At 32.3% G+C, this 71,643-nt stretch overlaps 7 protein-coding genes across 10 annotated transcripts in view; 3 read left to right on the top strand and 4 right to left on the bottom strand.

Moving 5' to 3' along the window:
• Positions 1-2,836: 2,836 nt before the first annotated feature.
• On the bottom strand, positions 2,837-4,335 carry LOC110611028 (putative GATA transcription factor 22). Its single transcript, XM_021751127.2, has 3 exons — positions 4,004-4,335; positions 3,507-3,869; positions 2,837-3,413 (listed from the first exon to the last, which is right to left on the bottom strand). The coding sequence occupies exons 1-3, from the start codon at positions 4,196-4,198 to the stop codon at positions 3,078-3,080; spliced, it is 894 nt and encodes a 297-aa protein (XP_021606819.1). The 5' UTR covers positions 4,199-4,335; the 3' UTR covers positions 2,837-3,077.
• Positions 4,336-26,618: 22,283 nt separating this feature from the next.
• Positions 26,619-30,416, top strand: LOC110610732. Of its 3 annotated transcripts, none has more exons than XM_021750788.2 (7): positions 26,619-26,983; positions 27,167-27,266; positions 27,350-27,470; positions 27,799-27,920; positions 28,033-28,154; positions 29,289-29,469; positions 29,976-30,416. In XM_021750788.2, the coding sequence occupies exons 1-7, from the start codon at positions 26,824-26,826 to the stop codon at positions 30,022-30,024; spliced, it is 855 nt and encodes a 284-aa protein (XP_021606480.1). In that variant the 5' UTR covers positions 26,619-26,823; the 3' UTR covers positions 30,025-30,416. The 3 variants fall into 3 exon arrangements, with proteins under 3 accessions (XP_021606480.1, XP_021606481.1, XP_021606482.1); XM_021750789.2 differs by having other exon boundaries at positions 26,620-26,983; positions 30,062-30,416; XM_021750790.2 differs by having other exon boundaries at positions 26,620-26,983; positions 29,310-29,469.
• A 6,960-nt stretch (positions 30,417-37,376) lies between these two features.
• On the top strand, positions 37,377-38,586 carry LOC110612153 (NDR1/HIN1-like protein 2). Its single transcript, XM_021752852.2, has one exon. The coding sequence runs from the start codon at positions 37,541-37,543 to the stop codon at positions 38,339-38,341; it is 801 nt and encodes a 266-aa protein (XP_021608544.1). The 5' UTR covers positions 37,377-37,540; the 3' UTR covers positions 38,342-38,586.
• Positions 38,587-44,955: 6,369 nt separating this feature from the next.
• On the top strand, positions 44,956-47,990 carry LOC110611018 (probable leucine-rich repeat receptor-like protein kinase At1g68400). The gene is made up of 3 exons (XM_021751118.2): positions 44,956-46,495; positions 46,596-47,296; positions 47,694-47,990. Exons 1-2 carry the CDS (start codon positions 45,214-45,216, stop codon positions 47,249-47,251), a joined length of 1,938 nt encoding a protein of 645 aa, XP_021606810.1. The 5' UTR covers positions 44,956-45,213; the 3' UTR covers positions 47,252-47,296; positions 47,694-47,990.
• Positions 47,991-48,585: 595 nt separating this feature from the next.
• On the bottom strand, positions 48,586-51,442 carry LOC110610291 (LOB domain-containing protein 7). The gene is made up of 3 exons (XM_021750149.2): positions 50,530-51,442; positions 49,236-49,327; positions 48,586-48,850 (listed from the first exon to the last, which is right to left on the bottom strand). Exons 1-3 carry the CDS (start codon positions 51,288-51,290, stop codon positions 48,813-48,815), a joined length of 891 nt encoding a protein of 296 aa, XP_021605841.1. The 5' UTR covers positions 51,291-51,442; the 3' UTR covers positions 48,586-48,812.
• Positions 51,443-55,772: 4,330 nt separating this feature from the next.
• LOC110611982 lies at positions 55,773-64,176 on the bottom strand. 2 transcript variants are annotated; one of them, XM_021752576.2, is made up of 4 exons: positions 63,956-64,176; positions 63,214-63,842; positions 57,276-57,548; positions 55,773-56,289 (listed from the first exon to the last, which is right to left on the bottom strand). In XM_021752576.2, exons 2-4 carry the CDS (start codon positions 63,838-63,840, stop codon positions 56,023-56,025), a joined length of 1,167 nt encoding a protein of 388 aa, XP_021608268.1. In that variant the 5' UTR covers positions 63,841-63,842; positions 63,956-64,176; the 3' UTR covers positions 55,773-56,022. The 2 variants fall into 2 exon arrangements, with proteins under 2 accessions (XP_021608268.1, XP_021608266.1); XM_021752574.2 differs by having other exon boundaries at positions 63,214-64,176.
• A 6,038-nt stretch (positions 64,177-70,214) lies between these two features.
• LOC110610280 (acyl-lipid (9-3)-desaturase) overlaps positions 70,215-71,643 on the bottom strand; it is a 2,006-nt gene continuing 577 nt past the window's right edge. Inside the window, exon 1 of the mRNA XM_021750132.2 lies at positions 70,215-71,643. This exon is cut by the window's right edge and continues 577 nt beyond it. Within this exon, the coding sequence (XP_021605824.1) occupies positions 70,640-71,643 (1,004 nt within the window). The 3' untranslated portion in view covers positions 70,215-70,639.

Genomic DNA, 71,643 nt, shown 5'->3' on the forward strand with positions numbered 1-71,643 from the left:
AGGAATGGCGTGATGCTATGAGAGAAGAAATTTCAGCTTTGCTGAAGAATCAAACATGGATACTAGTGCCACGACCAGTAAATGCAAATGTCATTCAAAACAAATGGGTGTATCGGATCAAGCAGCACTCCAATGGGCATATTGAGCGTTACAAAGCTCGTCTAGTTGCGAAAGGATTTACACAACAGATGGGTCTTGATTACACAAAGACATTCTCTCCGGTTGTGAAATTCACCACTGTTTGTATTCTTTTGGCTCTCGCTGTATCAAAAGGATGGGATATGCGGCAATTAGACATTTCAAATGCTTTTTTCCATAGTTTTTTAACAGAAGATTTATATATGGAGCAGCCCAAAGGCTTTGTTGATAGTACTAAGCCAGATTATGTTTGCAAACTTCAGAAATCTCTTTATGGATTAAAACAGGCACCGCGGGTCTGGTTTGAAAGACTCAAGCAATTTCTATGTTCTCTTCAATTTTGCAGCACACAGGCTGATCATTCTTTATTTATATACACCAATGGAGTTGATAAATTATTTGTGCTTGTCTATGTCGATGACATTCTTGTCACAGGAACCAAATCTCCAATCATTGATTGGTTTGTTCATAAGCTGGCTGCTACCTTTCCTGTTCGCGATCTTGGTGAGATAAATTACTTCCTTGGAGTTGAGGCCACAAAAACGCCAGATGGTTTATTGCTTTCTCAAAGCAAATATCTCTCTGAAATATTACAAGCAACACAGATGGAAGACTCCAAGTCTTGTGCTACACCTATGGCAACTACACCAAATCTTAGTAAACAAACAGGAACTTTATTGCATTCTATGACAGAGTATAGACAAGTGGTTGGGGCTCTACAATACTTAACTCTTACAAGACCTGACATTGCCTTTGCGGTTAACAAATTAGCTCAATTTTTACATTGTGCTACAGATGTTCATTGGTAAGCATGCAAAAGACTACTATGTTATCTTAATGGTACAGCCACTCAAGGTCTTTTGCTTCGTCCTTCATCAACATTCTCACTACAATGTTATTCAGATAGTGACTGGGCTGGTTGTCCCGATGATCGACGGTCAACCGGAGACTATCTAGTTTATTTTGGTGGTAATTTAATCTCTTGGTCTAGTAAGAAGCAGCCAACGGTAGCACGATCAAGTACAGAAAGTGAATATAAAGCTATTGTGAATGCCACTGCTGAGATAATGTGGGTTACTACTCTTTTACGTGAGATTGGATATGCTCCTGCAGCATCTGCAACTTTATGGTGCGATAATGTTAGTGCTATCTATCTGACTTCAAATCCTGTTTTCCATGCTCGAACAAAGCATGTTGAAATTGATTATCATTTTATTCGAGATCAGATACGACTTGGCATTGTTTCTATTCGGTTTCTTAAAAGTGCAGAGCAACTTGCAGATATCATGACTAAACCTTTGGGGCAGCAACTATTTTCAACTCTCTCATGCAAGCTTCAACTGCAGTCTCCTGCCGTTCAGCTTGAAGGGGACTGTTACAGATAATATTGGTTATATTATTTGTTACTAAATAGCTGTATTAGTTGTATTCTAATGATAGTCTTACACTCTTATACTTATCCTTTGTAACTACAATTCTCTCTGGTTTGTACACTACTAGCCATGGCCTTGCTTGCTTTGAACTTTTGATGGTGCACCTGCTTCATTTGTTGTGGAGATCTCTGAAAACATTTGCATCCTTTGAGATAATTTTGAATATTCGAGCCTCTGCAGCTGGGATAGTAGATAAAGTCTTATTTGTTGTAGAACCAACCTATACATCTCTTTTCAATAATAGACCTATCCAACATTATATATGAGAGAATATTATTAATTGACCTATCGAAAGATTTTTCGACAATAATTAGGGGTGAGCAGTATTCGGTTTAAATCAAAAAAATTTATCGAATTGAATTAATTTAAAATTTTGGTTTGATTTTTTATTCAGTTCGGTTCGGTTCGGTTTGATTTTTAATTTCAAAAATTTCAGTTATTTCAGTTTAATTCGATTTTGATTAGAAAAATCAAATCGAACTGATTAGTAATAATAGTATATTATTTTCAATAATATAGAGAGATTAGATCATATTAAGTTAAAATATTCTAATTAAATTTTAAAATATTAAAAGTAAAGTGTAAAAAAATAAAAAAAATAATTAAAAATTCAAATATATCAAATCAAACTAAATTAAATCGATTCAATTCGATTTTTAATCAAAATCGATTTCAATTTAATTTTTATAAATTTCAAAATCTTAATTTTCGACTCATTCCATTCGATTCGATTTTAAACCGAATCAACCGATTGCTCAACCCAAACAATAACCCCTATGAACAAAATTACTGGTAACTTTATTCAATTTTTACATTTAATTTGTGGAGGAGAGAGGAAGTGTATATAATTTCATATGGAAATAAATTGTTAATTATTTATTATTTATTTTATTAAATTGTTAATTATTTGTATTTAAAATAGTCAATAGATAAGAGTGTGCTTAGCATATGTATTACGTGGAAATCATGTATAAAGAATTAAAGCAAATATTAATTATATTATCATATGGAATTATAAACACTATGATAACGGCAGTAGATTGAAATTTTTGTAGCCAATCATTATTTGAGCATATCTGTGGTGTCCCCATGGAAATCTCACATTAGAATATAAAAGTTGTAAATAATAGAAAAAATTAAGTAGTTAGTGATATATAAAAACTTACTACGGTTAGTTTTTTATTTTGAAAATATATTAAAATATTTTTAAAATTTTAAAAAATTTATTAATTAATTTTAATTATTAAATATTAAAAAAATTAAAATACTTTAATATTTTCTATATATAAAAGACTAATTTAATTTCCATCACACAAAACATCTATCTATATTTCCACATATATTTTTGCATTATCAATTTTCTTATTTCAAGAGAAAAAGAAAAAAAAAAGCTAAAATGAAGCAAATCCACCTTTTGGTTCGCATCAACTCTCATCATCACTAGCAGAAATTTATAAGAAAACTAACTAAAATGACAATCGTTGTCCTAGAATTATAGGTCAAGCTTCAACTATGAATAAAACCACAAGATAATTCCATTAGCAGTATCGCTGCCTCTTCCACATCTTGTGGAAGAACTCGTTGAAGAGCCGAGTTCTTGCTCAAGCTTAATGCAAGATTCTTGAAGCTGCAAATCTTCTTTTGGCCCTGAGGTGAATCAGGAGGCTTACACAGTTTCCTGCCTTGCGCAATTTGGCCTGAGCGCCACTTCTTTTCCTTGTGCAACTTATTTTTTGTAGATGACATCTCTGTGGAAACAGCCGTGCCATTCGCTCCGGCAGCTGCCGCCTCCATTGCCCGTCTGGCCTTCCTCTGTCGAATACCACAGGCATTGCAAAGGGACTGCATCAACACATAAGAGCCATTTGATCAATTTGCTGTTATCTTGTGTGTATGGTTAATATATATATGTAAGCTATAAGAGAGATCAATCACCTTAGGCCCCAAAGGGCCACTCCTCCAAAGAGGAGTAGTGGTAGTGTTGCAATCTGTGCATACTCTGATAGTGTTATTATTAGAATCACATTGCTGGTGATCTTGAAATTTGGGTGTGAATTTCATTGGATTATTAGTCACTGAGCAATTAGAGTTCATCATTTTTTGCATCAACCTCATCCTCGCGGGCGTCCATTTGGCTGCAGATCCCTCATCACCACGACTTCCTTCATAATCCTCTCTTTTACATGGGGACAATTCGTGGGTTTCCCTACTGCTACTCTCATTCTCCACTGCAGCTTGAAAAGACTGGGCTTTGTGAAGATCATCACTCCATCTGCTGTCTGATATGTACTTATCATCCTATCATTAAAACAAAATTAAGAAGTTCACTTGAGCAGATGGCGTATACAGAATTTCACGCATAAAAGTTAACTATTTATAGAATAAATGCATGAAAATTTAACATTTTCCAGAGAAAATTCAAGTGTTCTTGCCTCCTTAACATGCTGTTGGGCTTCTCTATGATATTGATCATGGGCCGTGTTTAAAAAAGCAGGAGCTGATGAAGATAGAGAAGCAGCAGCTTGATGAGGTGACAGAAAGAGCTGCAGGTGTTGCTGATCTTCTTTAAGCTCCAAAGCTGGAAAAGAAGAAGAAGTGGGTGGATTCAGATCACAGACAGGAGTCATATGGAAAGAAAGAGCGAGAGAGAGATGGTGAGCCTGTATTGTCTGGTTAAAGAAGGACAAATATAGAGAAATGGAGATAAGGGTAATGAAAAAACAAGGCTAAAAGGGCGTAAATTAGCAGTGTAAAAGGATGTAATAAGGGAGTGGGTTTGAAGAAGAGGCCTGAAAGCCATTCACGTGACTTCATGTCACCCAAGCAAAACAAGCTAAAAAGGACAAAATTAAAAGGAGGGTGTAGAATGCAACTACTCGAGCCCAGAATGACAAAACCCTATCTGCAGCATTTGCTCTATTATAAGTTCTAACTCCATACAAAAATATCAACTCTTACATAAGTCGCCTATTTAGCATTTAAGGTTGATATGCCCTACACTTCACATGTTTTTATTTGTTCTCAATGTCTTCCATCAACCCATTAATGCTTTCCAATAATCCGATCCTTAATTTGCTATGAAATTTTTTATACCTCCATGTGTGTTTCTATTGTAAATTTTAGTCTTGTTTGATTGGAATAACTCAGTTAGGAATTTAAAATTTCCACAAAATGTAAAAATTGTTTCTGTTTCTTTGCCATTTCTTCTTAACTTCCCAAAAAGTCAAAACGTACATTGGATTATGTGTTGATGCATTGTCTGTCAACTACAAAACAGCAAAAAGAAAGCCATTCATTAATGGAGTTTGGAAGGAAGAGAGATATGAAGAAATGGGTATAAGATTTGCATGGAAGCATATATATCTTAATTTCCTAACCTTGCCAAAATGCATCAAATGCTGGTTCAGGCCAGGATAGTGACCTTTGACCTTTTCAAATTTATTTTCTTTTATCTGCTAAAGAAGAAATAGCACCCAGCTTTTTCTTTTCTTTTCTTTTCCTTTCTGTTTCTTTTTCTTTCTGACCTGACATTTTGGCTTCTATCTCTTTGGTTTTCTTAGAAACAGCTCATATATCAAGACATGAAGTAAGAGAAAAAGAAATGATGTCTCTCAAAGAGACTAATTGGCCATGGTTTGATTCAGAACTCACATATGATGATTTATATTAAAATTTGGAGTCTAAAATTTTCAATTTCTTGATTTTGGAGCTAAACAAAGAAACTTAACTAACAATTTTTTTTTAAATTTTTATAAATTGTGTTTAAATTTGAAATTTCTAACTTAATTTAGATAAAACTTGAAAGTAATATAAATTAAACATCTCAATAAATACAGAATAAAATTGAATATTTCGACTTTAAAAAAAATTCCATATTTTACTGAGATCTTGTTGAAACATAGTATATCCTAAATGATAAAATCGAAATTCTGATTGGCCGAAGAAGATTCTTGAGTGTCAAGTTTCAAGCTTAATTTCAAAGTCAACTCAAACTTTGAGAAATCATTTAGCCTTAAACTTGATGAAGCTACCGAAGCTTTAGTGAACTACAGGGCTCCGTAATCAGACACTAGCCAATTGAAAATGTTTTTATATTATATTTATTTTTTATACATATGTTTTTTAAAAAAAAAACTTTTTTAATATAATATGTGCATTTAAAGTAAAACGCCACTAAAAATAGAATTATATTGTTATTAATTAATTTTATATAAAAATATAAGATAGTTGTGTGTACGTCAGTCATTTCGACACTTTAATAAATAGATAAGAATGGTGAATATAATATAATATTTTAAATTTAAGAGTAATTGTGTAAAACTGTGCATGTTTATTTTTTTATCGTTAATTTTTTATATTATAAGAAAATAAAATTAAATATAATATTTTTAAAAATCCATTAATAATATAATTAAATACTTGATAAGAAATCTCGTTAGCTAATTGGTTAGTACTTATATAATTACCGATTTAATAGATCACGATAATTTTATGTTCAGACTCAACCTATTCATAGAAGAGGGGGATAAATCTTAATGATTAATTTAGTGTTACTCTATTCGAGTTTTTTTTTTCTTCAAATAAAATCATGTACCAACTTATTATATTTTTATCATGTGATCCTATTTTATAATCGTATTTTATAATGTCAACTCGGTTTACTTTTTGAAAATAGTTTTATAACATTTTAAAATTAAATTTATTTATTCATTTGGGGCTTAAAATGATAATTGAGCACTTTATTATGGCTTACCTATCCATTTTTAATTAACTAATGGAAATTAATTTGATAGAGTTAGAATTTTAAAAAAATGGTTATTTTGAAAAATTTTAAGTTTTAATATTTTTTTTTTGAAAAAAATTTAAGAGTTTAAATAAATTTTTTTTATTTTTATCAGTATTTAAATGACTGTTTGTTTATTTTTAAAATGCTTAAACTGAAATATATATATTTATTTGAAGGTATGAATTTTATTTTATTTTTTTTTGAAACAAAGCTATGAATTTTATTATTTCCATTAAGAACTTATTAATGCATTTTTTACAATTTAAATTTTCAATTCATTACTAAAAAAATTAAAAATATAGTTACGATATTTTATAGTGAATGATTGATAATTCAATGGTTAATATTTTAAATAAATAAATTTAATTTAAGATTATTTAAAATTATTGAGATAATATTTAAAAATTTTTACTATATAATAAGATATTTAAATAAATAAATTTATTTTTCATATTTAATAAGACTATTTATCTGACAGAATTGAGACATGGCAGTGTCCTAGTGGAAAAATAACGGGTGTTAAAATTTATCTTATTTGAATTTAAACTCAATTAATATTATTAATATTTAAATTTAATTAAAAATTATCTTAAATTATTCAAACTCATTTTAAAATTATTGTTACTACTCAAATAAAATTTGAATTTCTTAGTTTCATATATTTTAATTAATAATTTATATAAAAAAATATTTTTTTAAATATTTCTAAAAAAATTTACTTTTTAGATGATTATATATAAAAAATTTATAAATATTATTATAAAACATGTTTTTTATATTAAATTCATTATTAATATAAATAAATTTAAATAATAAATACGTAACACATAAAATTTAAATTTAATCCAAATCCACCGTAAATATTAATATTTAAATTTAATTATAATTATATTAATCCATTATATTACACTACAAAAATATATTAGACGAAACTTTTTGTTACGAATAGTGAAAAATCTGTTGTTAAAAGTATCAACCACAGATTTTAAATGGAATTGTCAAAAAATTTAGCAGTAATTTTTACTCTCGCTAATTCTATTAAAAAAAATACTTTTAATTATGATTTCATTGGAAATCCATTGCAAAAAATAACTTGATCTATATCTATGGAAAAATTGTAAAAAATATAAATTTTTTTCAATAAAATTTATTACTAAATTTATTTATTTATTTTTAAATATCTTTTAGTACTCATATAATCTAAAGATAATAAATAAATAAATATTTTTTCCATTTCATAATTTTTGTCCACATTTGTTTATAGTTGTCTCAAAATTATTATCTATTTTTTTTATATTATTATTATATATAAATTAAATATTTTTATTTTATTTTATTTTATTTTATTTTTAAAAAATTTCTTAATACATTTCTAAATATTTAATAAAATTTAATAGGTTTAAAATAAATATAATTAAAAAAATAATAAAAAATTATCAATCTTAATATGTTTTGAAAAGTAAAATAGATAAAAATGATGAGACAGATAGAATATAATTTTTATAATAATTTTGATGGATATAAATAAATTATAAATATTATTAAAATCGAATGATTCATTAAAAAAATCTAATGATTCATTAAAAAAATCTAATATTTATAAAAGAATTAAAGTATAATTAAATTTACTCTCATATGTTCTTAAAAAATAATATTTTTCATGGTCATTAACTTTCAACTAATCCAGCATAATTAATAAATACATTCATATAAATTAATTCATTTATGTCAATAATTTTAAGATAATTTAGAGAAATCAGTCTGTTTATATAAATCAAAATAAATTTTAATACTAATTCAATACTAAATTATGGTCGAAACAATTATTTGAACTATATTGTAGAATATTTGGGGAAAGAAAATTAATGTGAGAAATTGAAAAAAGAATAAGAGATACGATAAAATATTATATCCATTCTCATCCCAACACATGAACAACGATAGCTATGTCATTATCAACGTAGCCCACAACAGCAGCGAGAGGCCTGTAAGATAATGAAAATTGACCATTGCCCTAAACCTAATGATTATTTATTAAATTAGGACTGTGTGCAGACCATAGGGTGGGCCAAGTCTCCTTTTAATGGAGTCCTAAATGAAAGTTTAAATATTTGATTTGGTTTTTTTTTTATTTTTTCTCACGATTTCATATTTTGATACTTGTTTGAAATCATGCTTACTTGATTTGAACTCTAAATCAAGTTAACCAAACTATTTACACGTTCACTGGAATAAAAGAACGTCAAAATTAAAACCTTCTCCTCTATTCTCATTAAAAATGAGAAAAACAACCGTTATCATATAAAAATATTATGATGAAATAATCATAGCAATACAGCACATCAACAGATAACTAAGCACAAAAATTTAGTAAACAACCTACTTATTTCATTTTAAAAGCAAAACAGTCATTACACAGTAATAATAACAATCATCTCCCAACTTGCAAACAGGAGGGAATGCTTGTAAGAAGAGGATGCACAATTTAGGGATTCAACAAGTCTATGGTGGCCAGCTGGGTCCAGTCTTCATTGGAGGCCAACTAGTCACTCCCCCTTTAGGAATAAATAGAATTATGATAGAAAAAGATATCAATATATCTGAGATGATACATTCTTAATAAATAAATAAAAAAAAATTACAAAAAAACTGCACGACCCTTTACTTACTATCAATTTATACTAATTTTCCTCAACGTTGCTTTTAGGTAACGACATTTTTGAAAAAATTACATTTTAGTATCCCAAAAACTCTATGACCATGACACTCTCCCACTTAAATGGTTAACGCCCTTGTCGACTAAGTGTTGATGAAGTCTGCAATCTTATGTGCATATGCTTGTAGACTTAACTATTTCTCCCAACTGGTTTCTTCAACACTAAGGTCTTTCCACTTGACAAGGTACTCTTTGTGTGGTGGACACTTGGTGGTCTTGACAACTTGTTCGGCTAAGATCTCTTCGACTCCTTGATTGACAGGTAGTGCTCGGGTGACTACTGGTGGTGATGTCTTGTTACAGCTTGCATCTGACTCATCGACATGATATAGCTTCAATTTGCTGACATGAAATATTGGGTGGACTGTCATCCACTTCAGAGGTTTGATTCTGTAGGCGGCTAGTCCAATCTTGGCGACCATCGATACTGGCACTTCGTACGTGCGGACTAATATCTTGTCATGGTTGCGAAGGAATCTCAGCTGCCCTGGCAACAACTTCACCATCACTAAATCACCAACTGTGAACTCCTGTGGGCGCCGGTTGTCATCTGCCCATTTTTCTTCATATGACCAGAAGCTTTCTCCAATTGAGTGCAAGCAAGCTCTATATTTTGTCTCCACTCCTTAGTGAACTGGTGTGCTTTTGGATTGCAGCCTGAATAAGGTATAAGGTGCCAATGGTTGTTGACCTACCACTATCTCAAAAGGACTTTTGTTAGTAACAGAGCTCTGTAAAAAATTAAAACAAAATTGAGCAACATCCCGGCTAAACTCCAGCGTCGGAATTTCAACTTTCTGATGGAATCTCCATCGGAATATAAGATCTTGAAACTGGAATCTTTAGAAAGGTAAAATAGGATTTACATAAAATGAATTTGAAGTTTTTAGAATCGTATTTAAAAAAAAGTTTTAGAGGGAATCTTAAAGTTCGGCCGCCGAAGGTGGTTTCTCCAGCCACCTATAAAGGGGGCTCTGCCCGAAATGGAGAAAACTTTCTCTCCATTTTGAGCAAAGGTGAGCTTTTATAACCTTTTTCCTTCGCAATGCTTCTTTTAAGTAGATTTCTCATGAGCTTTTCCTTTGATTTTGAAGATTTGAGTTACTCTGTAATGACACGGGAACCGGACCGCTACCAGCGCTAGGATTCAGATCGACTTAAGGTCGCCGGAGCCCGTAGCAAGTCTACTATACATCCTGTTACACTTGATATAATCTCATACATGATCACACGAACAAGAAAAATATAATCATTACATGAACCAAGACTCGACCTGTACATGCATCATAACTGAAAACATATAAACTCATACTAGAGCTCTCATCAAATGCTCCAGTATGGTCAGCATAACATGCCTCCAACTCGGTTCAAACATACATATACTTAAAACTTTTACATATAAGAGATCATGAAACAAGGATTACAAGGAAAAACACTAGAGCAAAACACAATTCTAATCCATAAGTCAATACATGTCCACAACTATACTATTATAATAGACTATACTAGCAACTCAGTCGACTTTCCGAGCTAACTCTGATCCTGCAAACCTGGGGTTAGGAAAATGGGATAAGCTGTAAGAGTCTAGTGAAAAGAACATAAAAAGATAGTTTAATAAAATATAAAATCATATGAATGCATTACAACACAAACAATTCACATCAAGATGGAGTTGTCACCAGTAACCCTTTACAAATTCCAATAGTGTCCGGTCCACGACGGATGCTCCTTAGAACTTCCTCTTAAACATATCATAACATATCCATAGTGTCAGGGGCGTAGAATGGGCACCCTGATATTTTCCTTACATAGTGCCAGGGGCATAGAATGGGGATCCCTAGTCTTTTCATATCCGTCATAACATATCATAACATACTCGAGTGCCAGTGGGTCATCCAACATCCATCGATAAACAACAATAATTTATGTAATGCATCATATTTATGAATTCTAATGCAAACAACCTAATTATATATACATGGCATTCGTAATACATGAGCATGCTTAAAAAGTTTTGATTTCTTTAGAATAATAGATTAGTTTAGTTCTACTCACCTTTGACTGACGCACGCCTAGTACTGAAACAGTTATTTCACTGTAAGTTTCTACGGTCTCCTAAATTCGATCCCTTCTGATTTTAGATCATATTAACCCATTTACTGACAGATTCAAGGAATGTGAAACAAACGCACCCGAGAAGTGCGTTGATTATAACATTTAATATTTAAATATTATATATCAAATCGAGTACATATTAAAAAAGATTTCTTTTTTTCTTTACTCCTCTCCCCCTCCTTGCCTTTAGCATTTTCTTTTGGAATCCTTAAATTTTGCTCGAAAGTGTCAAGCAAATGAGCCAAAGATTTGATTATCGGCAAATCCATTTTAAGGGTTAGAATCCACCTTTTATTTATTTTTTCGGATTTTCCTTCCTCCTCGCTGCTCGTCCTATTGGCACCACCTTTTTTCTTTTTATGCTAAGATCTCAAATGTTCATTTTTTGAAAAGAATTCCGTATACCTCATTTTGTTACTCTGTTATGTGTTACTTACCCATATTGTTTTTTTTTTTTTTTTTTTTGTTCTTTTCTATTCCTGAAAAAAAATTTGCATGGGTTAAGTGGGCTTTGTGTCACTTAATTTAATTTTTTATTTTGTAAATCCAATTTGAGTAGGAGATTTTGAGGAGATGTGAATGCTCTAAAGAGTAGTAAAGTATACTCCTAACAATAAATACAAGGACAAAAAGTGCAAAATTCTAATATGGATAAGAGTGTAGCAAAGAAAAATATTAGGATTTGAGAGGAGGGGAAGAACCTTCCATGATAGAGTTGAGTGGCTACAATTTCAAGAGGAAGGAATTTGAGAACGAGTATGATAATGATGCAAAGCAATTATTGGCGGATATGAAACTCAAGGATACTAACACCTACGTTAAATATGGATTGAGTTGAGGCTTTTTTCATTAATTAATTTAAGGCAAAATTGAGTTGTCGAATATCCAATATACTATTAAGACAAAATTGAGTTGTCGAATATCCAATATACTATTTGCAATTTGACGCTTAATTTTGCGGTCTCATAACATATTTTAACAATCTAGATTTATTTCTCAAAATCGATCGAAAAAGCTATTAATAATAATGTGAACAATTGCAATTCGTATGAGAAGTTAAAAAGTGGGTGGAAATGAGCATAGCTTATGTGTTTTCCATTTCCTTGGAACCTAGCTCCTGCATTAATCTCTCCATTTTTTATGTTATTGTGAACAAGTGCAAGTCCTATGAGAAGTTAAAGTGGGTGGAAATGAGCGTAGCTTATATGTTTTCCATCTCCTTGGAATATAGCTCCTGCATTAATCTCTTCATTTTAATGATATCGAGGATGTTGCGAAGATACATAATCAATTCAATATCTAATTCCTCTGTTTTTCATTTCTCATTTATATTTTTAAAATATAAAATAATAATAAGTTCTCTTTCATTATTTTAATTTTTTATAAACACGTGTAACGTATACTCTACCAAAATATCAAAAGTGGATTAATGTGAGACAGAAATTTAAATATTGGTTTAACTAGATCTAGAAGTTAATTTTAGGTGAAATTAGTCTTCGATCAAAAATTTAAATGCATAATTGAGTTTTCTTCTATTTAAAACATTTATCAATTTTAATAGTCAGTTTATAAATTTAAACATCATATAATTATAATCATCTCGTATCATATTGTGATATTATAGAGATGATACGATGACATAATAATTACAGGACATTTTTTTTATAAAAAGAAATTGATAAAAATTTAAAAAATATAAAATTAAATAAACTATTTTTAAAGTATAAATAAATTATAAGAAATTATAAATTACATAATTTTTTATAATTATTATATATTATATTAAACGATGAAAATTTAATGTTATGGATTTAAATCAATTATTTTTAAAATATAGAATGGAATAAAAAATCATAAAGTATGAAATTTTTTTAAAAATTATCCATTTTCTAGCGATAATTTCTGGCACTGGTTTTTTGCCATTTTCACAATCTGTTTGTGGGCTTGGGCTGCCGCGTCTTCCACGTTTGATCGGTGGAAATTTGAGGAAATGAGTATTTACTCTATTTAAATTTAAGAGTTTTTAAAAAAATTTTATTAATTAATTCTTTTAATTTTAAAAAATATATTAGGGAAAATTATTTTTTAGTCCCTGAGATTTAACGTAATTAACACTTCTGTTCTTCTATTTTGGCGATCCAACACTTAAGTTCCTCACTTTATTTTCTGTCCAAATTCATAATTTTTTCGTCCAAAATAATCGTTTGGAAAAATATAAAGGAGAAAAAAAAAGAATTTCACATTACGAGAAGAGTATTTCTGGAAAAAATTATCACCTCTCACTTTTGACTCTTTGACCAAACGGTTTAAATGGACGGAAGGATTATGAATTTGGACGGAAAAGAAAGTGAGGGACTTAAGTGTTGGGTCGCCAAAATAAAGGGATAGAAGTGTTAATTACGTTAAATTTCAGAAACTAAGAAGTAATTTTTTCAATATATTAAATTATATATAATATTTTAAAAAATTTATTAATTAGTCTTATAAAATTAAAATATTAGGAAATTAAGTAGTAAATTTTTTAAGATTATGTAAAATTAACCGATGTGAATTTTTTAAATTTTTTTATAAAAATTTAAATATTTAATTTTACAACGTAGGAAAAGAATTAATTATAACAATAACAGCATATGCAAGTAGGTAGTGATGAGTCTCTTTCTGTACGTGGGTGGTCCAAGTCTGAAGAAAAGGCAGCTCTGCTCATGTTCGTATAACAAGTACGTAAAAGCAGAAGAAAGCATAAAGTATTCTGAAATATAATTGACCATTAATATATTCTCTCTGTCTAATAATAAATATATACTTTTCATATCAATTTAACAAATATAATTAAAACAATAAGTTTTATATTGTGTTTTTAATATATGTTCAATTAAAATAATAAATTTTAATTTTTCATTATATAATAAATAGAGATATATTAAGAAATTAATAAATTAATACTTTCATAAATCTTAAAAAAATAACAAAAATAAAAAAATGGCTTACATAGAAAAAAGAAAAAAGAAATTAGAGAAACGATAAAGGCTTAGATTAGATTAGATTATATTAATTTTTGTAGGATTAGGTTAGATGAATGGATTAAAATACGTTTTAAAAAATTATTATTTATCAAGTAAAAATATAATTAAATTGGCCAATTAAAATATAAAAAATAAATAAATAAAGAAAATTTAAAATTCTATCAAAAAGAATGATGAAATTCAAATAATTTAAAATTTTAAAAGTTAAGTTTTAGTATGATTAAATTATATTATGTTAATTTTATTAGAATTAAGTTAGGTTATTACACTTTTAAAATTTGTGAATTATTATATTATAAATTAAATATTAAATTGAAATTGACTAATTAAAATACAAACAAATTTAAAAAACTTAATTTTTTTAAATTTTAAATCTGTGTTTTATTTAATTTTAAAGTTTAAAATAATTATTTAATTCTTTAAACATATAAAAGGTTGTTTGTACTTGAAAAGTTTAAAAGCTTTATATAATTATTTTTTTATAAATTTATATAATTATTGACAGGTAACTTTTTGCTATGTTATTATTTTAAATATTTTCATAGACTATTAACCAATTTCTAAATAAAAAGAAAATATGATGGTTATATAAGTTGGCAGTTGGCTAATATGGCAGCCAGACACATAGGCCTTCAGTGGACAAATGTTCGATACATCCTTTTCCCATTTCAAGCAGATTCTCTCCATTTTTGCTAGCCTCAGTGTTCTAGAAACATTAATCCATTGATTAATTAATTAATCATAATAATTAATGCATTTGTGTAATTAAGAATTTTTAATTTAAATTTTAATAATCAATTACTCCTCAAACTGATTCATTGAGAATTCGATTGTTATTATCTTTTATAGTCAATAGATGGCGAGGTGATAAAATCTGTGTATTATTAGAAAAAAAATTATAATAAAAATTAACTTCATGGATTAAAAAAAACTTCAATTTTATAAATTTTTATATTTATAATTTAAATTTTTAATTTTAAATAAAAAACGATCGCTTTTAAATTTATTATAATTATATTAGTTTTGTAGATTAATTTTTATCAAATTTAAATTAATTTAAACGACATATTTATATATATAATTATTTTTATTACATAAATAATTAATTTTTAAACTACATAAAATTTTTAAATTATATTTAATTTTTTATAATTAAATAAAAATCTTAAGTAATTAAAAATTTAAAATTTTAATTAAAATTTAATTCAGTTACATGAAATATTAATTTAAATTTAATTAAAATTAATTTAAAATTTACTATAATTATAATAAATTTAAAAATTAAAATTTTTTATTTAAAATTAAAAAGTAAAAATTTGTAAAATTGAAATTTTTTTATCAATAGACCTAAAAATTAATAATAATAATAATAAAATATAGAATTAAACCTCGTTCTTATCTTGTTGGCATCATCTTTGGCTGATCAACCAGGAAGAGGATACCAAAACAGACTTAGCATCGGAGAGAAGAGAAACACTGCAAACCCACATAAGCTTAAAGGCCTACTCCTAAGCTCTAGCACACAGTACCTAATTTTTTTTTCTTTTTTCTTTTTTTAAAATTGATAGTAATTATTATTATAAAAAGGACTACTCTTGCATCCCTACACAAACCTCTGTTGATCCTATTAATCAATTGTACGGAAATTTTCATTTGGACCCACAGGATCATGCACATCATTCAACTCCACCCTTCAAGCTCCAGTGGGGCCCATCCCATCACTTTCTCCAGCCACTCATCACCGAACTTAACCTCATCACAGCCGTCCATCATTCCCTCCTCCTCACATTCGCTCAACTTAACGCTCTCTCCACCTGTCTGTCCCAAAGCACCGCCGGCGAACTCCACTCCTGCCATCACTGATGATTCCGAGTTTGATACTGACGCTCCGCAGCTCTCGCTCTTTCCACTGTTAACAAAGAAAGGTGATGATAGTGAGGATAACGGAGACTGAGGCAGCAAGGGTGACCCTGAGGGAAGAGTCTCCGACGACGTCGAGGCTGCTGTCTCTGTGCATGTTGAGGTTGGGCATGTAATCTCTTTGTATAGCTCTTGCATTACCTCTTCTATCATCTCTTCTTTGATAGGAAACTCTGGAGAGAGGTCGTCGGCTTCAAAGTCGGTTTCCACTAGAAACTCCGGCAAAGTCAAAGCAATGACGTCATTTTCTGGCGACTGCGAAGACTCTTCCATGCGTAGAGATAAAAGGAGAGAGAATCTGTTAGTGACTGTACACTTGAGAGACGATAAATAAAGAGAGGAACGTTTATAAAGAGGAAGAGAGCGTGCGCAAGCGAAGTGACACGCTGGCATGAAATAGAGCCACGTAGGATGGTAGGTACAGATGCGATGACGTGGCGAGTTTTTGTAGTAACTGATAAGTAGCTGACGGACGGTACAGCCAAAATTTTGTCTGTATTGAGTTTTCAGACAGGGAGGATATATTTAAGAGCTGCTCTAGTGTATCAGCCTAGCTATGTGAACCGTCTGATCGAGGATGAACTCTATATTTGAGACAATCAGACGGTGGAGAGCAAGGCTGATGAAAAAGCGTCATGGTGTGCTTATAAGTTCCTGGATAAAAGGACAAAATTGCATCGGGAAATACAACTTTGGATGAATACACCCTTCGTATTCATGTACAAATTGAATTTTGCCGATGATATTTTATAAATAGAAAATTAAAATTAATGAAAATATGTCAAATAAGTATTTAAATAATTCATCATTATTAATTATATGAATTGAGATAATAAATTATAAAAAAATTATTATTCACTTTTATTTAATTATTAATAATCGCTAATAAATTAGTTACGGACCAATAAAATCACTCATATTCTAAATGATGACCGCTGGATTCCTTCATCCCGGTCCAGGACCTCGTCCACAACCTAAAACCCACAAAGTAAAGGCCCACGTATTTGGCATCCAAAGCAGGTCCGGCTCATCCAACTTCCAAGCCCGGACTCGTCCAAGCCTCCTCACCCAGATTGACTCAGTCCGCACAAAACAGGCCCTCTCCTCTCTGGCCCAATTCTCGACCCGACCCAGTATCCAGAATGACACTCACCAGACAGCCTGGCAGATCCGTTCGAACGTACGCGCAGGGAAAATCAGAGGCCGTTACGCATGGGGCAGGCGCCTGATACCCTCGTACGCCCGAATCTGTATGGCAGAGACGCGTGGCCCAATCCTGGAGAGACCTTTACACGTCACCAGCAAGCAAGACGAAATGGATAAAAAGGCTTTGAGTGTAGCCTTTTTACCTTTATTTATCTTCCCTCTATAAAAAGCCGAACCCCCAGCAGGAAGATAAATAAAGGTAAAAAGGCTACACTCAAAGCCCAAATCAGTTTGCATAGAACGGACATCCAAAGTCACAACCAAAGGGTAAAAACAGAAAAAAAGACATTTTAGTCGCTATTAAAAGATATGAGACTTGATCTCTCAAACAATTAGCAAAGAACTGAGCTCACAACTTAAGACTGATTCAGTAGAGAAAAAAGCTTATGAATGAGAATACATAGTGTAAATATTACAAGTATGAAAAGCAGAGATAAATATGAAGAACAAGAGTAGTTCAAGGAAAAAGGAATCAAAGTTTCATTAAAATAGCTGTTACAATCTATTTTTCGGATGAAGTAGGAGGAAAAATAGTCCTTAAAGGACTCACATCTGTGAGAACATCCTCGCCTACACTACCTTTATTTACAACTACATCTGGAGGAAGCACGGCCTCCTTTGGATCAGGCCTATCAACATTAACAACAGGAGCAATCTCTGACCCTAGGTGGGGGGTCCTCCTTCTCAGAACTAGGGTCATCTCCCTCTGACCCAAGAACTTCCTCGTCCTCCCCCTCCGGCTCGGATTCTTCTGAAGAAGACACAGATGGTCGTCGGCCTACGACGCGACAATCTCCTCTGGGCATAGGGAAGTCATCTTCCCCATATAACACCTGCTCGCCATCCGAGTCCAATTCGGGCTTACGAAGCTTTTCCAAAGGAATATCAGGAGCGTGTCTAGCTTCCCTTAAACCGCGATTGTAACCGGTTACGTACATACGGAAGGCTTTCTTAAAAATGGCCGACTCCATCTCAGCGGAAGCTTTATATTCATCAAGATGCGCTTCACAAGCCTCAGCAACAAACGCCTTTAATTCAGAGGAATCTTTGTAGTCCTGAAGGTGAACCTCACAGACCTGGTCGATCTTCCTCTTCAGTTCATCAGACTCCTCATACTCCGCTATACATTGCTCACGCTCTAGCTGAGCTCTGTCCTCAACATGTTTTACTACCTTGAGCAGGGCTGAACACTTACGTTCTAAGGTCCTGACTTCATGGTTGAGCTGTTGGTGGCGAAGGTTAAACTCTTCAGCCGACGAAGCCAGGTCCCTGATACGATCAGAGCTCGTACTCAACTCCTGCTCAAGGACCTCCACCCGAGCTAGGGCCCCTTCCTTCTGAGCTTTCACCTCCTCCAGGTGAACCTGCAGTCCTTCAGAATCAGCCTTTAAGGCCTCATATTGACGCTGGACCTTAGTTTTCTGGCTCACAGCCTCATCTCTCTCTCGAAGGGCCCTCGTCATAGAGGACAGCTGCGTCAAAACTTTTGCACAACAAGCCTCCACGGCAGCTGCTCTCTCATCAGACTCCTTGAGGACCTTGCGAGTATGAGACAGCTCTGCTTCTAAAGACTTGGTGTGCTCTGCTGTCTCAGCCGCCTTCTCCTCAGCCTTTTTAATGACCTCCAGCGCAGAGTGCAACTCTACCTGGAGGGACTGGGTATGCTCCCGAGCCGCTGCAAGGTTACCCCTGGCGTCACTAGTTGCAGACAAATTTTCATCCAGACGTGCCTCTTCAATCTGACGGTCTACAGACTCCCGAAAGGAGTAATCACGAGCATCCACCTCCATAAAGAGGCCCGTCACCTAGCACTGAATAACAATCGTCAAGAGGAAGAAATAAAGCAAATTAAAAGAGAAGTGGAAAAGTAATTTACCATCAGAAGCATCTCCCTAATCGTCGATCCGAGCTCCTCCCGAGAGCCAGATCGAAAGGACGCTTGTTCCTTGGTAAAACTGGCTAAGAGACCAGTCAGGGCAAGAAGACGCGAATCAGAGGCCTCGGTAATTCCGCCGAACATTTGCTCTCTAAGAAGTTCGGCAACAGCACTGGCCGGAGACTCAGAGGTAATGTCCGACGCGTTTAGGACGTTGTCAGAAGAAGACAACAAAGGTGTAGCAGGAACGCCTTTCCCTTTCCCAACGGGAGGAAGAGCTGGAGAAGATCCTGTAGCGGCCCTGGATTTCTTCCGAGCAGGAGATGGGGAGGATGTTCCGGAAGGGGCTGGGCGCTTATCCCCGGTCTTTCGTGGAATGCCTTCAGAATCCTCAGTCCCCACAGAGGCAGGGGCATTTTGGATAGGAACACCTGGGACTTGGTCCTCTATGAGGATGATCTCCATCCCTGTCTCAGAGGCCTCCTTGCCTTCAGTAACGGGGACCTTAGATCTTCCCCTTGACACCCCTTCAGGAGAATGGACAAGACCCGACTCCACTTGTTCAACGACTCGGGTCTGCTCCACAATGGCTAGGGGGGTTTCCCTCGCACCCTCCGAGGATGCTGGAGTAGATTTAGATCCTTCAGCGGGCTTAAGAGTTGAGCTCGACCCACCACGGTTAGACGGCCGACATGACTTGGTGCCGCGCGAGCTTGGTTTAGAAGCCCGAGAAGAAGCTTTGGCAGGAGGTCGGCTAACCTTTTTAGCGGAAATAGCTTGAACCACCTCCACCGCAGCCTCAGACACCGAACGCCCAGCCGAAAAAGCGTCAAAAACTGCGTGCATATTGTCCCGAGACAGGACAAAGTTCTTGGGGAGCTTGAGTTCATCCATTTTAACCTCAGAAGCTACAAAAAACACGAAATTATAAAGAGTCAGTATACTTTCTGATATCATGAGCAAAGAAGAAACAGAATCGCTAGACAGAACAATATACCCGTGTCCCGGACATCCCTAAGATTGGACACGAACATATACTTCTCGACGTCATACTTCCTTTCAATGGAAGTCAGTCGAAGCAACCCCACCTGCTCAATAAGGCTCAATTGGGGTAGCTCGTTGCAACCCGGATGGACCTCCTCCCAACTTAAATCCACCTCCCACGATCGAGCGAACTCTAATTTCAGCTCTACTACAAGGAAATTCTCTACCCATCCCTTTATGGAATCCTTGTAGCCCGTGAAAAGAGACAACCCACTACGGGGGGAAAAGTAATAAAAATTCTGAACTGCTCTAACCAAACGGAAAAAAGTGACAAACAGACACGCTGTGGGGGTAAAACCCCAACTCAGGCAGATAGACTCAAAACAGGACAGAAATAAAATCGAATTTGGGGATAACATTCGAGGGGATACCCCGAAGTAATCAAAAACCTCAATAAAGAAAGGGGTGAAAGGAAACGGTAGACCGAAATCCCTCTGTTTGAGAAAGAACACTATACAGCAACCCCTTTGGGGATCAATCAAACCAGGAGGAGGAGGATTAGGAAGGATTATCCTTTCGTTTTGAAATGGCGCTCGAATGAGATACAGAGGAGTATCTAAGAGCCTCTGGGAAATGTGCTTAGTTATGTTGGAAGGAGTAATATGCGACCTAGTGTTAACGACATCGGGGAGCTTTGGACCCTCCATAGAAGAGCAAAGAAGCGTACCTGAAAGCACAATAAGATGGAAGAAACAGAAGAAGTTGCAGGAAAACAGAGAGCAGAAGAGAGCGAGTTTCTTCAGAAGACAGGGAGAATTCGAAGGGAAAGGCAATAATGAGATGAAACGTTGTTCTGAGCAGTTTTGTCTTGGAGCGGCGCGATCATTAATTGCTCTCGAAGTTTACCCTCTCAACGGTTAGATAGTAACCGGCGAGAAGGTAAAGGGGCAAGGAGATGACCGCTGGGCTTCTCCACCTCTACAAAGGGCCCGGCCCACGACAATGGCCCATCAGCTAAAGGCCCGCACGTTATTCGCATAAGACAAACAAGTTGTCAAAACCTCAAAACCGAGCTCCAGTCGAATCTCTCCCTCAGGACGACCTGACACACAAAATGCACATCATCACCGCTCAGGCAGTAAAAACTAAGGAAAAAGAGTAAGTCATAGAAAGACCCAAGGAGACAAACAGGGGGAAGCATGATAAAGGTCAGACCAGCCTATCACCTAAGAAGGATCACCATTAAGTAAAGGCCAGGAGCCCAGAACGAAGTGATGAAGACGTCTCGGAATCTTACAAAGTTATGGGTCAGAAGCTCAACCTTTTTGATTAAAAGCAGAGCTCATAGGTCGGTCAGTTCAGCTCGGAAAAAGTAAAATCGAAAGCTAAGGAAACTTAGAGCTCGGATCATTGAACACAGACAGAGCTCACAGGTCGGATAGTCCAGCTCGAAAACAGAAAAGTGAAAGTTATGGATCAGAAGCTCAACCCTTTGGTTAAAAGCAGAGCTCGGAGGTCGGATTAGTCTCGCTTGGATAAAGTAAACCGAAAGCAAGCTCGCAGGTCGGTCGGTACAGCTCGGAAAGAGTAAACTAAAAACTCAGACTGGCTAAATGGATTCCAGGACGGATCAGAGAAAATCATGCATAATAAAGAACAATTCGGATATGAACGAAAAAATGAAAGTTTCATTACAGCACGTTACAAATACCCACATTACAGAACAAAAAGCTATCCTTAGAGGATTTACATGACCAGATACATCGTCTACGTTTACATCACTATCACCTATCACTATCCTAGTCTTCGACACAGAGGAACTCTTGAATACGGGAAACGAGATCAGTAGGTCGGCCGAACCCTGCGTCGTTATTATAGGGGAACTGAACAAGTTGATTCCCATAAGCATTTCTCACTGTTCCCCTATGGACAAACATTCGGTTGCCCAAATGTGATGCGCGGTACATTCGAACAAGCTCAGATATTATATGCTGTCCGGATGTCACGCATGAAAAATATAAGTCTTCGAGTTACGGCCTCAAGAAGATCACAGAGCATATATTCGAAGGCATCGCCGAAAGCTTGACTGAGTGCAGCAGATCTCAGCCTTTCATAATACGGGTACTTCACACCAGAGGGGGTAATAAATTGATCATTTTCGCCACTTCCATTTATATCAAAAGCGGACAACATGGACATCGGGGAAATTTCCTTCTTGAAGGAAGATAAAGTCAAAACAGACCTCTCAGCAGCCCATAGCCTCTTTGGAGCCCGAACAACAACCAAAGGGGGAAGCCAGCCAGACGACCTGGGTAAAACAGTTTCAACGACCTGCCGAATGACTCCACCCACCAATCGCCCTGCTAGAAGGACCTCAGAAGCAACATTCAGACTCCCTCGAGGTAATATTAGATTTTCAAGAGTTTTGGACTGATCCATTTTTATCTCAGGTACTGCAAAAAGTTCCAAACAGAGAAGTCAGGATAATTTTTCGTTAAAATAAAGAAAGCAAGGATAAAGCAAATCCCTGGGGCAGCAAAGCAATGAAGCCTCCGGCTCACCTTAATCTGTGTGAAGAAAACGTCAAATACATCCTTTGCGGAAAAAACAAGAGAATCTCGCTGGAAGGAAAGACTCCTTTTCTCCGACAAAGGGCCTAGAAGTGAAGAAGAGTCCACACTGATATATACTCGAAATCTGAAGTCTTAGCGCAAAGTAACTCTAGACTCCAAGACCACAATGTCAGGATCTTTAACAGATATTCATGGAAAAGGAAAAAGAAGCGCGTCCAGGCAATAATGACAAGAAAGTAAAGAAGAGCAGAGTATTTGAGAGGTAAGGAAAGGCCAGAAAGGGAAAGAGGCAGATATAATTCAAGAAATGAGGAATGACAAAAAGATGAAATGGAGTTATGAAGGCATCTGTACGCGAACAGACGCGGTCATAATGGTTCTCGATATTCACCCCCTCGGCAGTCAGAGCAATAACTACCGAGAAGGTGAAGGGGCAATTGATGACCGCTGGATTCCTTCATCCCGGTCCAGGACCTCGTCCACAACCTAAAGCCCACAAAGTAAAGGCCCACGTACTTGGCACCCAAAGCAGGTCCGGCTCATCCAACTTCCAAGGTCGGACTTGTCCAAGCCTCCTCACCCAGATTGACTCAGTCCGCACAAAACAGGCCCTCTCCTCTCTGGCCCAATTCTCGGCCCGACCCAGTATCCAGAATGACACTCACCAGACAGCCTGGCAGATCCGTTCGAACGTACGCGCAGGGAGAATCAGAGGCCGTTACGCATGGGGCAGGCGCCTGATACCCTCGTACGCCCGAATCGGTATGGCAGAGACGAGTGGCCCAATCCTGGAGAGACCTTTACACGTCACCAGCAAGCAAGACGAAATGGATAAAAGGGGAGTCCCCTCCTCATAATGTTTAAGCTTTATTCTCTAATACAAAAACTCTTGTAAAACCCTATTCTATTAGATCTCAGATCATCACTAAATATAACTTATATTTTAAAAGTTTATTTTTAGATTTTTTAACTATGAAATCAATTATTTATAAATAAATAAACGAAAATCTATTATATTATTTTTATTAATTTTTTTTGCAAAATAAAATTTGTGAAGAGTGCCAGAATGTAAAAATAGAAATTAATAATCAAATTTGTTATACAAAATATTTTATAGCATCGCCTTTTTTACATAGCAGAGAATACTATTAATATTTTATACGAATATTTTTTTTTATTTTTTTAGTTTCTTATTTATACACTGTATTTAGTATGTATTAAATTTATTAAATAAATTAAAAAAATTTGCTCGAGTAATTTTATATAAAGTTTTAAAATATGAAAAAATTTTATATGCATTAGATTGGAGATTTTGTGCAATTTTTTTCAGATACTTATAGAAAAAAAAATATTCACAACATAAATTGAGAAAATTTTATTGACGCATTAATATTTTAATATTCCAAAAATAAAATTTATAGTATATGTGTAAATTTAATGGATAAAAATACATCTCTTTTTTTTATTCTTTTTTTTGATGCACACGTAGGCAGCAGAACAACAAAGTAATTAAACCGGTTATTATTCTTCACGTCACATCACTCACTGGACTAGATTACTTTTTATAGAATCGAATTTTTAGTAGACTGATTTATCTCGTACGTCTAAATCAGAATTTAAAACGTTGGATCAATCTGTTTACAGAGAATTTGATAGATTTGAAAAAGCGTTCTTCTCTTAAATCCGATCTCACCTTAAATAAAAAAAAATTCGGCCATCATCACATAAAAAAATATTATTAATATTTTATATTGGTTGATGTTGATATTATTTTTTTAATTTTTTAATTAAATAATAATATGTAAAAAATAAAAAATATAAAAAATTTATTATTTTATGATCGATGATTTTAATATTTAAATTAATAAATTATTTATTTTGTTATTAATCATTTTAATATTTAAATTAGTAAATTATTTATATAAATAAGTGAATAATATGAAGTAATTAAATGTTTAAAATTGTGTATTTTTAAACTTGAATTTTATTTTATTATTATTATTAAAGGATAAAATTTGTTATCTATTATAAATACCAACGCATAAGTAATAATGGCCAAATTCAATCAAATAGAAGCGGAGACTTGGAGGTCTGACTATGATCGTCAGAGGGTTATCAGGAATGATAACCTATGCTAACAAATATCTATGGATCTAGTCAAATGGGAATTAGGTGCATCACCATCACATCACCATCAGGAATTAACGAGCGGCTATAAATAAATCAAAGCCAAATATACAAGTATCAAGTTATATTATAAAATGCGAGTAATATTTAATTTAAATTGAAAATATTAATTAAATTTAATTAATTTAAAATTTTAATTTCATTTTTTATTTAATTTAATTTAAATTAAAAAAATAAATTTAATTTAATTAAATTAATCAGCGATAATAATATATTATTTTTTATAATATAAAGAGATTAAATTATAATTTTTTTTAAATTAATTAGTAATAATAATATATTATTTTTATAATATAAAGACATTAAATTATAATTTTTTTAAATAAAAATTAAAAATTAGAGATTGAAGAGTAAAATTTGATAACTTCTTAGATTTACTTATATATACTAATCATCAGATTAAATCTGTGAGTGCATTAAATTATAATTTATATTAAAATATTTTAATTAAATTTTAAAATATTAAAATTTTAATTTTTAATTTATTTCATAATTCAACCGATGGAAATATTTACCTCTACTTAATAATAATATTTTTTATTTTATAATTTTTTTATATACAGTAATTAGTATACATATTAAATTTACAGAAAATTATTGGAGATTTTGTATAACTCTTTTTAAGATACTAAAAGCAAAAAAAAAAAAAAATACTCATGACATAGAAGAGAAAATTTTATTAATATTTTTTTATAATATTTTTATATATTAATTTTTTATTTTTTATACTATATAACTCGTACTATTAATTTAAATTAATTAATTAATTAATTATCATACCATATATCGACAGAAATCAAAAATTAAAAATTTGTTATTTTAGAAATTGAATAGAGTCCAACTAAATTTATATTATTGTTTTCATTAGATTTTATAATTTTAAATATTTAAAACTAAATTTGCTTTATAATTTTTTTATTATTTATTTTTTAAATATTTAAAAAAATTTATCAACAAAAGAAAGAAAAAATTAAGTAATTTTAAATAAAATCACTTTTTAAAATAGAAAGCCATTTTTTTTATTTTAATAGTTTTGTAAAAACTACTATATATAAATTTATTAATATATTTTATTTTTAATTATAATAAAAAATATAAAAAAATTTGTTAAAAAATATTTTCTTTGACAATATTCTGTTAACAATATTTCAATGGAAATATTTTTCAAAAATAAATAAAGCTTAAATATTAGTTTTATATATTTTTTTTTCTAATAAGAGTTGGAGAAGTGGTTTAATCGAATTTCTAGGGTTCCAATGCATAATTTATGTTTATCTTGGGTAGAAGATTTTCTTGTTGGACTTTCTCCTAATCTCATCATCTTGAATTGTAATTAGGTCTTTGGGATTTTTTAGTGAAATTTAAATTTAAAACTTTAAATTTGTATAAAACAATTTTAATATACTAAGTTAAAATTCATTAGTAATTAAATAAATTTTAATTAAAAATAAAATTTTAAAAATAATAATTAATCCGTGTATTTATTGGTGTTTTTGCGTGCATTGGCGTGGTTGTTGGATTGGATTTGAAGAAACTATGTGGCCCAAAAACATGAAAACGAAAAAGTAATGGGCTCAAAGTGAAAAAGTCCAATAAGGCTAAATATTGAAAACGACATGTCGAATTTAAGATTGTGGGGCTCTAACTGTAAAACATTCGTCAAATCAAAACCAAAGCGTACAAAGAACAGAAAATCTGCATAACGACACTGCAACCAACGATCCGTCGAACATGTAAAAGCAAACACCCAGAGAAGATTCACATCTTCAAAGAGAGAGAGAGAGAGAGAGAGAGAGAGAGAGAAGATTCATCAAAACTGACCATTATTGTAGCAGAAAGAGATAAGAGGAAGAGAGAGGGAGAGAGATGGGTGGGTTAACAAATAAACAGCTAGAAATGGGAAGAGTGAAGAGAACTCGCATTTGGGGAGGAGCATTTCTTTGCTGGATTTTCATTATGTTCACAACACCCAAGATCCCTCTCTCCAATCATCACCATCGTTTCGCTGACATGCGCAATTTCCTTGGTATTTACTCTCGCTCTCCCTCTCTGTTCTGATCAGTCAAGCAATTCTTCTGTCTGGATGACTGCGTCTGCGTTAATGGCTTAATCCTCTTTTAAGTTTAATTCATTCGTTTAGAAGCAAACTACGTGTGTTGTAAACGACTTGTCATTTTCGTTTGATCGATGGGATTTCTTTATTTGACAGGGGTTCCCAACACTTTGAATGTAATTACCACTTTCCCCTTTCTGGTTGTGGGTGTTGTGGGATTTATCCTCTCTCTTCAAGGTTGCTTTTTTAGTATAAGGTAGTTTCATGGTTTCTTGTGCGGGGTTTCTGATGATTATTTTGAGCTTAGCCTTGTCGTTTGACGATATTATTTTTTCGCAGCCTGAGAGGAGAGGTTTGGGGTTGGATGCTTTTCTATGGAGGAACTGTTGGTGTCGCTTTTGGGTCTGCTTATTATCATCTCAAACCTGATGATAGTAGAGCCATGTGGGACATCGTGCCGGTTAGCATTTCTATTCTGTTGTATAATTTTCTTACAGTTATTCCTTGTGAATGTTTTGCTCTGTTTGGTTTCCATGAAATATAGTGGAGGGATAAAAATTACAGCATATCAAATGTTCTTTGAACATTGAGATTGTCCGTACTTCCATAATTTTGGCCAGTTGGATTCTGTCTATTTTTTTTTTCATTTAAAAGAAAAAGTAGAAATATATACTTAAAGATTCAGCACAAAATTGAAAATTGTGATTTCTTTTGCTGTTAACTGTTTTGTGGTTGTTCATGTGCGATGCTTTTGTTTTCAATTTCTTATTATGTGTTACTATATGCAGATGATGGTAGCATATTCTTCACTTTTCTCTAGTTTTATTGTGGAAAGAGTGGGACGACGGGTTGGATTAAGTTGTTTGTTTGGGATGCTAGTTGTTGTTTCACTTAGCACAGCTTATGCAAGGTTGGTTTTTCATTCCTACATTTGACATGTAATCCTCTGTTAACTGGACTGGTGCTTGTCGTCATGGATATTTTAAGTTTTATGCTGAGAATGAGTTGCTAGTTGGTTGCAGAATATTTAATGATCTTCGGTTGTGCATGATGTTCCAGTTGATTCCATGCATAGCCATACCAGTCATGACCTTTTATTACCCGCCCAGATATACGCACTCAATATATTGGCTATGGGCAGCAGGTATATCCATGCCTCAGCATCTCTTTTTTGATAGTTTTATTTTTTATTATTAATCTCAGTTTGTAAGGGATAAAACAAACTTAGGTCTCCTTGTGTATATTGTATTAAAAAATGTCTCAAAGCTTTCAAAATCAAGTGAAGAAAAAAAGTTCACTAAATTGTTAATCAATTAATTGAAAAAAATGATGATACCATAAGATCATGTATTAAGTTTTAGGAAAAGTGTGTCAAAATGATCCTTTTCTTTATGGATGTGTATCCAAAAGAATAGTTGTGGAAGTCTTTTGCAATTATTGCAACTAAATCTGCTGACAAAGCAACAACTTAAAATGGGCAAATACTTTGCAAAAAAAATAGGCATAATGCTATGTTTGAGAGTTACAAATTTAGTTTTCAAATGATATTATGTACATTTGGTGATGAAAAATTCATTCCAGGCTTCCATAAGTTCTGAAGGAAGCCCTTTTTTCCTACACTTGCTTCCAAGTCTCTTCTTGTCTCTGTCTGGAAATTACAGAATAGATAGGGAAAGAAAGGTCGTACGGCCTTTTGCTGTTTTGATTGCTGTAAATATGATTTATGCCTTTGCATTCTGAGAAAGGATGTTAAGCACATTTGCGATTGGCATTTCAGCCCAAAGTAAGATGCTTGAATCAGTCTTTCAAGTAGAAAGACAGTATTAGAGTTGCTTTCAAGCTTATCTTTTTCGAATGGAGAAATACCTTTTCTTTTCCCAGGATACTGATGAACTTTTTAGGGGATGGCAACTTATGTATTACATGGCTAGTTTTTTACTGCTGAATGCTTTGAGTGTTTTCTATCAAGCCTTTCGTTGGATGCAGCACAAGGATGCTTCTGATTTTATTGAAATTTTGATAGATATAAAACTGAATGGAGCAATGAAGTTTGAGCATAATATGACCGTCTCATTAAGTGATGGGATGAAGTCTTGAGATATAAACCATCCTTATGTTAAATGGTTGTAAAATCAGAATGAAGCTTGAATTGTAGATCCTGTGTTGTGTTTAATTTTCTTTTTTCTTACATTGTTTCTTTATGTTGTTTGGTATTATTGTGTAGCAGATTTTGGTATAGGTGTTTCATTTTCTAATTCTTGCATCATCTGTCTTTAAGCCTTCAAGCTATGCGGTGCAGGTGTATATCTTATAGCCAAGTTTGAAGCTGCTCTCGACCGGAAAATATACCATGCTAATCGTTACTTTATTAGCGGACATTCCTTGGAACACTTGTGCTCGGCGGTGATTCCTGTTTTGTTTGCTATTATGCTAATGTATAGAAACATTAGAATTCAAAGGTACGTATTATTCATAATCTATTGAATGACTGAATAAGATAATGTTAAGTGAACCACGGAAATTAAAGAAAGAAAATGCAAACAAAGTCCTAAATAAGCATCTTGTTGAAAGTGTCACTTTCATGGAATTAATGGTCACTCTTTGTATTTAAGATAGGGAAATTCATACCCATTATAATTGTCTTGTTTTCAATTGATTTGAGAGGGGTCCATCCATTTGTTACCGCATTTCTCTGTGATAGTGAGAACTTTTCTCTAGTTCCATCCTCTTTTTTTTTCTATTTTCCCTGTGATTTATTTCAATGTTCTTGTGTTCATTCGTCATACGGAGAAGATCACTTCTGGTCTTTTTAAGTATGGTTATCAGCACGTTTCGACCTGCTGTAATTTTTCTTGTTCAATGTTTTGAAGGTGTCCATTTATTGCGATTTCCCTCTCTTCCTTCTCCCTCTATTTCTTTTTTTCTTTATCTTTGTTTCTTGATCCTTGTATTTTATGAAATCTAGCTATTTAATCCTTTTTGGGAAGCTGTCCGGAAGCATTCGAAAAATGTAAAAATTCAGACTTTGCTGTTCACTGTGATCAATAACAGATTAAGTGACATGAAAGAGCGCCCTTGAAGACAGTACCGAAACAAAGAAGACATTTCTAAGTTCTGCAGCCAGCAGGCTCGCAAGGGAAATCACCATAGGAGGAGACAGTAGATGCAGAGAACTGTACTTAACAAGGTTTCTGAAGAATTTGATGAATCATATTCTACCTTTTTTATTATTATATTCATTCTTTTCAAATGTGGCGTTAAACTAGAAATGATATTTTACAGTAAATTTTCAATTGGATAGTGTTTGCTTTGACCAGTGAGCAGCATCCCATAAAAATTGCTTTGAGGATCATATGTGATAGTGGCATGAAGTTATGGATTTTCCCAGGAAAATTTTGTTCTTGCATATTATTTCATCTATTTCTGGCTGGTAAATTCAAAAGGGCTGTTCAATGGAGTACAAGTTTTATACATTGAATTTGCTCATATGAACTGGATCTGCAGTAGATTTGTCAGTTGACGAAATCTTGAATTTGAGGAGTAGGAGCCCTGAGATTGAACAAATTGATCTTCAAAATCTGATGGATAGATTGCTATGCAGTTTGAAGGCAAGAGAAAGACAAGAAAGCAGAGGAGAGTCTGTTGTCCCCACCAGCAGCAGATAGCATGTGTGCATGGCAGATAGATCCTTGGTTAGCACTTGTTTGGAATGGTGAAAAATAAGGGAGGAAGACAAATGGGAAAGAAAAATATTAAAATTTTCCTTTCTTCATATATTTTGATTAAAGAAAAATTGAGAGAAAAATAAATGAAACATAGTGGGAGAAAAATATGAAGATAAAAATTTAAGTTGATTAATATGATTTTATATTTTTAAATATATTTTGGAAAATATAGTATAAGATGGTAATTTTGCTATTCGTCTATTACTTTTTTCTTATTATTTTTCCACTCAATATCTAAACACGAGGTAAAAAAAAAAAGTTTATTTGACCTATATTTAATAATAATAATAATAAAAAGAAACTTTATATATGTTGTTGTTAGTGTGAATATCTCAAATTTATTAAATTTTTTTTACTAGAAAATATAAAATTAGGAGAGAAGTAAAAAAAAAAAATCCGATTTTTCTTTTTTACTTCTCTCCTAATTTTATATTTTCTAGTAAAAAAAATTTAATAAATTTGAGATATTCACACTAACAACAACATATATAAAGTTTCTTTTTATTATTATTATTATTAAATATAAACTTTTAACTCGTCAAATAGTTTCATATTTTCTTTAATAAAGAAATTGTACATTAATCTAATTCTAATAAATAAAAAACTTCTTGTTTAAAATTGTAAAAGTGATTTTTCTTGTGATATATTATCTTAATTTAATAAATTTCAGAAAATTTCACAATCCCAACTCAGCCAAAGATCCACCAGGTAAGGGAATCCTCATCTTACCTCAATCTTCTATGCATGCATCTGAAACACAAAGCTCACAACAAATCACTCCCCTGTAACCTTCTCAAAACCAAATGCTCCTTGAACAACCACCCTCAGTTTCACCCATATCTGTTAATTCACCACCATCTCAACATGTTCCTTTAACCCTTTCTAATGTGCAATGAGAACTGGTCCCTTCACTGCCATCTCCACATCCTTGGCTGAAAATTTTGATTCTTGCTTTTTCGGGCATATCGGAGAAAGGCGAAGCTTCGGCTAGAAAGTCTTTTCTCACTGATGAAACCTTGGGAAACGAGCTTCGTCTGCAAAATGCAAACGATTATATGTCCCATCTAATACCTAAAGATCAACTCCCTGATTCGCTGGTAGAGTATATGAGATCAATAGGGAAAGAAACAATTAATGCAGCTGCAATTTTTCAAAATTTCCCTTACCTAAGTGACTATATTCAGTGGCGGGTGGCTTTTTCCATTCAAAGGATTCAGAATACAAAGCTCAAGACAACAGATGGTGTACTTTCTCCTCAGAAGAAGAAACAACCAGATCTTCTAAAGGGCAGGGCTCCTTATTGGATGAGGCTTTAGAGAAGCATACGGGCTCAATGGGACATGAAATGGGCTTGCAACAGGAGAAGAAAATGAGCTGCTTTGAGAAACTAGTGCAAGAGGAAAATCTAGGGCCTTACTAGGCCCCTTTGAATCCAGCTCTCTCTCTCCTTTTATCTATTCTCTATAGACGGCTTAGCCAGGAAAATCACCTCTCTCTCTCTCTTTATTTTTTTTCCTTAGTCTCTAGCGATGCCTAACTGTTACCATGCTATAGTGCTACATGTCTCTGTTAGTATACCCAATTTCTATTCCATGCTATAGTGCTACTGTCTCTGTCAGCATACCCAACAAATTTTCTAGTAAAAAAAATTTAATAGATTGATAGAGGTTTGTGCTCTCCATCTTGGCTTCAATTATACCTAAATTTTATTGTTCTACATTTGGGTGATCTTGGTTCAGATTATAGATTAATTATTGTTAATTCAGATAATTCGAGCCAAAAGCTGAAGGCTTGATTCTATTTTAATCTCCAATATCAAATTGCGCTTGAAAACCTTTAAATAAACAAATGCAAAAAAAATTAAAACATTGTAGTTGCAAAATAATACATATTATCATAAAAAATAATGTAATAAAAAAAAAGAATAAAAATCAAACTTACATATTAAAATCGTGAAATGCATGATTTAATCCACATCATCCTCAGCATCATATAAATAAGCTATACTCTCATTTGAACAACCAGCTATATAATAATATACAAAAAAAATTATTAATATTTATTAACTTTACATTAAAATAACATAAAATAAAAATAAGAATTTATTATTGTAATTATCTTTAATTTCTGACCATAGCCAATTTTGTGAGCACATCAATACTTCCAAAGTATCTTCACAAAGTCTATTTCTATGAATACTAACAACTCTACCTCTAGTGCTAAAAGTGCAACTGAAGACACAGGTACAGCTAAAAAATCTCTAGCAATCATTTGTAATGTAGGATATTTTATCCCATTTGTCTTTCACCAATTAAGAATATCAAATTCTTGCATTCATAGCAAAACAGGCTCTTCAAGAGAATAATCTAATTCAGATTTCACATGAACACTAGTGGAAGAAGAGTTAGGAAATGCAACTAGATTACTAAGGTCTTTCTTCAAAAAACCTTGATTTTCTGAAATTGAAATAGGTGGAACTGAAGATGAATTTTGAGATTTTGACTTGGAAGCTCGAGATTGGTAATCATTAAGTAAGTTGTAACGAGTAACCTTAACTTGCTCAATCTCATTCGACGTATCATCACCATAAATCATTGAAAAATAGTATTTCACCACTTTTATCTTATACCGTGGATTCAATATTACAGCAACAACCAAAACAATGTGAACCACACTCTAATATTTTTCAAAATTTTCAAACATTCTAGCAGACATTGACTTTATAACATAATCATCAGAACTCATCCATTCTACTATTGAATTTCGCAATTGGCAAATGGAAATGAAAAAACAATTAGAAGTTGGATATTTTCCTCCCAGAAAATATTTCAGTGATGCTATGAAAAGTTTCTAATTTTTCTGTAACTCTTTTCGTCATTTCTCAATCATCATCAGTAGACACATTCTTGTAACTTTTTTTCCTAATTCTCAATCTAGGAAAAATATTTTTGTACTCAATTGCAGTTTGAAGCATAAGATATGTTGAACTATATCTTGTTTTACAATCTAAACTCAACTTTTTTATACAAGTAATCTTCAATTGTCTAGCTATTTCTTCAAATTTTTTCACTCGTTGAGGAGAAGTTACCCAAAATACTACACTATCCCTAATCCTTGAAATTGAACTTTCAATAGTGGTTAACCCATCTTTAACAATAAGATTTAAAATATGTGCACAACATCTCATATGCAATATAGCCCCATCACATAAAAGATCACCAAATAATTTATCAATAACAATAGAAACCATACCATCATTAGTAGAGCAATTATCTACAGCGATTGTAGAAATTTTGGTCTCTATATTTCACTTGCTAAAAGCCTCCATTAAATATTTGGCAAGCTCCTCTTTAGTATGAGGTGTTGGGACATACACAAATCTACATAATAAAAATGAGAAAAAATTAATAAAATATCAAATCAAATCTTATTGAAAATAAATCTTCATAATAACAAAGATAGAGAGATAAGAAATTTACCACAAAATTCGATTTTGTAGTACCTAGAAGTCATCAATATAATGTGATGTCATAGACATGTAGCATTTCTTTTGATTTGATGTCCACATACCAGTAGTGATTGCTATTCGGCTCTTGAGTTTCTCCAAAGATTTGTATAATTTATTAAACTCAAGATCGTAGATATCCAAAATATCTTTCTTAATAGTATTCCTAGAAACCATTTTGAAGAGTGGTTGAAGGCTGGCAATAAACTTTCTAAATTCCACATGTTCAATAATGGAAAGTGGATACTCATGTAATATAATGGCACATGCTAACTCCCTTCTTGATTTTTCTTTATCAAGTGTAAAGTTTCTGAAATGAACTCACTTCTTATATCCATAGAAATCTACTTTTGCTTTTCTAGACATTTGACTATGTCTTGATTGCCTTTCTTTGCACATTTCTCTATATGATTGTGCAAAGACTTAGTCCCATTTTTTTCTATTAGCTTTGAGGCTTATCTTACAATGATTACAAATTGCTCAATCATCCCTACTACGATGGAATTTTTCAAAATGATCCCAAACAGTTGATGTCAACTTCCTTTTCTTTTACAAATTTCTAATTGGAGGAAGACTAACAGTTGAATTTGTATTGACTGGCAATGAATGAGAGAGATTGATTGGTGTCGATGGCTCCAATCGAGAATGGGTGGAACTACTAGCGGGCTGAGTGGTTGAAAAAGGTTGAGAAACAGTAATAGCTTTACAACTAGCTACAACTTTGGAAATATTAAACATTGACATTTTAAATATCCTAAATATAAAAAATAATAACATGTATTAGCAAACAATACATAATCATAAGAATAAATAACATATAATAACTTAATCAACAAATAAATTTATTTAAGTCAATACATAACTACAAACTAAAATAACATATGGAAGGGACGCCTCTATCTATGAATAAGGTATTATAAACCATGCTAAAATTAATTCTAAACCACAAACTAAAATAACAATGCCAATTTGCTCTCTTATGTCATGAATAAGAGCTAGAAGCCAAGGGGGAGAGACACTAAACCAAAATCAATGACTCAACTTCTGTGATAATCTATGTAAAACAACATCCGCATTTCATTGACCTTATAATCAAATTCAAATGAAGAATTGTAGTGTCCAACATTATACACGAAAGTAGCTCATGGTTTTTCTCGGCTGCAGTGGCACCAAACAGTGTCTGCAAGGCAACAACTTCCTCTACAACATCTGAATTTGTTATAAATCTACTGAATTACCTTATTGTTGCATATGCTTATTTCTATCTTTGAATATGGAAGCCCTTTAGAGAAGGTGGATTGCTAGGTTCTTTTTGGAACGTATAAACTAACAGTGCACAAGGATTCACAGAAAGATCCATCATCTAATTGGTCCTATCATCTCTATTATTTTTCCTCCATAACTATTCTTCCTTCCAATAGTCCATAAATTCTAAAGATCTTTAATAACAACTAAAAATTCTTTAACAACATGCACTTAAAAAATCTTGATTATCAAAATTTGATTACAAACCTGAAGAGAGTTCCAGTCAAAGGAGATGTCGTCGATGCCAACTGGGGAGAGGGAAGGGTTATCTCCGATTGGGTTGCCGGCAGTCTTAGAACTCGTCAGTGAAGTGGGGGAAAGAGGCGTCGATTGGAAAGTGGGAGATGTCGCAGACTGGAGAGAGAGAAGGAGATGTCGCCGATGCCGACTGGGGAGAGGGAAGGGTTGTCTCTGATTGGGCTGTCGGCAGTCTCAGTACTCGTCAGTGAAGTGGGGGAGAGAGGCATCAACGGGGAAGTGGGAGATGTCGCTGACTAGGGAGAGAGAAAGAGATATCGCTGACTGGGGGAGAGAGAAGATTCATCGTCGACTGAGGAGAGAAAGGAGATGTCACCAACGCTGGGAAGGGTTGTCTCCGACTGCTGGTAGTCTCAGCACTCGTTATTAAAGTGGGGAGAGAGGTATCGATTAGGAAATGAGAAGGGAAGCAGACGACAACCTTGTATCTTAGTATCTCGACTTTGTCGAAGTGAAATTAAAAATGAATTAAGGTTAATTTTGTTAGTATAACTAATCGGATTCAGATAATGAATATCCAATTAATTAAATCCGAACTCGAGACGGGTAAAATTTTTCAAACCTAAATCCATCCAAATTCATTTTAAAAAAATCAGAATTCATCCTATTATAGTTTGGACAGATTGAGTACCCGCAAAAATCCACATGCTAACATCCCTATTTAGGATTCTAAAGTATTTTTTAGATAATTTTGAGAACTATTCCTCCCTATAATCAATTTTGATGTACCCATCTCATTTAATAAAATTTATTTTTTGAAGAAAGTTATTAAATAAAAAGTTGAAGTATCAATTATTAAGACTAAATAATATATTTGAGAAATTATTTATAAATATAAAAAAGTTTCTTTAAAAAAAATATATATTCATTGTGGCGCATGGATGTGAGTAGATAATGATATGAAGTCTTGGGATAAAGCGGAGGCTGGTCAACAATGGAAGAAGAAGAATGATGAAGAAATAATAATAATAAGGTGAGATGAGATGTAATACAAGCGTGGGTTGGCCTTCTGACCTTTGTAATGATTTGAAAGCTACATTTAAGTAATTCTTAATTAATCCATTCATTATTCACTTTGAACTTAAGCTACGATCTTTTCAACTAATTATATATTTAATTAATTAATTAATTAATAATTTTAATTTATTACTATTGGACTAAAAAGTTTTAATATCAAAACCCAAACGAAGCTTAATTGTAAAACAAAATTACACATTCACTTAAATAATTGCTACAATTACGAATTTGCCCCCGACGTCCTAAACAAAACATTTTTTAATATTATTTTTTTTGGTTAAATTTATAACTTTTCGTCAAAACGTGGTAAGGAGACAAGGAGATGAAAGTTGACGGTGATTATTAGGGAAACAAAAGTAAGCGACTGAGGAAGGAAGGGACATAGAATAGGTAAAAGAAAACATGGACCCCACAAACAACATCACGTGTCAACCGAAAAGAAGAGACCTATGACTCGTGTTAAGATGTCCCAATTAATATAGAATCTTGGCATCAAAGTTACAAATTTTACAGTTACGTCCACCCACCAACCACCATTTTCCAAAATTTGGTCCGCCGTAAGCATCCCCTCCTTCTTCTCGGTGGATTGTACCTTTCCTCTCTTTCACTTCTTCTCTCTTCCGCCCTTTACATTTCCCTCCTCTCACACACTTTCCTTCGCACTTCACTCTCTTTTCTCTTTGCTCTTCTTTCCTCTCTCCTTCGCGTTTCTTGCCCATTATGTCTGATAGAGTTTTTCCTTCCTCAAAACCCGGCGCCAATGCCGCCGCCACCAATCCCACTGCCTCTGACACCGTCAATCCAACTGCTCCTCCTAAAAAAACTCATCTCACTCGCCCCCCTTACCGTCCGCAGCCTCACAACCGCCGTTACCGTACTCGTAGTGGCCGGAGTATTTTCTGCTGCTGCTGCTTCTGGAGCTTCCTTATCCTACTATTGCTAATCCTCCTTGCTGCAATTGCCGGAGCTGCTCTTTACATTATGTACCGACCTCATCGACCTTCTTTCTCCATTCCTTCTCTCCGAGTCCACCGCTTGAAGCTCACTACCTCCGCCGACTCCTCCTCCTCCCACATCTCAACCCTCCTCAACCTCACTATCATCTCGAAAAATCCCAACTCCCATCTCACCTTCTTCTATGATCCCTTCACTGTATCTTCATTCTCCAACGATGTGTTTCTCGGGAATGGGACGTTACCTGCCTACAGTTTGAGCAAGAAGAACGAGACTAGCTTTCGAGACGTAGTGATTTCTGGGTCAAATAATCTGGACGCGGATTCAGTTAACACATTAAGCTCCGATCTGAAGAAGAAGAGCAGTGGGGTGGCATTGAAGATTCAGTTGGACACTAAGGTGAAAGTGAAGATAGGAGCAATAAAGACAAAGAAGCTGGGGATTAGGGTTACGTGTGAAGGGTTTAAAGGAGCTGTTCCTAAAGGCAAGTCTCCGACGGTTGCCGTAACTACTGATTCTAAGTGCAAGGTTGATCTGAGAATCAAAATTTGGAAGTGGACTTTCTGATCTGTTATTTACTATTTTTTTAATTTCTATTTTTGTTTTTATTTTTTTTATTATTTTTCATCTTTTTGGGTTTTTGAACTCGTGAAAAGTGTTATTTTTCAATTATGGATTGTGATACTGAGATTGTCAGTAGATTAAGTGGAGAGATTTTTTTTTTTTTTTTTGAGATAGAGATTATTGGCGCAACGTGTCTCTATTTTTTGCAATTGTTCGGATAATCATAATATTTTTTTTTTTTCTACCCAGTTAGTTTTTAAGCGAAAAGTGTGCATTGGATCATTGATTCGTTTTTTTATTTGTGATGTAAATGGATATATTTATGAGAGAATTTTTTGAATATATGTCCAATTTTTATTAGTTTTTTTTTTTACTTTTTTTTCAAATTAAAAATTAAAATAAAAGAGAATAACATTTGAAATTTTTTTAATTTATTTAAATATATTTATTATTAAATTAAGTCAGTGAATATTATTTTAAATATTTTATTAGCTTTTCGTTTAACGTACTTTTTTAAAAATTAAATATTTTATTAGCTTTTATTATTAAATTCTGTGTTGTGCAAAAGTCCACAACACAGAATTGAAAAAGCCCAAAAAACAAACAAGTTTAATCCATTAGAGCACCGATCAAACGATTTTAGAAAGAGATGGAGAGCGCTGATATGTACATTATGAAAGCTTTATATTTATCATATATAATATTAAATAAATAATTATAACTAATAAATTTTCACCCTATAAAATATTACATATAAATATTATATATTAAAATAATATTTCACCATTATAAGTTACGTATATATTTTTAATATATGAAAAATTATATTTTATAGTAATAATATTAAATAAAATATAATATTACATATTTTAATAAGTAAATTTATTTTTTTATAATTTTTATAAAAATTTAAATATATTAACCATATTTCTTATAAGTTATTTTAGATATTTAATATTTTTATTTTACTCACCTATATAATAAGTAATTTCATGATATATATATTAATTTATTAGTTAATCTCATAAAAAATTATATTTTAAATCAATAATATTAAATAAAATAAATATTATATATTTTATACTATAATTTTTTACATTTTAAAATTTTATTGTATATAAAAATGAGAATAAAAAATAAAAAATAAGATTAATAAAAAATATTGTTAAAATAAAAATATGTATTTTAAAAATTATTTTATTAATTAAATAAAATTTTAGAGATTATATTATAATTTATTATTAATTTTTTAAATTTAATTTAATCGTCTTTATTATAATGAGATAAAATGAAAAAAATTATTATTTAAAATTTAAAATTTTGAATATAAATATAATTTAATATAAATATTAAAAAAAAATTTATTCAATAAAACTTCTGAAAAATAATTTTACGTCTCAAGATATATAGACTAAAAATATTTTTATTAAAATCGATTAAAATAAATAATTAAAATTAAAGTAAATATAAAAATTTTAATTTTATTATTTAAAATTTTAAAATTAAAATATAAATGTAAAAAATGATTTTTTTTTTTTCAATCCGCCTTTTACAAAAGGTAAGGAGAGAAATAAAATGGAAAATGAAACGCATGGGCTTTTGTTTCTGCGGAGCAGTAACATGCGCAGTTGGACTTTTGTCTAAAGCTTTACAGGTTTTTTTTTTTTTTTTTTTTTTTTTTTTTTTTTTTAAATATCAGAGATAATCACAAAACATTTCATACTCTTAGTAATTGCAATTTTTTTTATTAATTAAATTCTAAATTTTATACTTATTTTAATTATATTCCAAATATTAGATTCTCATTAAAAATTAATAAAATTAACGCATCATTTAATATGTCAATAAAATTAAAAGTGTAATTATTTAAGTATAATTTAAATTAATTTTAAACAGAAATCGTTTTGAATCGAATCGGTCTATTTAATTCGATTTATTTTTATTTTTAATACTTTATTTTTTTTATTATTTTAAACTTTAATTAAAATATTTCAAATTTAATTATAGTCTAATATTTTTATATTATCAAAAATAATATATTATTATCAATAATCAGTCAATTCGATTTTATTATTTTTTTATTAAAATTAAATTGAATGAAATTAAAATAGTTAAAATTTTTAAAAATAAAAATTCAACTAAACTAAAAAATAAAAATTAAATAAAATTTCTAAATTATATTAAAAGTAATTTTAAAAAAGAATTTATTGTTTTTTAAATAATATTTTTTAAAAAATACACTTCACTACCAAACAAATATTTAAATGGGAAGAATTGCCCTCCCAACTTTATCCAAACTCTTTTGGTTAGAATGGAAAGTGAGCTGTTGCTGTTTGTTAATTTGTTGTGATGCTATACAGACAATAATGAAATTATTAAATTGAAGTTTATAGATAGACATGACAAAGCTGAATTATGGAGGGCTAATAGTTAATTTAGGTTTCTTTCTGGAGAAGGGTTGGTTTTGGAAAGTCTTTGTGATAATTGTCAAATGATGTAATTTCATCTACTGTCTTTTTGCTCAACACTGAGAATGAGCTCATTAGTTGAATATTGTTCAACAATTATGTCTTTGGTTGATTTTTATATTAATAAAAGTTTATTAGGATTTCATTTGGAGTTGTAAATTTTGAATCCTTTTCAACTCTTTCATCCTTTCATCCCTATTCCTCCTTCATAAATGCCATCTGTTTGCAATCAATAGCTTCGGAAAAATCCAATTCATTTTCTTTTTAATAATTTTTTTATTTACAATAAAAAAATTAATTTGATAAAATTGAGAATTTTATAAAGTTATTAATTATTAATTATTAAATATTAACCATAAAAACAAGAGCAAAGTCATGAATTTGGCCTTTTATAAAAGAGGGAGAACAATTATATGTATTAAGTTATCCATTGATAAGGATTAGTGGATTATGTGCATGGTGGACGTGGCTGCGGTGGCAGTTGGCAAGGCCGCGGTGGATATAGAATGTGAAGGACAAACTTCTAGTTATAGTCGAAGTGTTGGTTCCTCTTATGCTGGACGTGGTGTTGATTCGTCTACTGTCATAACTTGTTACAATTATAATGGCGGTAGGCACGTTAACCGACAATGCCTATCCCTTTGACTTACATCTCAAGTCAATGTTGTTCGTACCGAATCCAATTCTACCCAAATTTGGATAGTTGATTTTGATGCAGTTATCATCTTGTTGCTAATAAGGAGAACATCACTCGTTCTGTTCCGTTGCTTGACAATACCACTCTCATTACAGCTGATGGTAAAACTCTTACAATTCTTTCTCTGGGTCATCTATAACTTTTGTTAATAGTCGTTTATTTATTTTTAATGATATTCTTTACTCACCTGCTGTTACAAATAACTTGTTATCAGTTTCTGTATTTACTTCACAAAATAATGTTTTTGTTAAATTTTTTCATAACACTTATTTTGTGAAGGATATCCCTACGAGGTAGGTGCTTTACCAAGGCCAGAATAAGGATGGATTGTATATGTTCCCGATGCAGTCTGTTCGTTCGTTTTCTCCTAAAGTTTTTCCAGCGACTATTTCTCTTTAGTATGAACGTCTGGGCCATGCCAATCTTTGAGTTGTTAAGAATATTTTTAGCACTAATAAGATTTCATTTGATTCAAATAAATGTTTTGAGTTTTGGCATGGTTGTAGTGTGAGTAAATCACACAAATTGCCTTTTCTGATTCTTTGTTTCGTGCTACTTAATCTTTAGAGTTGATTTGTTCTAATGTATGAGGTCCCTCTCCTGTGATTTCTATAGATGATTATCGATATTATGCAATTTTTATGATCATTTTAGTAAGTATAGCTGGCTATACTTTCTTAAATAAAAGCCTGATATTTTTTGTGTTCATTCAATTTTGAGAATTGGTAGAAAAATATTTTGGAGTACCAATTAAAAGTTTCCAATCAGATTAGGGGGTGAGTTTTGATCTTTGACAAAATATCTCAATGAGAATGGTATTGTTCAACGAGTGTCTTGTCCACATACGCCAGAATAAAATGGTTATGCTGAAAGAAAACACAGGCATATTGTGGAATTAGGAAGAGTTTTATTACATAGTGCATATGTTCCTTACTCATACTGGACTTATGCATTTGATATTGCTGCTCATACCATAAATCGTTTGCCATCAACTCCCAATCAAATTCAAACTCCCTTTGAACTCTTATTTCATGCTAAGTCTAATTATGATGAATTACAAGTTTTTGGGTCCTTGTGCTATCCATGGCTAAAACCATATGCTCCTCATAAATTGGCTCCTAAATCTTCTAAATGTGTTTTTCTTAGCTTTAACAAAATTCATAAAGGCTATATATGTCTTGAGCTTTCTTCTGGTCAAAAACTAGTCTCACGCCATGTTTTGTTTTATGAGCAGATGTTTTCTTTTTAGAAGCTTGATGATAATGACTCCAGAGCAACTGAATAGCAACCTATATTCGTACCATTACCGCCAATTCCACCTAGACTTCTTGGTTCAATGCTAAAATGTAGCAATAATAATCTCCATACAATACAAAACGATACTCAAACCACATCACTGATTATAGGCCCAAACACACAAAGTCCAACTAACTCAACGTGCCTTATGTCTCCAGTACTAATACCCACCGTTTCACTAAAATAAAACCAACCCGAACCACCAGAACCAATCAGACCCGAATCCCCTAAATCAAATCAACCCGAACCAGAAGACCAAAATCCACCCAGCACACTTATTCCTATGCGCACATCACAAAATCATTTTTCTTCAACACAAAATGATTCCACCGATTTGCAACTAGACAGTGAGACTTCTGATCACACTTCGGCATATTTGCCTCTACCCAAAGCCCATTCGATGGTTACTAGGCAGCAGACATGAAGTTTAAAACCGAAGCTTCCTTGGTCTCCTCAATCTCATAATGCTAGTCTCCCTTCTTTGGTTCCTACATGCTATACACAAGCAATTAAAAGCCCCCATTGGAGAGAGGCTATGGTTAATGAAATAAATGTATTAATACAAACTGGCACTTAAGAACTAGTTTCGCGAGATCAAGCTCACAATGTTATTGGATGTAAGTGGGTTTTTCGCATCAAACAGAAAACTGATGGAAGTGTTGATCGCTATAAAGCGAGACTTGTGGCCAAGGGATTTCATTAGCATCTAGGAATAGATTATTTCGAAACTTTTTCACATCCACAACAATACAAATAGTCTTATCTCTGGCAGTTTTTAATGGCTAGTTTATCAAACAGTTGGATGTCTCTAATGCGTTCTTACATAGAGACTTGGATGATGTAGTCTTTATAGAGCAGCCACCTAGTTTTCAAGATAAAACTAAACCAAACTTTGTATGTTGCTATGGTCTTCGTCAGGCTCCATGTCAATGGCATAAATGCCTATTATCTACTTTGTTGAAACATGGTTTTCGGGCATCTCCTGCGGATTCATCACTTTTTCTTTATGTTAAGAATAATATTATCATCTTTATTTTGGTTTATGTTGATGATATCATTATGACAGGGACTGACATAAAGGTTGTGCAGCAACTTATTAAATCCTTACAATTAGATTACATGTTAAAGGATTTAAGGCGTCTTGACTATTTCTTAGGAATGGAGGCACATTGGACAGATGCATGACTCTTACTCACACAATAGAAATACATCATAGATCTACTTTCAAAGGCACGAATGGTAGATTGTAAGGGAATTTATACTCCTGCGGGTTCAAAAGACAAGATAACTGCTGCACAAGGTCCTTTATTTTCTGATTCTACTTTGTATAGAAGCATAGTTAGTGGACTGTAATATTTAAGCCTCACGCGTCCTGAGGTTTGCTACTCGGTTCACAAAGTGTCTCAATTTATGCATGCTTTGATGAATGATAATTGGTCATTTGTCAAACGAATTTTGATACTTGAAAGCAACAGCAGGATATGGTCTTTTAATTTTAGAGTCGTCGGACACCAACTTGAATGTGTACACAGATGCTGATTGGGCGAGCAACATAGACGATTGAAAATCTACAACTGATTTTGCAATTTTTATGGGCAAAAATCTCATCTCTTGGAATTCAAAAAAGTAATAGACCGTTCGCAAAATCCTCTACCGAGGCAAAGTACAGTGTTATCGGTTTAGTTATCACGGAACTTACTTGGATACAGCCACTGTTACATGATATTGATTTTGCTTCTAAACAAATTTCTAATCTTTAGTGTGACAATAGTGGAACTACATATTTATCTCTCAAATCGGTATTTCATGCACAGCCTAAACATTTAGAGGTAGATTTTCATTTTATTCGTGACAAAGTTCAAAAGGAGGAGGAGGTTCAGGTTCATTTTATTTGCTTTAAAAATAAACTTGCAGATATTTTAATTAAACCACTAATCAAAACTCGACATCGAACACTCATGCATCATTTATCAATTCAAACTCCTGCACAAAATGCTCGAATTGAAGGACTGATAAAAATTAGTTATATTTTTCAATATTTTATATTTTACCAAATGTAATTATCCCTTATAATCAATCGATAAATTTTATATTTCTATAAATATTAGATAAATAGAAATCACTGAAATAGATTGAGAATTCCATATACCGTCTTGACTTCTTTATCCATGATCATGAATAATTCAAAACAAGCAAAATCTAAATGCCTGTGTTTGGTTTTAAAGCAATGCCTGCGCTAACGCTCCTGAGCACGGATTAAGTAAATCCATGACCCAAACATTTACTCTCTCTCTCTCTCAACGGCTAGTTATAGCTGCTGCACTCTGCGCCACCTTCTTCTAATTCTTATTCAGTTTTATTTTCACACTTTTTGTTTGTTTTCTTTCCCGAGAAAAAGAAACCGAAATTGCAAAATGTTCCATCACGAAGTTTCCCTCGTTTTCATCTTCTTCTTCTTGCTGGTTTCTGGGTCTTCTTCCTCATCTAACAGTGATTTCTTTGCTTTGCTATCTTTCAAAGAATCGTTATTACATTCATCACAATTGCTTTCTTCTTGGGTTAACTCCAGCAACCCTTGCTTGGACTCGTGGTTTGGCGTCACCTGCAACCCCACAACCCACCGAGTTACCCGACTCGTCCTCGAGAATCTCAACCTCACCGGTTCTATTCATCCCCTCGCTCAACTCCCCCAGCTCAGACTCCTCAGCCTCAAGAACAACCGCCTTTCTTCTTCCTCCAACCTCAACTTCTCTTCATGGCCAAACCTCAAGCATCTCTATCTCTCTTACAATCAACTCTCTGGAAAATTCCCTTCTGGTATATCACGTCTCCACCGCCTTCACCGTCTCGACCTTTCTCACAATCATTTCTCTGGCGATATTCCGATCAATGAGATTGCTCTGTTGCCGCACTTGCTGACACTGCGTCTAGAGGCCAACTCTTTCGCTGGGACTATCGACTATGCTAACCCGTTGTCTTCTTCCATTGTAGAATTTAATGTATCGGGTAACCATCTCTCCGGCAAAATTCCAGCATGGTTAACACGTTTCCCCGCGAGTTCATTCGCTGGGAACGATCATCTCTGCGGTGAACCGTTGAGGATCAAATGCTCCAATCAGACAGTGCGGAGCCAGCCTGTAAAATCAAGCAGCGTTACAAAGGAGAAGAGAGCGAGCAATTGGTTGGTGTTTATGATCGTGGGTGTCGATGCAGCGGCGATTATGGCAGTGATCGCGACCATAACGTGCTGTTGTTATTATAGGAGGAGGAGGAGAATAAATGGTGGGAACCACGGAGAAGTTATCAAGAGGAAAGGTGGGTCCCATCCCCAAATTGGAGGTTATTATTACTACGGCGGCGGCGGCGGTGAGCTCAGGGAAGGCGAGGAGATGGTATTGTTTGAAGGGTGCAAAGGTTTTAGTGGCGTGGATGATCTGCTGAAATCCTCAGCTGAGTTGTTAGGTAAGGGTTCTGTTGGGACAACTTACAAGGTGGAGATGGATGGCGGAGACGTGGTGGTGGTGAAAAGGGTAAGAGAGAGGAGGCGGAAGAGGGAGGTTTCCGGTTGGCTGAGAATGGTGGGTGGGGTGAGGCACAGTAACATAGTAAGCCTCAGAGCATACTACAATTCCAAGGATGAGATCCTTCTGGTTTATGACCATCTCCCAAATGGAAGCCTACAATTTCTGCTACACGGTTTGTGTTTCAGAATCATCCTCAAAAAATTCTTTTCAATCATTGAACATATAATCCAAATGATATTAATTATCTTTCTCGGAATTCGAATTGATAACAGGGAACAGAGGACCAGGAAGGACGCCATTGGAGTGGACCACAAGGCTGAAACTAGCCTCAGATTCTGCACAAGGCCTTGCCTTCTTGCATGGATACAACAAAGCAAAGCTCTTCCATGGGAACCTCACATCTTCAAATATCTTGGTTGATCACTTGGGCAACGCCTGCATTTCTGAGATTTGCCTTGGCCAACTCTTGCACTCACCCCCTCCATTCTCAAACAACTCCTGCAAAGCCCCTGAACTAGTTGCCAGTATTGGGCATGGACATGGAAAATTCACTCAGAAATGTGATGTGTATAGCTTTGGGGTGATTTTGTTAGAGATATTGACAGGGAAAATGCCAACTGGGGAGGGAGAAACAAGTCTAGTGAGATGGGTTCAGAGAGTTAGAAGAGAAGAGTGGACATGGGAGGTGTTTGATTTTGAGTTGTATAGGTGTAAGGAGATGGAAGAAGAGATGGTGGCACTTATGCAAGTAGCTTTACTTTGCTTGGCTCCTTTACCCAAAGATCGTCCAAAGATGAGTATGGTTGTTAGGATGATTGAAGATATTAGGACTAAGGGTTCAACCCCAAATTCCCTTCTCAATGCTATCTCTTCTGATTCATCTCCTTCTCTATCAGAAAACACCATTAACTTCACCACCAGCAGTTGATTAACGGTGGCCGGTGACCATGGCTTGGCCCAGTGTTATCTTAGTGTAAGTATACTTAGTAATTGGGGTAGGCATTCAATTTAGTTCGATTTTTCTTATAAAATTGAATCAACTAAATAAATTAAAAATTAAAAAAATTAGATTTGAATAGAAATTAATTTAAATTGAATTGATTTAATTTCCTCTAATTAAATAATTTTTTATTGTTGATAAATCATTTCAGTTTTATTTATTTTTCTAATTAAAATTAAACTAAATTAAAATAGTTAAATTTTTTAAAAATTAAAATATAATTAAAGTGAAAAAAATAAAAAAAATTAAATTAAAATTTTAAATTTATTCAATTCTGTCAATTATTTCCGTTTGAATTCACACTTATGATATATTTTAATTCAATTACGTACTACTGAAGTTTTTCTTTTTTCCTTTCTTTTTCTCTTAGGTTCTTGGAATACCTGATACTGTTCGCCAGGCGCAGGCTGGTGCTGGTCAGCTGTGGAGGCAGGAGCATAGGTTGCAGCACCACCCAGCAACCGAAATCTAACCTACTCGCATAGAAAGGCTTGATTATGTTTATTTGCTTGGTGGATTGAGACAGGATTTAGGCAATATAAGATGTTTGATGAATTGCCAGTGATAAAAAATTAATAAGCTTTTGTTTCGTCCACATCTGAAATATATTGTCGTTTTAGCAACTAAGTTTCTATCAACTGCCCAAAAAGACAAATGGGTTTTAGAATATGGTTCTGAAAACAAAAACAGAACTGAATGAGATTTTAGGAGACAATGCCCATTGGATTTGTCAAAACCAGAAGAAATTGACGTAAGAAACTCCTTAAGAGCCAATTGAATTGTGAGTCCAATGAAGAGGAGTACAAAAATGGAGTCCACAATAATAATGACATGCGTAAAGGGGAGCCAATTTTTTTAAAGAGGTCATCTACATGGGCTGGCATTGGACAAGGATGGGTGCCCTTGAGTTTAGGGTATTAGTCCATTAAAATCCTTCACATGGTGAGCATTGGTTTGGCAGCTCCTCCTATTGATTAAAGGACTACGAAATTTTCTTAGCATAACATAAATGCTTCTATCAACAATTCTGCAGCAACTGAAGGAGACCTAATCCAATATTTACTTGAATGCTCTTTACTCTTCACCAACCAATCTTTCAAATAATCTGACAATTACAAATCCTGACAATGATAATAATCTACAAAACCCATCAACCAATTTTATTAAAACAATGGTACGAACATCCTATCAGTTCAAAAATATAATAAATAAATAGTGATTAATTAATAAATATTTTTCAATTAATAAAATAGGCAGTGTTTTACAGGTGCACATACACACAGGCTAAAAAAACTCTCGAGCCTGTAGTATGGTAAAGATGAACTTAAAATGCAAAATGCAAAACTAGGAAAGAGCTATGAACACAAGATATCAACCTACTGTGAAGGCATTACAAATGCAATCAATGAAGAAGAGATGGGTTCAAAATTAGCACTACACTAAGAAACTGCACTCCCATTGTCCCTATGTTACACTTTTCTCGCCGACGCTAGCCTTTATCTGCCTCCCAGTTGTTTAGCTCGTTTCCTGATCAATGGGTAAGAGAGAAATTCTAATTTTCTACAGCATACATTAAGGAATTACTAAACAAAAAACTTTCTTATTCTGCAATACCACTCTAGAATTCTCATGCAAATTTCTTGCTGGATGTAGGTGCATCAGAAATCAGACATGCATAGTTTTCTTCTAATATATGTATGAGGTACAATAACATTGCTAAAAAGCAGATGTTCAGACACAACAACAAAGTGTTTTATCAAAAGACAGAAGACCGTGTAATACAAGCCTAGTATATGTGGAATACTGGATTAACCTCTATGTCCATTTCTAATTTCTATTCTGCACAACAAACAAGACTATTACAACAATATACAGCATTATTTCAAAATTTTTCTGTCATCAACTTCTTTACCATTCTTGAAAGTAAACTGTGAAGCATCCTTTTGATTGTGCTCTTGTCCATGTTGGATTGGCTTGTGATCTTCTTTAAACACCATTTTGTCACTGAAAAGTGAAGAATCAATATAAGCAAATCATTCGTTGGAGGTCAGATATTCACTATTTCAACAGTGAAAATCTCAAATTATTTGGCTTTGAAAAATTAAATAAAAAGAATCTAGCAATTTTAATCTGAAAGCTTGATCAAAGCCAAAACTGAGTAGCTCTGTTAGTGTGTGTGTAAAAGATGCTTTCAGCAAATAGTCTTAATGCCGTTTGGGAGGAAGTAAGCAGAGTAAAGTTTTTTAAAAGTAAGATTTTCCATGATTTTTAAAACTTTAATATATTTTTTACTATTTGGAAGGAAGGAAAAGTTTTGAAATTTTTAAAGAGAATTTTTTTCTCAATATAAATATGTAATTGGGATTTTTAAAATAATGGAAGGTTCTCAAGGTTTAAAAAACTTGAATATGTGTTTGGGAGGAGGTGAGGTTTAAAACCTCCAATTTCAAAACACCAAATTGGTGGGTTGACAAAGTTCTCTTGAAAACATCCAAATATCTCGGAAAATCCCTTTTCTCCCTCCCAACCAATAAAAAATTATTAAGATTTAAAAAACTATATCTTATAAAATCATACCTGCAGAAAACCTTCTTCCAAACATACTTCAGAAAAATATAGAGGTTTTTGGAGATTTTAAAACCCTGGTAAAGCTTCTATTACTTCAAAAAACCTCCTTCCAAACTGAGGATACATCACATCTCACAATATATAAAGGATCACAATGAACATTATAACATGCAACCACAAAATAATTAAATAAAACTAGACACATTTCTCTCCTAACTCACTCAACTCTCTATCCATGTCAATTTTATAGTCAGGTGTTCAGTAGATTAAGGAAGAAGGGGATTCCACTTGGAACATCTGTAATCCCCATCAGCTAATGCTCTCTAGACAATTAGTCCTACAGTACTGTAGAAAAATGAGATTCAACTTTCAGGGGGGTTACAATTTTCAATGACCATGCAATAGTCATTAAAACTCCTAAATCATAAGGAGGGTGTCGAAAACGGCAGTGAAAACTGAGAAAGGCTAAACAAAAAGTAACGTCATTTTCAATTGATATTAGCCTTAATATCATTGATGGACTAATGATCATGCTTTACAAGACAGAAATGAAAACTTGAATTGGGGATTTTTTTCAAAAGAATAATCTCTTGAATGAATCATTTGAAAAATGACTGATAACAAAGTATAATACGAACCTGCATTGAACTACTTCTTTAGAGTCCTCGAACACTGCGCTATCTATTTTATCTAACTCACTTTCGTCCACTGCAAAGTGCTGCTTACTAGACGGTGATAGTTGGCTATCATTTTCACCCAAACAGGAAGATGATAGTTCTTCACTTTCAATCTTCACAATAGCAGGCTCTTCCTGTTGTTGTTGTTGCTGCTGTTCAACATACCCAATAGGGTGAAGCTGCGCGGAGTCGTATATATTCAATGGCGGCGAGTCCTTCAAATGATGAGAAGCAACAACATCATCAAACGAATTATAATTATGGGGATGCTGGTAATCCACATGGACAATACTGGGTTCTTCATGTTGTTGAAGCTGCACATCATCATATACGTTCAACGGCGTAGAATCCTGTAAATTATGAGAAGTGAGACGTTGATGAAATGCAATCTGCTGGCGGACAAGGTTGAGCTGTAGCTCATAAAATTCTATTTGAGTTTTCAATTGTGTGATAATTCGGTGACACCCACCAACAGGATCACTAACGCGAGCATTAGCTTGATAGATCATAGAAGTAATGGCATGCTTCTTCTCTTCGAAAGTAGGTAATTTTTTGAGAGTTCTCACAATGTTTCTTACACCAAACAGTTTGTGGGCATTGAGAAAATCAGATGCTCGATTGGAAGGAAAGTGAGGAGCAAGAGCGCAATCAGGTGCACATCTTCTACGTTGGTATTTACATGCAGCGCAAGCTTGATTGCCGCCGGGAGTGTTGGGTCTCATGATAATTTATCGGCGTGTTAGGCGAAACATTCTCGGCGGAAGGAGTGACAGATCGGTGAGAAAAAACAGGGGAAGCCGGAAGTTAAGCTCCACTGGCTACGGTTACAAGGTTGATTATGGGATACGACGTGTTTTTGTACGGTTTCTTTCCTTTTTTTTTTTTGGAAAATTTAGTTTTAATTAATTTGTTTGAAAATGGGAGAAATTGACAAAGAATATAAATAATTGTATTCTTAATTTCGTTAAGGTCATATGTTAATGGATTGTTAATCAAATCTGATTTGTTTATATTCTAATTTTTTAATTAAATTCAAAATTTTGATAATTGGATCACTTGATAATGATAATTAAGAGTTTAATTTTTTTTTTATGTTTTTTTAAGAAAGGAAAAATATTAAAATGATGGCCGATAATAAATAGATAAAAAAAATTCAAAATGGAAATTTATAATATATAAATCAAATGGTTATATAATTACTGAATTAATTGTAGTAATTTAAATAAATATATACCAAATTATTATATATATTAAATTCAGGCTTTATATTTAGTTAAAAAATTATTAATATGATTCCTCTCCTCTTTTGGAATACAAATCTTTAATATTAAATTTTCAAATAAATATATTTTTTATACATAAAATGTTAAAATAATAATAAAAAAATGTTATCTAATTTAAAATAGATAATTTATATTTTTTTATTTAATATTAAATTTTAAAATAAATATTTTTCAATTTTTAAAGTTGTGATATTGATACTCACATTTAAATTATCTTTAACTCAATTATTTTACTTTACCAATTTGATTATTTATCATCAATTCAAATTTATTAATCCAAAATTTTAATTATATAAGAAGTAAAATGAAACCTTTTGTAAGTAATGTAAACAAATTAATTTTATATATCATTGAATACATATTTCAATAAATATGTGAATAAGAGGAAAACACTCAAATTTACTTAATTTTATCAATGATATTATTTTAATTTTATTGATGAGTTTAAAATAATATCTAAAAGATATTATTTTAATTTTTAAAAAATCTTGATTTTAATATTAACTAAATAATTAAAAAATTAAATAAAATATTGAAAATAATTATTATATCATGTTATTTGAATATTATTATAGTTGTATTCATAAAATTATTTTGATAGATAATTTTAGTTAGAATTCTGCATGGGTTAAAATTAATAAAAAATAATATTATTATATAGATAATTTAAAATTGTTCAAAAAATTCAAATTAATTTAATTTAAAATTTATTAATTAAATTAATAGTAGACTTTATATAAATTTCAAATTCTTAATATTTTTATGTTTGAATTCTATTATTTGTATTATAATTTAAAATTTTTTTAAAGAAGTGATTTTAACCTATTAAAATTATAATAGTTTCATAGAAAATAAAATATTCTTTTATTAAGTGAGTTTTGTAAAAAGTATTAAAATATTTATAATAATATTGTATTTTAATATATGAAAAAAAAATAAAATTTTATAATATATTATGTTTAGAAATAAAATAAAATTTATTTAATCAACTACTAATTTAATTTAATTATTATCTATAATAAATTCCTATAATTTTTTATTATTTTTTTAGTTTACATATAATTTATCTACACAGAGAGTAGCAAATAATAAAATTATCTAAAATACTTATATTTATATTTATTATAAATTATTTTTATTTTAATTGATTATAAAATAATAAATAAATTTATCATTATTTAAAATTTTAATTTAAAATTAATTATAAAATATAAGAAAATTTATCCATTGTAATCTTTAAATTAGATTAGATTAATCTCATCTTAAAATCAAATAAATCTATCTTTATCCTTATCTTAATATATAAATTGGTTTATATCTTAAAATCACATAATCAAAACTTCTTGCCATGATATATAAGAATTTCTAAGAATAAGCTCTGTTACAAGATAGAGCCCTGATAAATTGATATGCGATCCTAGAAAGAAATCTCACACAATTAGTTTTTAATTAAAACTTAAACAACCATTAATGACGACTATTAAAAATTTGAAACATAGAGAAAAAATCTTATCATATCGATCAACTGTATACCGAACAGACTTGCCCTTTCACATGTTAGGGGCAATGAAGATTCCATACCATCATACCGACCATCTCAACCATCTCATTGCCGAATGATTATGAAATGCTATAGGTCAGATAGACCCTCTCTCAAATGTTAAGGGCAATGAAGATCACATAATATCATATCGGCCACCTCATCGTCGAATGATTATGAAATGCTATATTTATCTTTTATCAACATACCACAAACTACTCAAATCATCGCCGGATTATCAAGGAATACTATATTTATTTTCATATTTCTTATCGTGATTAAAAATATGCTATTCTTCCACACTAGAGTAAGAGTTCGGCACTATAAGTGCCGAACTCTTTTCTTCGGTCAAGATTTCGTCAGAGATTCCTGACAAAACCTTGAAAGTTGTGCGTGTTCGGCATCTTAGGTGCCGAACATGCCACGCTTGCAGCTACGAGGGAGCATATTACACTGCTTCCGTGGTGCTGAACAGGCTACGCTGACAGCCACGGGAACAGATTACACTGCACGAAACTGAATAACTTAATGTTTAATACTCATAGTGTCGAATAATAGCAAGTTCGACACCACTATAGGTGTCGAACTGTCGTGTCGAAACATTGAAAATGAAGGACGGTAGCTTCATTTGATTCTGCCTGGGCAGTTCCTGGTGCTAGCCTGGTGAAGAGTAGAGAAAACAATGCTTAGCAGACAATCATATGGGGAAGCACAGATTATTAGCGGCAGTAGCAAAAAGAATTAATATACATGTATACTTACTTAACGAGACTGAAGCTTAACTACATGGTGGGTTTGCATCGGAAATTAATAAGATGAGCTTGCTAGACATTTTTCATTTTGGGAAAGCAAAGCTCACTTAATCAGATAAAGCAGTGCAGAAAGCCAGAAAGCGAAGTGGTGATAAAGAATCCAATAGAAAAGATTGGTAATAAGGAAAGCTAAATAAATTTGGGCATCTATGTATAAGCTAAATAAATTCAAGTAGTATATCTCTAAATTTGTGTATTTAAATCAAGTGGTCATATGTTTTATTTTTATTTTTGATTTGTAATTTCATATTAAATAATATTACTAATTAATATATTTATAATAAATAAAATTTATTATCTTTATTATTATAATTCATATATAATTAACAAAGTGTGCAATGGGTCTATTGAGTTTTAAGCCAAACCGAATTTAAAAAATTAACAAATAAAATTTTATAAATAAAAATCAAATCGATTATATAATAATTTAAATTAATTTTTTGGATTCAGTTCGATTAATCAGTCTTATATAGCTTCTTAAGAAGCTTATCTGATTTCTACAAATACATTCAGAATAACTCATCAATAAATTACAAGTATCAAAAAGTAAGAATTTCTAATAAAAAAGAAAATTTTCATCAAACTACATAAGCCAAAAAGGATCAATTTCAGTCCTAATTGAAATTAAAAATATCTAAAATGTTAATTTATTAAAAATGATTTTAACACAGATCAATAAAAACTTTCAAAATAAATATTATTTACATAGATTTATCAGCATTTAATAGCTGAATTGCATGCATCCACAATCTAAAATCTGAAAATAAAGATGAGGATCGATCTACATCACAAGATATCCAGAAGGTAAACACAAGCTCATTCATGAGAGGCAGCAGTGTCTTTATAGTGGCAGCATAAGTCCATCTTCATTGTGGCAGCAACAATCGTCTTCATCCTGGGAACAAGAAATCATCATTTATGAAGAATTTAAGAAACAAAGAAGAAGTTGATGAAGAAGAAGACAGAGGCATTCTTTGATTCTCTGAATGGTTTTGCAAAGTGAGAGAGTTGCGGTTAGGGAGATAGGGCCGAGGAACAGAGAGGAGTGATGTGTGGCGGTTGTAAAGGAAAATAGAAGTTAGGATTTTGATTGTGTGCTATAAATATATATATATATATGCACAGTTGTGTACAGTTTTTCTCATTATTATTTTTTTTAATTAATGGAATCAAATTAAAAACTGAAAAATTCTAAAATTATTAATCGAATTAAATTAATAAACTAAATATCTAAATTAATTAAAAATTTTAATCCGATGATTTAATTTTTAATTTAAATAAAAAATTATTCGCTCCTAATTTTTAAATTTTTATAATTTTTTAATGTAATATATTAATTTATAATTAAAAAAAGTTTAAATTAAAAATTAATTATATCTTTAAAATAATTAATAAAAAATTAATATATATTTGTTTTCCTAATTTATATATATATAAAGCTGAAATTTAAAAAATTACGGACATATTGATAAGGGAAATGTTTAAATTCATGTAGTTATACTAAAATTACATTTAAATCAAGACTTCAAAAAGAAAAGAAAGTAGAGCCTTAAATGAAGGCAAGCTATCTGAATCAACCAAAAATTGCATTACTAGCGAAGCACAGTACCCCAGTTGCATACTTTATTGCCTTGATTAGATCTCTCAACTTTAAAATTTCTGAACATGTTATTTAGCAGGTTAAAGAAAAAAGCACTAGAGAATTAGATTTCTGATACAAACGAAAGACTCATCTGTATCAAGCCTCAGGCATCTAGCCAAAATTATCCAGCAAAAGAAAAGGAAAAGAATGGAGGGAAAGTTTGGGCAAAAACGAGTACTATGAACCATCTCTCTCAAGTTTTTCAATCTCCTCACGGTGCTTTCTTTCTGCTTCCTGAAGCTCTCTTGCAGCATCCTCCTCTTCCTCAATTCGATCAAGATCATCAAATTCCTTGCTGGCTGCCATTGCTTTCACAACAGGATCTCTCAGCTCAGATATTAGTCCACCACCAACCTTATACTCATCCTCATCTCCAATCAGAAACAATCTCTGGTCAGGTCCTGACGCCATGGGAATGTCAACAGCCAATAGCTTCATATCATACTGCACAGCAGAATACACCATTAGGACATTGCCATCCATTGGAGTATCTCTATAAATATTTTCATGTGAGGTAAAAAAGAGGGTCCTAAAGATGCATGCACAAGCAGCTCTAGGATGTTGAAATATTTCAGAGATATGGAGGAAAAAATGTGCAAATAAAGCATCAGGAATTCAGGATAGCAGGTCTTTTTATTTCTATTTTGGAGAAGAAGATAATGTGAATGACCATCAATTACTCTCCACATCACATTGGCTTTTCATAATTTCATGAGGTGTAAGGATTTTACTTGCTAACAACAATGCCGTGTAGTACTGCCATGCAAACCCTAAAAATTAACGCAAAAATGACAGGCACAAATTAAATAGAGAACCTGGAATTTGAAGCAGTTTCGTTTTGCGCCCTTCCCATATGCAAGAAAAACAATATTAAATAATGGAACCAAACCAGACACAATGTCCTTTTGAAACAAGAAATCCTCTTGAAATGGAAATTGTTTTCCTTGAAAATATGGTCCCAAAACATTTTCCAGTGTATGCCGAACACAAGTAAATGCTGGAAATATTTGTGGGTAGACAAATGGAGTCAAAATCTAAACAATGCACACCAACAACCAAATGGAAGCCACATCATCAAAGAAGTCTGCGATCTATTTGCCAAACGTTAGCCACTTAATAGTGACATTCGATTAGGAGAATCATATGGATGACCTCAATCCCTTTAATAAATTCCAGGAATAAATGTGTGATTTAAACAAAAAAATGAAAATAAGGATTTGCAGACGATTCATCAAAAAAAAACAAGAACTCATTCCTGACCCTTTCTTCATCACAAAGAGCAGACATAAATTTAGCAGATAACAGTCACCTAGTTTTGTTATGAGGACACTGAGGCAAAACCAGAAAGCCAACCTAATGCACAGGATTTGCTCCAAGTGGCATCATCACATGAGAAAAACAAATAGAGTGCAGGATATATGGAACCAAACCTGGCCCTTTTTCTTCTTAATTTCAACACTGACTAGTCCCTTCTTTTCGGAACCTCGTATTGGGAAGATGAGAAAACACCTCTTGCTCCTAAGCCTTGGCTTGAAGTTCTTCAGTGTAATCCCACCTCCTGACATCACATAGGCTCTAAGCTCTGTTCCTGTGAGGGGAGCGCCCATAACCTCAAGAATTCCAGCAGAAGTATTAAGCTTCCTCATAGCCATTCTATAAACTCTATCAGGATTAATTGTGATTCTAGAGCGGATATACAGGCCCTATGGTAATAGAACATTCAAATGGCAATTTGTCAGTTTGATGCTTGTTTCTTCTGGGGAAACAATGCTAACAATAGTTGGCAACTGAATCCAATTTTTAGATATCAGATATTTCACATCCACAGAGGCTATAAAGATGCATCTTGCACTTTTAATCATGACCTGAAATGATAGTGACACATGACTATTTCAGTTATCACACAATGGAAGTTGGAATCCTGAAACATAAGTAAATGACTATCACCAGAGTCAGCATTCAAGCATGACTATCATCAGACTATGCATTTCAGCAGAATGCCGATCACTAGGTGCTTGGAAGCTTAAGTTGAGAATCATGTTGCTATCACTAGAATTTGCAAGTGCAAATAAAGATAAATCATAGCAAAATGTAGATGCAACGACAAGCCTGCCACCAGCTGCCACATAGGAAAACCTTCAGAGTTAAAGACCTTATAACATATGCACAAAATAGTTAAATAATAGTTTTGAAAATTTCACCTTTTTTAATTACTAATGAAGTTTGTGTACATAAAAGCACTAAAGGGTGTGTTACTTGTAAGCAAACAGGAAGACTGCCTGCAAAATTTACAAAAGCAAAATGGCATTGCTCAATATTTTTAAAATTGGACCTGACTGGCCATCCAACTGGTTAAACTGGGAACTGGTCCTTAATCTGGTATGGTTCACCCAACTGTAGGTTAGGGAGATATTTATACGCCTTTATAATCCTACATGGCAAAGAATTTTTTTTTTTTTTAATTTAATCCATGCAGAAGAAGCCACAGACACCCAATTGGAAATTCCATCAGATTTTTATGAGAGTTACTATTTGAAATTCAAATGGAAAGTTGAGTGACTTTTATGAAGCAAAATTAAGTTTAGTGACCGCAATGAAACAAATATTAAAGTTCAGAGATCGCAGGTAAATATCACCCGGTGATTGAAACCTCCTAGAAATCCAACCCCTAGCACGGTACTGTTTTTTCTGCAATATAATGCTCTTCTTTTTTATAAAATATTTTAGAGTGCAGATGGAAAAGAAGAAATGAGGCCTTAACTAGGCTCCTTCCTATAGTATAATAGAAGCTTGATTGAGATTTATAGTATAATGGTAAATACAAAAAAGGAAGATTATATGATTATAAGAGATCCTATTACATAATTACATGCATGACTATAGCCTATTTACAGCACAAAATCAAGGAAAAATTGAAGGCCTATCTTAACAATCTCCATTTTGAGGTATCCTTTAGCAGCCCAGCCTCTTCACTGCTAACAGTGCCCTCTAAATCACCTTTCCCTACTTCATCAGGCTTCCCATCATCTCCTTCCTCAACAGTTTGCCCTTCACCTATCTTTTCTTGGCACACTTTCTTATTATATTCATATCTACATTCAATCTTTCCATGCCCAATTTTATTATAGTTCTCGCACTTCACCAGTTCCCACTCATAGTTCACTTTTTGTCTCAACTAACAACCTATCTCATCTTTGAGGACAATCTCCTCAAGAAATTTTCCCTTCAAATCCATTTCAATAAGCACCATAGCATTGCTAAATGAGATTTAAAGATGGTGCAGAGATCAAAAAAACAAGGGCTTCCCCAATATACTCTCCATTCTACTCAACATCTCTTTGGACCAAAATTCACATGGGAACCTCGAAAATGGCATCGAAACTGGAAGTTTCTGAATCAAATCCACATCCATTGCAAGTCTAGGATGCCATGATAGAAGCACCGTTCCCATATCAAGTGTATAAGGACCCTCCATCAACACTAAATCTAGGGGTGAGTAGTTTTCGGTTTTAACCGAAAACCAAGCTGAACAGTTTGGTTCGGTCTTTTAATTTATTTGGTTTGGTTCGGTTATTGATTGTTGAGTTTTTCAATTCTCGATTCAGTTCAGTTAAATCACCGAAATCAATGAAATAAACCAAACTGAATCGACCATATGAATATAAACTTAACATCAACCCTAAATCCATCTCTCATTTGGTCATTTTAGCCGCCCCACCCATCTCTCTCATTCATGCCTCTCTCTCACTCGTGATACCAGATTGCCTTCCCTTCCAAATCTAAAAACTACCAAATTGTGCTACCCTTCTGAGCTCCATCTTCTTTGTTCTAGAGCTTGATATCTTTTTCTTTCTCTAATTACCTTTCTCCCAAACCAAGGCCCATTTAATATGGTATCAGAATCTTTTGAACAAGCAATTAAGAATTTGCATAGCAGATCCTACATTAAGAATTTGCATAGAATAATCTTTAATCTTCACTATATGAAGAGCACATTACCTTTTTTCAAATCGACGTGGTTTTCAACAAAAACCCATTTAGAAAATAACTCATTGAAAGAGACTGAAGAGTCTAATACTTGAACTGATCGAGACACCCGATGTTCTTTTGGGCCCATTTAATATAGCAGTTGCTCTTCTGAACAAGCAATTATGCGTCATCTTATTGATAGTGAAGATTAAAGATTATTCTATGCAAATTCTTAATGTTAGAGCGAGGGTGGACAAGGTGAAAATAGAACTTGAGGATCTGCGCTCGAAAAGCTTTTATGTCCCTTACCTATTAATGGAGTTGCTAGACAATTTCTCACTTGAATTAATTCTTTTGTATTTACCAAACAGCCTTAAGGACAAAGGCTATTTTAAAGGGGGTAGTATTGATAGGGATGGGAGTGGATAAGTTTCAAAATATGGAGAAACTTCTAAAATTGAGTGAGCTGGAATATTCTTTTGTTAGAGAGAATTTCAGAGGAAGACACATGGAAAGGGGCCAGCTGACAAAGAGTATAAATAAGGGATGAAATGGGGAGCAGGATATCTAGTTTTGAGTACAAATTTCTTTGTTACAGAAGGGCAGGCTTCCAGCACAGGACATTGTTCCTGGGGGTTCTTGCAAGCCATTTTAATTTCCTTGTTGGTTCCTTTTTATTGTTCTTATTTCTAGTTGGGGATTGTAAATCTGTGAGGGAGTTACATTATTAGAGTTGTATTATTTTCCATTATCAATTAGTGCAAATTTTCAATACTATTTCGTATCCTCTCCATTGTTCTTTCAATTTTCAAGTTAACTTTGTTCCTAACTCTATCAGTTTTACTTGTATATGTTGTATATTCTAATGAAATCGCAACGAGAAGTAGACCCACTGTTAAAAGTTGCTGAATTGAAGTTCTTGCATTGTTTGTTATGGAATGTATGGGGAAGGATGGAATGATTGAAACCCAAAACTGGGAATGATGGAAACCAATGATTCCGAACTGAAATTATTCGATTTGGTTATTCCCTGGTTTGGTTAGCTATCCGTTGACATTTTTTAGGAATTTAGTTTTTCAATGAACCGAACTGATTGAATGCTTTGTCCTAACCAAATCATTCCCCTCTCCCCATTCATAATTAAACAAGAAGATGTTCTCCTTAACTGAATGCACGAGAGAAGACCACACCTTTCCCATTTGCCCATTGCAAAATTCTTGTATGCCCTTAAACCTTTAATTGATCCCAATAATACTACCAATTAAGGCATTCCTCCATATAGATTTCCTACTAAAATTCCTCAGTATGAAACTTCATCACCTTCCTCCCCTCTATCATTGATGAAGTAACAAAAATCAGCTCACAGTTTGGGCCCTAGATCTGTTTCTGGCTTCCATATCTACCCAGTTTCTGCTCTCTTTGTTTTCTTTATCCCCTTCAGGCCCACCCTCCACCTCCTTAAGCTCACTATTAGCTAACATAATAGAATTCGCTAGGTCCCCATCAGTTCCTTCTTGCACCTCTTGCAACTCTCCATCGCCCTCTAATCTTCCCTCTTCTCCATCTCCTAGAGCATCATCTACTCAGTCATATCCCTGCACCGAGGATGGATAACTCAACTCAAGCACTTTCCCCTTGCCAGATCGGTGCAAATTGGCCGAAAGCTTTTGATTCTTCTTCCTCATTCTAGAAACAATGTAATTCAGCAGTTATACTTGCTTTGTGCAAAGAGAAAAATCGTCACTTCATCAATAAGTTCATTTTACATATTATGCAATGCTTCCTTTCTTGAGGCTCAAAACCAATGACTTGCCACAACTTTTACATCCAATGGTTATCACTTCTCTAATGATATTGTTTTTGAGCTACAACAAGAACATTTGGTAAGCTTTCTTTTTTCTCACGCATTTTTTACTTGAATTAATTTCTTGAATCTCCATCTTCGGTGACTTGCACTAACATGAATCTTGTATCCATTATTTTCTTTCACGACATAATAAATTTTCATAGTCAAGTTACTGCTTTTTGTTCTATTTTAAGTTTCCCAAAAATTTAAAACTCTACATTAGCTAAGATTCTAAGATTGGTTGACTCTTTTTAGAAATAAGATTCAGACCAAACTTCAGTATTTGGCAGCTAGGAAAATAGAAAGAGAAGTGTAGAGAAAGTGAAAAGAATTAGGGAAAACAAGAAAAAATGAAGAAAAAAAATAACTATTTAGTCACTATAGTATAGAAAAACTAATTAGTTGATCTCTCGATTTTAAAAAATATATTAAATCGTCATTGAATTTTAAAAAATCTACTAATTAATCCTCCGTTAATTTTAGCCATTAAGTATTAAAGAATCTTCTAAAATACGGTCAATACGGAGGGACTAATTAATAGATATTTTTAAAATCTCATAATATTTTCATATATTTTCAAAATCGAGTGACCAACTAATAATAAATTTCTCCATACCAAAATTTCAAAATATTTTAACATAATTTTCAAAATCAAATGACCAACTACTGATGACTTTTTCCATACCATAGGACTAAATAATAGACGTTTAATGATTAAAACTCATAGAAAAATTAATTAGTATTTTAAAAAAAAAATACTAATGATGTTTTAATATATTTTTCAAAATCAAGGGACCAACTAATGATTTTTTCCATACTATAGCGACTAAATAGTAATGAGAAGAGAGAAAGAAAAAGAAGTCTCAAGAAGACAGAAAGAGAATCTTGTATTCAATTAGTTGTTGTTTGATTCAATTACAAATATAATGGACTCTCAACACGGGTAGTAACTATTCTCCTAAAAGAAAGTGACATCAATAACCACCTAGTACTTGCTTGGATCCTAACGGACTCCTTTCCTTCATGGGGGAATTATTGATGAGGACTATTTTCTGCCTATGCATATACTCGCTTCTTCATTACTGGATGATCCTTTTGTGTAAACCAATTAATCAATAAACTAAGTATTTCCCTCCTCCCAACAAATTGCGGAGCATTAAAAGTTCTGTCAGAGTTTCCAGAGCAACAAAGGGACACATTATAAAGTACTTTCATTCTCCAAATGTAATCCTATTATTGTTCTTCAAACAAATGCATTTTGCATGTGTCTGATGCAATGCTTGTTCACAACCTATACTCTCTGTTAGCTATATGTTCCAAAAAATGTAATTGAAGGAGGTGTTGAAATAACATAAAGAAGAGCACCCATGGTGCTTTCAATGTGGTGAGCAGACCTATATGTAGTAGGCAGACCATGGATCAATTTCAATGATCTAAATTGGTTCACACATCCATAATTCTAGAATGCACCAGGATTAATTTTTACCGCAAGTGAATCTATAAGTACTGAGAAGAAGTACAAACACAATAAAACCATTGAAGGAAAAACTTACTGCAAAAGCAACTATGGCTGAAGAAAGAGCAAGGAACCCATATTTGGCCATGCCTTCAGAAAGGCCAATAAAAGTATTGGCAATACCAAACATAACCCTCCAAAGCAAAGCACACAGCACAACCCCTCCGGCGCCAAGCAGGATGAGCAAATTCCTCTTCCAAAAGGCATCAATTTGCAATCCTATAGCGTCGCGGTACCTCGAAATGGCGGCCCTAACTGCCTTAGCAGGCTTCTCAAACACCTTCTTTGCAAAATTCCCATTGGCAGTTTTGCCAAAATTCGAAGAAGTTTTGAAAGAAAACTGTCTCACTCCGTAGAAACAACTCTGTTTAGCAAATGCGTGGGAAGTCCTGAATGAAGAATAAAAGTGGGGCTTTGCCCACGAGAGAACCTGGGATAAACCCCCATTTGAAGTAGGAGTTGAAGAGAAAGACGACCTAGAGGGGATTTGAGTGTTTAAAAGTGTGGAATTGGAGAACCCATTTGAGTAAGGTCTTGTAAGTGAACTGCGAATCCTAGAGGCTACAGAAGAAGTGCTCGGACATGAGGGTTTTGAGCTAGAGACATGTAGGCAGTAGCGAAATCTGAGGAGTCCATGGACCACTCTTGGGGAAGGCTTTGACATTGCTGCTTTTTAAGATTTAGATTCACAAATCGCACAAGCTTATAGTAATATGAGATTTTGATGTGAAAACGAAATGATAAAGAATTCAATGATAATTAGATGACAAATGGGTTACCTCAGAAGGGAATCAAGCTTCTCCTGGAGGTCTTGGGGGAGAAGGCAACGCTTCCATCTGGCTATTTACTCACGGTCCCACGTCAAGCGTGGTCCAATGGGGGAATTGAACAGAAATATAAGGAAAATCGAAGTGAAAAAGTTCAGTCTATGGAATCAGTTGGATTCAAAGGTTTTGCTTTTCTTGCTTAGATTACTTTCACTTCCCCCAACAGATTGATTAATTAACAATTCCAATCAAATATTTAAAATCAATGCGCACATCAACAAATTAATATCAAAATGAAATCTTTTATTTCAAATAAGAACCTTTGGATATTTTCCTTTTTAGCATTTTCTTTTTAATATCAAAAATATGAAAAAATTAAAATTTTATTATATAATTTTAAAAAATAATATAATATGATGTTTGTTTTGATGCAGCAAAGATAAAAAAAAGCTATATATATGTATATATAATATGATGAGTTATATATTCATTATTAATATAAATTTAAAAATTTTTAATATATATAGATAATAAAAAAAATTTGAATAACTATTTTCATATTAGATTATATTTTATATTTTGTACTCAACTTTTGAATTAAAATAAAATTAATATTTAATAAAATAACCTATTTTTTATAAAAAAAAAATCAAAATTATAACAAACTTATATATAGAGAGAGTAAGAAGAAACTTTTAAGCATTATCATTTTATTAATGTAGAGTGGATATTTTACTTAAGTTTATAATATTAAACATTGTAAAACTTTACTCACCATATTATATAATTTTAAAAATTATTCTTTTTTATTATTAGGATTTGAATCAAAGAGTAGACTTTTATAAGCTTATACATCAAAATTTTTACTAAAAAGTTTGATTGTTAGCCCAATAAAACTTAAAATCTCCTTTAGCTATTTTTTTATTTTTTTAAGGGAAAATTACTTTTTAATCTCTGAAATTTAACGTAATTAACACTTCTGTCCCTCTATTTTGGTGACCCAACACTTAAGTCCCTCATTTTCTCTTCCATCCAAATTCATAGTCCTTCCGTCCATTTAAACCGTTTGGTCAAAGAGTCAAAGGTGAGAGGTGATAATTTTTTTCAAAAATACCCTCTCTCAATGTGAAATCTCTATTTTTTTTTTCTTTCACGTTTTCTCTGATTGCAGAAAGGGTAGAAAGAAGAAGAAGAAGAAGAAAGAAGAAAAAGAAGAAAGAAGAAGAAGAAGAAGAGGAGGCATTTGGGTTTGGGTTTTGTGATTTTAAAATAGCGGAATTTTTAGTGAGAGTTAATTTTGTCAATTCACGTGTCCCAAACGGCTATTTTGGACGGAAGTACTACGAATTTGGACAGAAAAGGAAGTGAGGGACTTAAGTGTTGGGTCGCCAAAATAGAGGGATAGAAGTGTTAATTACGTTAAACCTCAAGTTCTAAAAAGTAATTTTCCCTTTTTTAATTTAAATATTAAATATTAATAAATTAATAATTAATATATCAAAAGTTTTTAATAACTTTAGCAATAATGTTTACTTTATTTTCTAGTTAAATTTTTGTTTTATTTTATTATACTTTTAATTAAACATGTAATTTAAAATATTTATTAATTTAAACAAATTTGTTATTGAATTACATAAAATATTAAATAAAAAAATAATTTATACACTTACAAATTCAATCATAAATTCTTGAAGTAATTTTATATAAACTATATTGAGATAAAAAATAATAATAATTAATTATTATGAAGGTGGGTTATAAAGATGAAAATAAATCTCAAATTTTCATTTTAAAAAAAATATCAAACTACTCATCTCTTTTTTTCTTAGTTTACATTAACTTAAATACAAATTTTTCAAACCATATTTTATTTATCACTAAAAGTAAGAATTTAACATTACATTAATTAAGAACTTTAAAATTAAGAATACAGTTATATACAAATCTTAATAAAAAATTTAAAATATAAAAAAAATAATTTAAATTTTTTATTGAAAAAATATTTTTTATTAAATTTTTTAAATAATTTAAATGCTAAAATTTAAAAAATATTTTTTATAAAATATACCGATGTTTGTTAAAAGTCTAAAAAAAAAACGTTAAAAATTATTTTCATTCCTCCTATTATCATTTCTTTTTCAATTGTGAGGGATTGCTATGCGATAAGGTAATAAATATGGAGCACACTGTATGGAACAATAAAAATAATAAAATAATTCTTTATATGTGTAAATGATTAAAATTTTATTTTAAAAAAATTAATTTATTATAGTCGTTCAATATTTATCCGTTCGATTTAAAATTAAATTAAATAAATAAAAATTAAATTAAATTAATTTTAAATAAAAATTAAACTAAATAAATCTAATTTTAATTTTAATAAAAATCAAACTAAATAAATTTGATTTGATTCGATTTGATCACCTTATATTTAATATTTTAAAATTTAATTAAAATATTTCACCATAATCTATTTATATTATCAAAAATAATATCCTATTATCACTAGTAATCGATTCGATTCGATTTGATTTTTTCGATTTTTTTAATTAAAATTTAATTAAAATAACTAAAATTTTTAAAATTAAAAATCAAATCGAATTAAAATAAAAATTGAATTAAAATTTTAAATTAATTCGGTTCGATCAATTTTTTTATTTCTAAACGAATATGAAAACCAATTACAATATTTTTAAATTTGATCATCAGTATACAATTGAAATACGACGCAAGTCTCTTCTGTGATCCCTTTATGGTTTGATACTCTCGCCTTTTTATCTTCCTTAAATCTAACTTTTTATTTCCCCTTCCCCATTGAAGATGATCTCTGTCAATTGATCATTGATGAAGAAGAAGATATTGTTGTCCCTATTAAGAGCTCCAGAAATATTTCGATCGTTACTTATGATTTCTGTATGGTGGGGATGTTTCTCACATACAATCCAATCAATTTTCAGGATACGCAGACCTCTTTGGCATATTTATGGCGGCAATTCTCGAATAGTTATTATATTGAAGGATTTGGTTCCTAGTTATAAGCCGGACATTTTATTTTTGATGAAAACAAAAACTTTTAGTTCTCATATAAAATGTTTTCGTATTTTTTTATATTTTGATGGTTATTTCTCAGTCAATAGACAATGATTGGAAGGATGCCTTTTATTAATGTGGAAGAGTCATGAGTCTGTTTATGTGATTGATTTTTCCTTAAATTTTATTTATTCGACTATTTTGAAAAGTAATGTCCAATAGAGGTTTACTAGTTATTATGGGTTTCCGGAATCGCAACGATGACGTCAGTTTTAAAACCTTATTCGAGTTTTATCTCGTAGAAATTCTCTTATGTGATTTATGCTTGAGTGATAAGAAAGAAGTAGGAGTATTTTTACCAAATTATCTTATGCAGAAGTTTAGACAGGTACTTGAGGAGCATTTTTACCAAATTATCTTATGCAGGAGTTTGATTTTGAATAATTGTAAATCTTTGTTAGACTCTTTCTGTTAGATGGGTTCGTCTAATGTTACTTTAGTCGCTCATACTTTAGCCAGAGAATCTATTAGGTATAATCGTCTTTCTGTTTAGGATGATATCTCTCTTTATTTGATGAAACTTTATTAATACAATCAGTAAATTTGTTTTAAATATATATATATATATATATATATAATTGAAATACATACTATTCAAGTAGAATCCATTTTAGTTTAATTGGTAAAATATTAAATAAATATTAAACATATATAAAATCAATAATTTCTTTAAATATAGGAAAAACTATCTTTTAGTCCCTGAGATTTAATGTAATTAACACTTCTGTCTCTCTATTTTGAGAACCCAACACTTAAGTCCCTCTATTTTAAGAACCCAACACTTAAGTCCCTCTATTTTGAGGACCCAACACTTAAGTCCCTTACTTTCTCCTCCGTCCGAATTTGTAGTCCTTCCATAAAAAATAGCCGTTTGGTCAAAGAGTTAAAGGTGAGAGGTGAAATTTTTTTACCAAAAATACCCTTAATGAAATTTGGTCAAAAAGTCAAAGGTGAGGTGAAATCCCTACACTCTTCTTCTCCCTCGTATCTCGTATCTTCTCTGTTTCTTCCCTCCATCTTTTTTCTCCCAAATATCTTCTCTGTTTCTTTCCTCCATCATTCTTCTCCCTCATATCTTTTCTATTTCTTTTATCCTCTTCGCGCATCTCTTTGTTTTCTCCTTCATCTCAATCCTCCCCTCTCTTCTTTTCTCTTCATTTCTCCGGCTTCCTTTACATACCCCACATTTTCAAGGCTCCTCCATCCTTCTCCATCAAGCCGGGAGGTGCCTGGTCGGATTATGGAATCCACCTCGCCTTTGGATCTTAATCTCGGCCCATTTGTTGCTGTGAGGTTTTCCTGCAACAATCATCATGTCCTCTACCTTCTTCCTCTCATCATTAGTCCCTCACTTTCATCATCATCGCTTCTTCTTTTACCATTCACCAACCGCACCACCCAATTCAAACATAACAGCATAAGGACAAGAAAAAATAGAAAGAAAAACAAAGAGGAAAGTTAAGAGAAGAAGAACATGACTTCACTCCAGAAAAAAAAACCCTACTCTTATTTCCCACTTCTATTAGTCTCCACAACTCCAGCATGATGAGAAAAAAGGGTCTTCTTCTTTGAAAGAATTTGAGCAGTTTCTTCTTTTTATTATTCTCTCTCTCTCTCTTGGGGAATCCAAGCATTACGAGGGAGAGGAAGGATGGACATTGAAAGGGGTTTTAATAATTTCACTAAGAGCATTTTTTGTAAAAAAATTCACCTCACCTTTGACTTTTTGACTAAACGGCTATTTTTGATGGAAGGACTACGAATTTGGACGGAGAAGAAAGTGGAGACTTAAATGTTGAATCCTCAAAATAGAGGAATAGAAGTACTAATTACGTTAAATCTCAGGGATTAAAAAGTAATTTTCCCTTAAATATATAATAAAAAGAATAGATTATTAGTTGTAGTTTGATATAACTTATAAATCATATTTAAAAGAGAAAATTAAATTAATTAATTAGCCTTTTAATTTTAAAAAATATATTAAAAAGTATTTAACATTTAATCAATCTTTTCATTAGTTTTAACCTGTAAATATTATAAACGTGTAAAATATCTCTAATATAAAAGGATTAATTAGTAAATTTTTTAAAAATATATAAAAATCAACTAATAAATTTTTTAAAATTATAAAAAATAAATAATAAAATATTTAATAATAAAACATCAGTAACATTTTAATACATTTTAAAAAATTAAGAGATTAATTAATTTTCTATCATAACTAAATAATAATTTTTCTATTTAAAATTAATTTAGTTAAACACTAATGTGTAAACGATTTTCTAAACGAGTTTCTTAAAATTTTGATTCAACTTTTAAATAATATTTTACGATTAAAAAAAGATTTAGAATAATTTGTCCATAATAATAAATTTATTCATACTAATGAAAACTTAATTTTAAAATATTAAAATTATAGAAAATAATGAAAAAAAAGTTTATATTTTTAATAATATATAAAAAGATTTTTAAAAAATTCTTTTTAACGCACTAATAATATAAAATTTTTAGTAACATTAATTATTCAAATGAAATGGAGAAATATTTTTTTATATATAATTATCTTGAAGTTTAATTATTATTTAATGAAGCTTTCAACAAAGTCTTTTTTCTTTCTCTCACAATCTCTCATAATATGCATTTTTTTAAAGTTGAAAACGTGAAAGTTAAAATAAATATTTCAATTAATCATTGATACTTAATTATTTATTTAATTATTAAACATAAAATAATAAAATTTGACAGAAAAAAATTATAATCATTATTAAAATTTTATTAATTTAATATATATTTATACCTAAAATTATTAAGAAAAAGTAGGGAACTAATATATAAGACACATATATATTAGTTAATTATTCTATTCAGTTATGATTTAACATGGCTCTAGTTTGATTCTTAGTGAAAAACCAAAATCGATTACGAATTTTGGTTCGATTCAATTTGAAACTTTCTTGGGTTTTAACACTGCTCTCCCCTACTACTAGATGGGAAATTCTAATGCTCTCTCTGTCTGATATGTTCATTGTGCAAATTAAAACTTCAAGAATCCCAAATCTGTAAACAGAACAAAGCCTGATTCTGTGTTTCACAACAGAATTTTGCATTGTTGCTGAAGGAACATAGCAAAATATTAAAGAAAGAAAAAAAATTGTACAAAATAAAGCAGGAAATAAAAGGATTAAATTAGAAAGGAAATTTCAATAGCTGAGAAAGAATTGCTCATCTTCAAAGTTGAAAACAACTCTGGGAATGGACCAATTGCTTTACATTGGCTTTCTGATAAAATCAAATAAAAAACAAGGAAACTGATCTCTCAGAAAACAAAGCACTAAATGGAAATTTACTACTTCACATTCTCACTAAATTCTTTGCTGCTGTGTTGATCATAAACACAAGGAGAAACAACTACATCGGCTTGTGGGTAATCAGCAAGAATGATGAATGATATTTAAACTAATTCAAAAACTACAAGGACAAACAATCAAAGCCTCCAAGAATTTGACAGATCAATCAAATCAACCTAAAATCACAGCAGATAAGCATAAATAACTGCAGCAGTGAAGCCTCAGAAAGCTTTTCACTGGATAGCCCAACTCAATTTTCTCATCCATGAGTATTAACAGCTTCCCAAACTAAATTTCTTGGAACTGGATTTGAAAGATCTCTAGCCTGCAAGGCTGCAGCTCGAAGAGTCTGAATTGTTCTTACATTAGCATTCCAGAATGATGCACTGTCGTAAGGCAAATTATGCTTCTTGCATAGCTCCTTAACAAAGGGGGAGATTTTTCTAAGCTGGCAGCGAGGCAATCGGGGAAACAGGTGGTGTTCAGCCTGAAACTGCAATCCACCATGAAACCAATCCATCCATGACGAGCAATCTATATTGAGTGTGCCCTTTGTTTGCTTCTCAAACCAATCATTCCCATTGGGAGGACCGACATAAACACTGGATGAGAAATGATTCAGACAGAATTGAATATGTTGAATCCCAGTAACTGCGAAACTTGCAAGAACAAACATCACCCTTTCTCCCCAGTTGGGTAAGCAAGAAACAAGTAAAGGATACCAAATCCAAAACACAAGTATTCCCAAAATCTCTTGAACCCTATTGGGTACCCTTTTCTTGGATAACAAGAGCAAGAAAGACTGTGCAAACAAATTAATCCTGGCAAAGCACATAACAGGATAAAAAGTCCAATGCTGATAACTAACCAAGAATCTAGCAAAAGAATCGAAGTTTATCTTCCTTTCATAGAAATAAGACGTAAATGAGCAGAAAATTTTAGAAGATACCGCGAAGAAAGGCAAATGCTGCAGATCTGGATCGAAATCAAGACTGTTACAAGCAATGTGATGGGCATTGTGGTTTCTTTTCCACCACCCAATACTGATCCCTGCAAGGCAATTGCCAGTTAAGATCTGCACTAGACGATTCATTTCAGGGCTAATCATGACATTATAATGCCCAGAATCATGTCCAATCCACCCACTCTGTATCCACAGAAACCCAATTGAACCACCACAAAGAAGATGAACCCATGTGCTGTTGGAGCATAAAATCCCATAAACAGTCAAAGCAAACAGCACTGCTGTGAGGCATAGAGAAA

This window comes from Manihot esculenta, chromosome 3 (genome assembly GCF_001659605.2).
Source record: "Manihot esculenta cultivar AM560-2 chromosome 3, M.esculenta_v8, whole genome shotgun sequence".
Taxonomy (NCBI): domain Eukaryota; kingdom Viridiplantae; phylum Streptophyta; class Magnoliopsida; order Malpighiales; family Euphorbiaceae; genus Manihot; species Manihot esculenta.

Bases quoted from the DNA above. Each gene is read 5' to 3' on its own strand.
- LOC110610732 (XM_021750788.2), top strand. From the start codon at position 26,824: ATGGGTGGGTTAACAAATAAACAGCTAGAAATGGGAAGAGTGAAGAGA. The intron at 26,984-27,166 runs GTATTTACTCTC...TTTATTTGACAG, and splicing joins TGACATGCGCAATTTCCTTG to GGGTTCCCAACACTTTGAAT. The intron at 27,471-27,798 runs GTTAGCATTTCT...TACTATATGCAG, and splicing joins CCATGTGGGACATCGTGCCG to ATGATGGTAGCATATTCTTC.
- LOC110611028 (XM_021751127.2), bottom strand. From the start codon at position 4,198: ATGACTCCTGTCTGTGATCTGAATCCACCCACTTCTTCTTCTTTTCCA. The intron at 3,870-4,003 runs GCAAGAACACTT...TTTTAATGATAG, and splicing joins CCCAACAGCATGTTAAGGAG to GATGATAAGTACATATCAGA. The intron at 3,414-3,506 runs GTGATTGATCTC...GTGTTGATGCAG, and splicing joins GTGGCCCTTTGGGGCCTAAG to TCCCTTTGCAATGCCTGTGG.
- LOC110611982 (XM_021752576.2), bottom strand. From the start codon at position 63,840: ATGTCAAAGCCTTCCCCAAGAGTGGTCCATGGACTCCTCAGATTTCGC. The intron at 57,549-63,213 runs GTAAGTTTTTCC...CTATTACCATAG, and splicing joins CAGCCATAGTTGCTTTTGCA to GGCCTGTATATCCGCTCTAG. The intron at 56,290-57,275 runs GTTTGGTTCCAT...TCTGCTGTGCAG, and splicing joins TTAAGAAGAAAAAGGGCCAG to TATGATATGAAGCTATTGGC.
- LOC110611018 (XM_021751118.2), top strand. From the start codon at position 45,214: ATGTTCCATCACGAAGTTTCCCTCGTTTTCATCTTCTTCTTCTTGCTG. The intron at 46,496-46,595 runs GTTTGTGTTTCA...AATTGATAACAG, and splicing joins CCTACAATTTCTGCTACACG to GGAACAGAGGACCAGGAAGG.
- LOC110610291 (XM_021750149.2), bottom strand. From the start codon at position 51,290: ATGAGACCCAACACTCCCGGCGGCAATCAAGCTTGCGCTGCATGTAAA. The intron at 49,328-50,529 runs GTTCGTATTATA...TTCACTTTTCAG, and splicing joins AAAGAAGTAGTTCAATGCAG to TGACAAAATGGTGTTTAAAG. The intron at 48,851-49,235 runs GTAAAGAAGTTG...CCCATTGATCAG, and splicing joins ACAGTTTACTTTCAAGAATG to GAAACGAGCTAAACAACTGG.
- LOC110612153 (XM_021752852.2), top strand. From the start codon at position 37,541: ATGTCTGATAGAGTTTTTCCTTCCTCAAAACCCGGCGCCAATGCCGCC.